Below are 72089 nucleotides of genomic sequence, written 5' to 3'. Positions count from 1 at the left end.
GGGCCAAACGGAGGCAACTGGGAGTAGCTGGAATGTCACATGATTAGCATGGACTATTTGGGCTACAGAGCCCGTTTTCGTGCTGTAATGCTCCACAATCTATGGCTCTAATAGCTCATTCAGTCTGCGCTCAACAAATGGTACATCCTCAGTTTCAAACTTTCTACCATGTGTTGTATCGTTCTTAAGATTAAATCAGTTCTTGAGGCTCCAACGCAGATCGGAAATCAGAAATGTGTTTTAAAATTTCATTGCCTTACTGAAATTCAATGAGAATACATGGTTTCGAAGCAGGCGTCTTGTACCTGTGGTTAACTTGGTTTTCCCATATCTATCTGATAGAGTCATAGAGGTTGACAGTATGGAGACAGGCCCTTGGGCCCAACTTGTCCATGCCATCCCTTTTTTTAAACCTCTAAGCTAATTCCAATTGCCCGCATTTGGCCATTATCCCTCTATACCGACCTTACCCATGCAACTGCCTAAATGTTTTTTAAAAGACAAAATTGAATCCGCCTCTACTACTACCTTTGGCAGTTTGTTGCAGGAACTCATCACCCTCTGTGTGAAAAAAAAATGCCCCTCTGAACACTTTTGTATCTCTCCCATCTCACCTTAAATCTATGCTCTTTTAGCCTCCCTTTCTTTTGGAAAATATATTGACTATCAAGCTGATCTGTGCCCCTGATTATTTTATAGACCTCTATAAAATCACCCCTCAGCATTCTGCGCCCCAGAGAAAAAAAAAGTGTCCCAGTCTATCCAGCCTTTCTTTATGACTCAAACCATCAAGTTCTCACAACATTGCATTAAATGTTTTCTGCACTCTTTCTAGTTTAATAATACTCTTTCTAGTGACCAGAACTGTACACAGTATTCCGAATGTGGCCTTTCCAATGTCTTGTACAACTTCAACAAGACGTCACAACTCCTGTATTCAATGTCCTGACCGATAAAACAAAGCATGCCAAAAGCCCTCTTCACCATTCTGTCCACCTGTGACTTCACTTTCAAGGAACTATGAACATGTACCCCTTGGATCTCTTTATTCTGTAACTCTCCCCAACGCCCTACCATTACCAGAGTAAGTCCAGCCCTGGTTCAATTTACCAAAATGAATCACCTCACATTGATGTAAATTAAAGTCATCTGCCATTCATCAGCCCATGGGCCCAATTGATCAAGATCCCATTGCAATGGAAGATAACTTTTTTCACTGTCCACTATGCCACCAATCTTTATTTCATCTGCAAATTTACTAACCATGCCTCTTATTTTCTCATCCAAATCGTTAACATGAATGACAAATAACAATGGACCCAAGACTGATCCCTGAGTCACACCACTGGTCACAGGCCTCCAGTTTGAAAAAAAAAACAAACTTCTAAAATGGCTTCTGGCAACAAGCCAATTTTTTGTCTCTTTGACCTTACCCTGGATCTGGTGAGATTTAAGCTTATGCAAAAACCTACCATGCGGTAACTTGTCAAAGGCCATGTAGACAATATCATCTGCACTGCCCTCATCCATCTTCTTGGTTAGCTCTTCAAAAACTTCAATCAAATTTGTGAGATATGATTTTTCATTCACAAACCCATGCTGACTGTCCCTATTCAATCCTTGCATCTCTAAATCCCTGTCGGTCCTCTCTCAAAGTACCTTCAAACAACTTAGCCACCACAGATATGAGGCTCACTGGCTTGTAATTACTGCCTTAGTAATTATTTATCAAAATTCGCTGCACTCTGGGGAAGTGCCAGAAGATTGGAAAACAGCTAATGTTATGCTGCTGTTTAAAAAAGGTAGCAGACAAAAGACAGGGATTATAGGCCGGTTAGTTTAATGCCTGTAGTTGGAAAAATGCTAGCATCTATCATCAAAGAAGAAATAGCGAGGCACCCAGAAAAGAATGGTTTGATCAAGTAGACACAGCACGGATTCGTTAAGGGGAAGTCGTGTTTGACGAATTTATTGGATTTCTATGAGGATGTGACTAGTGCAGTAGACAGAGGGGAACCAGTGGATGTGGTGTTTTTAGATTTCCAAAAGGTGTTTGATAAGGTGCCTCACAAAAGGTTGCTACAGAAAGTTAGGGTGCACTGAGTTGGGGGTAAGGTGTTAGCATGGATAGAGGATTGGCTGTCTAATAGGAAGCAAAGAGTTGGTATCAATGAGTGCTATACTGGTTGACGGTCAGTGATGAGTGGAGTGCCGCAGGGATCAGTGCTGGGGCCTCAACTGTTTACCATTGATATAGATGATCTGGAGGAGGGGGCTGAGTGTAGGGTGACAAAATTTGGTGATGACACGAAGATGAGTGGAAAAGCAAATTGTGTGGAGGGTGTGGAAAGTCTGCAGAGAGATCTGGATAGGCTGAGCGAGTGGGCGAGGACATGACAGATGGAGTATAATGTTAGCAAGTGTGAGGTTATCCACTTCGGCAGAAATAATAGTACGAGGGATCATTATTTAAAAGGCGAAAAGCTGCAGCATGCTACGGTGCAAAGGGACCTGGGGGTCCTTCTGCACAAGTCGCAAAAACCCAGTCTGCAGGTGCAGCAGGTGATCAAGAAGGCGAATGGAATGTTGGCCTTTATCACAAGGGGGATAGAATATAAAAGAAGGGAGGTCTTGCTGCAACTGTACAGGGTGTTGGTGAGGCCACAGCTGGAGTACTGTGTGCAGTTTTGGTCGCTGCACTTGCGGAAGGATATATTGGCCTTGGAGGGAGTGCAGAGGAGGTGCACGAGGCTGATACCGGAGATGAGGACCTATGAAGAGAGACTAAATAGACTGGGCCTGTACTCGTTGGAGTTTAGAAGGATGAGGGGGGATCTTATAGAGATGTATAAGATAATGAAGGAAATGGAGAGGGTAGAGGTAGAGAGATTTTTGCCACTTAGAAAGGATAGCAGGACTAGAGGACACAGCCTCAAGATAAGGTGGGGGGTGGGGGGACAGTTTAGATCAGAGTTGAGGAGGAACTTCTTCACTCAAAGGGTGGTGAATCTCTGGAATTCTCTGCCCGTTGGAGTGGTGGAGGCTACCTCGCTAAATATATTTAAGTCACTGGTAGATAGTTTTCTGATAGGCAGGGGAGTTAAGGGTTATGGGGAGAAAGCCGGAAAGTGGAACTGATCCACATCAGATCAGCCATGATCTTATTGAATGGCGGGGCAAGTTCGAAGGGCTAGATGGCCTACTCCTGCTCCTATTTCTTATGTTCTTATGTTCTTGTAGTTCTCAAGATTTCCCCTGCAGCCCTTTTTAAACAAAGGCACATTTGCCACTCTCCAATCTTCAGGTGACTATCGATGATTCAAATATCTCAGCTACTGGATCTGCAATTTCCTCTCTAGCCTCTCACAATGTCCTGGGGTACTTTTCAACAGGTATCTATTTTAATGCACATTAAGACTTCCAAAACCTCTTTCTCTGTAATATGTACACTTCTCCAGGCATCATTATTTATTTCCCCAAGTTCCCTAACATCCATGTTTTTTTTCTCAGCAGTAAATACGGATGAGAAACATTCATTTAGGCTCTCACCCATCTTTTGTGGATTTGCACATAGATGACTTTGTTGATCCTTAAGAGGCCCTACTCTCTCCCTTGTTACTCTTTTGCCCTTTATGTATTTGTAGAAGCCCTTTGGATTTTCCTTTGCCTCATCTGCCAAAACAATCTTGGGTCCCCTTTTTGACCTCCTGATTTCTGTCTTAACTCTACCCCTCCACCCCCGAAACTCTTCACGGGATTTGCTTCATCATGTAAATGTCTGAAAACTTTTTTTTTAAAAGAAAAACAAGAAATGTACCCACCTCTACAACTACATCCGGTGGCTTCTTCCAAACACTCGCCACTCTCTGTGTGAAAAAAATGCCTCTCTGGACCCTTTTGTATCTCTCCCCTCTCATCTTAAACCTATGCCCTCTAGTTTTAGACTGCCCTAGCATAGGCAAGTATATTGATCATCTAGCTGATCTACGCCCTCATTATTTTCTAGACATCTATAAGATCGTCCCTCAGCCTCCTACACTCCAGAGAAAAAGGGGCCCAGTCTATCCAACCTCTCTTCATAACTCAAATCATCAAGTCCGCATAGCATCCTAGTAATTTTTGTCTGCACTCTTTCTAGTTTAATAATATCCTTTCTACAATAGAGTGACCAGGACTGTACACAATATTCCAAATGTGGCCTTACCAATGTCTTGTACAACTTTAGCAAGATGTCCCAATTCTTGTATTCTACGATCTGATCGATGAAATCAAGCATGCTAAATGCCTTCTTCACCACTCTGTCCACCTGTGATTCTACTTTCAAGGAGCTATATACCTGTACCTCTTGATCTCTTTATTCTGTAACTGACCACAACGTCCTACCATTAACTGAGTAAGTCCTGCCCTGGTTCAAGTTACCAACGTGATATCACCTCACATTTAGCTAAATTAAACTCCATCTGCCATTTGTCAGACCACTGGCCCAATTGATCAAGATCCATTTGCCATTCGAGATAGCCTTCTTCACTATCCACAATGCCACTGCCTTATTTGATGAAATGTCAATGTCTCCTTTTCAGTGTACGTGCTGAACTTCACAGCAAGTTGAAACAACTTTGTCACAATTAGGCAAAGCTAGCAAATTTGTTGTCAGATTCCAATGCTATGTTGTTGATTCTAATCACTCGTAGAATCACAACACTATAACTGATAGCTACAGTTTTATTGAAACTGATGGTTTTGGAGAGTGTGGCACATACGTGAGGCAGATCCATTGAAAGTTGAAGTTCATGTTCTGTCTATTCACTTCATATTGTCCTTCCTCTTAGGTAGTCCGTTGGGGTCCTTGATGGCTTCTCAGAAATCACCTCTGATGTGACTGAGTAGTCCAATGCGGGACCTACAGTCTTTGTGAAAGGTGGGTCAGATGACGGTTGAATGAGCAGATGGATGAGGTGGCTGGGTTTCCACTCACTCATTTTATTCGCCACACTAGGCTTCAGCTTTTGCTTATACCAATGAAACTCGAGGCGTTCACCTTCTTCCCGGATGCTTTTCCTCCACTTTGAACGGTTCTGGGTCAGAGATTGCCCAATGTCCGTGGCGATGTTTCACTTTTTGAAGGAAGCTTTGAGGGTGTACTTGAAGTGTTTCATCGACACTGCTGCAGTTCGCTTGGTCTGTCAAAGATCCAAGCACTTGATTCAGCAGCCTCATGTTAGGCATATGGACACTTCAGTCCACCCAGAAGAGATAATCATGCAAGGTCAATGCTCTGAATGTTAACCTGAACGGGGACACTGTCATTGGTCTGCCCATCCTGCCAATGGATTGGCAGGATCTGTAGATTCAGCGCTGATGGTTCCTGTCTATGGGTTTGAGGTGTCTGCTGTGCAGAGTCCACGCCTCTGAGCCAGATAATACGGCAAATATCATCACTGCTCTGTAGAGCATTAATTTGTTACCAGGATTCAGATCCTGGACTTTACACAATCTGTATCTCAGGTGACCAAAGACCATATTGGCGCAATCTGGAGTTGTTGAACCTCATCATCGATGTTCGCCATTTTTCCAGTCCACTTCCATGGTATAGAAAGTGATACATGCGACCCACGTTGTGCAGGCCTCGCTATGGCTTTTGATAACTGGGTTAGGGGCGGGGTGGTGGGCGAGCGGTGGGAGGCAGTGATAGAGTTGTATGGCGTAGCAGGATTCTAAGCAAACTTTCTTTTACCGATTTTTAATTGAGTGTCTGTGCCCCGATGTGTTAGAGGTGTTGACGATGGCTTTGACCTCTGCATCTGAATCCACACAAACGCCAGCAGCTAAAATTAGTGCAGTACACCATCAGCATCAAGAAGAGCTCGGATCAGAACAGGCCAAATCATTTTCTTCTTATATTGTATATTGATGAGACTCCAAGCCGATTATCTTTGGAAGCACCCTCCTTCGCTTTCGACAAGAGAAGGACAAAGGGGAAAAAATGCAAAATATTCAATATCATAGGAAATTGTGAAATATTTTCACATATCGGCCAGCACGCAGTGAAGCTGTTACTTTGATTCTAGCCTGATATATAATTTCCCTGTTTATATTTCTTCCTTGCAGCTAACGTAGTGATAATTGTAATTTTTACTTGGGGAAAGTATAATATGTTACGCATTACCTGGTGGCCATGAGAGCAACAGAACATGTGTTTGTTTTTATTTTATTAGTGACTTGTAAGATTCTAACTGCTCATCAGCATTTTTTTCTTCTTGCATGTTCGATTTCTATGTATAATGGCCATGCTGAAATGTTTTAAGCATTCGTAGACAGTTGCTCCTGCTTGATTGCCACTTTCAAGCCTAATAGATTTATGCCTATTTGTTGCAACAAATTAAAATTGAACAGTTATAAGGAGAAAATTATGGAACTGTGTCTGGAAAGAAATTCAGTACAAAGACATTATAGGGGTCTTATGTGGTCTTTTAAGCTCATTGATCAGTGTCGGTTGTGGAACATCTCGTGGTTTTTGTTCTGTACCAATCAATGTTACAGAATCATAATTCTAGTTAGCAGTTAAAATTGCAAGGTGAACTGATAAAAGTTATTTGTATAAAGAAAAGTTTTGCTTGACAAAATGTTTTGTATTTGGGTTAAAAACAATATGGAAAAGAAATTCCAGGAAAAGGACAAAGGTCCATGGTCGAATTTTGCACTCTTTCCACTCACCCCTTAGCCATTATGCAATCTAGTAGCAGAGACAAGGGGTGGAGACTGAGAGGGTGGAAGGTGCATGGGGTTGGGGTGGAAGGGGGTGGTTGTTATGGAAGACGTGAAAAATGTTCTGGATCAACATCCCATTTCCCTCAAATACCTACCCAAATTTTACGCTGGAACATGTGAAGACGTCGTCCTATTTGAAGTCCTTAATCAAAGAACAGCCAATCAGGGCCATTTTGTACCTTGCCCCATATCGGAAATCATTGAAGTAATTAATCAGGCTTGGAAAAGCGGAAGAGTAATGGGGGAAACTTCATCCATGGGCCTCGTTACAGTTCAAAGTAAATGCTTGAAGTTTATATGGCCAGATAGCATGTTGTATTTTTGCTGGTAAAACGTAAGTTGGTGAAAAGTTGTCTTTTAAGTCCAACATATCTGATTTTTTTTTAAATTTATTCAGCATTTTATTTTCTCCATTTAGGCCTTGACCGTGTAAACTGCACATCCGACCAGAGTGGTGGAAAACCCAACAAGGCCAAACGAAACTCTCATCTATCCAACAGGCTTGTTTGGTTCTGAAAGAAGGAATTTTTACAAAATGATTGAAATGGTCTTCATTGTGACTGTGAGCAGTCTTCTGAGCTTGGTGACCATTATTGGAAACATTTTGTGATCGTTTCTATCAAAGTAAACAGACATTTGCAAACTATTAACAATTACTTTCTTTTCAGTTTAGCCTGCGCTGATTTGATTATTGGTGTGTTCTCCATGAATCTATACACCACTTACATTGTATTTGGATACTGGCCTATGGGGCCTGTTGTATGTGATTTGTGGCTTGCTCTGGATTACGTTGCCTGTAACGCATCTTCCATGAACCTCCTGGTCATCAGCTTTGATCGCTACTTTTGTGTGACAAAGCCCCTGAGCTACCCAGTCCGGAGAACAACGAAGATAGCAGGAATGATGATCGCAGCTGCTTGGATGCTCTCATTTATCTTGTTTGTTCCTGCCACTCTCTTCTGGCAGTTCATTGTTGGGCAGCGGACAGTTGGTGAGGGTGAGTGTTATGCACCATTCTTCTCAAATCCGACTGTCACATTTGTCACTGCTATTGCTGGCTTCTATCTTCCTGTTTTTGTCATGGCGATATTGTATGTGCAAATATCACGTGCTAGCAAGAGTCGTGTGAAGGATGATAAAAAGCATACGGAAGTAAGCAAGTATTTAGTTCCTTACAATCTCGTGAAGGGCAAAGTAATGGAACATAGTAAGAGTAAGGTATCAGATGGTGCTAATGGATTAGCACATGTCAAGGTGCAAAATGATAAAACAACTGGTGAAATGCCGATTAGTAATCGTGACCAGGCAGAGGAGAATGAGCCAGCCAAGGAATCAACTTCCTCCAGTGTTGTGCCATCAAACCAGCAGGATGAATGGACAATACAAGAGACACAATGTCTCAGCACGGACAACTCTAAACTTTCTATCATAAAGATAGGTAGCACTTTGCAAAACAATAACGAGTGTAGTTCTACGGCAGGAATGGTGCCAGGTAACAACAACAAGAGTGATAATTGCAGAAAGAGCAGATCAGAAAAGGAAATTATTACAAAGGTCAATGCCCCTGCAAAGAGGAAGGAGGGAGCTGTATCCCGAGAAGATAAAGTGACAAGAACTGTCCTGGCTATTCTCCTTGCGGTTATCATCACCTGGAGCCCATACTTTATCATGGTGCTCATTAACACCTTCTGTCCAATCTGCATCCCGGACACATTATGGACTATTGGATTCTGGCTCGCTTACATTAATAGTACCGTCAACCCTGCCTGTTATGCACTGTGTAATGGTACCTTCAAGAAAACCTTCAAGCATCTTCTTTTGTGTCAGTACAAGAATATTCGTTCAACAAGATAGAAAAAAGCTACAAGTGCAGCTTTATGACCAGTTGTAAACAATGAGGCGGTGACTTGCATATTGTCCATCTAAAAAATATATGTAAGTAATATGTTACTTGCATAGTTTATCAATCTCAATTCCATTAAAGGTGCAGTTTTAAGCAAACTTGAATTAAAGTGAAGAAATCATAGAAACCCTATAGTGCAGTAGGAGGTCTTTTGGCCTATCGGGTTTGCACTAACATAATCCCACCCAGACCCTACCCCCGTCATTCCACATAATTACCCTGCTAATCCCTCTGGTCTATGCATTCCAGGGCACTAAGGAGCAATTTATTGTGATCAATCAACCAAACCCACATATTTTTGGTGTGTGGGAAGAAACCGGACCACCCGGAGGAAACCCATGCAGACACAGGGAGAATGTGCAAACTCTGTGCAATGACTGTTCTAAATGATCGTTCCACTGAACATTAGAATACATTTCTAAAGGAAACGGAAAATGAATTTTCACAAGGTGTATGCATCACGAAATATAGCACTGATCTAAACTGGTGAACAATTTTATGACTTTACTCAGCATATCGAGTCAATGTGTCTTCATAGTGTGACTTAAATTATCAACTTATTCAAATCATCTACTTGTGCATGGTGTTTCCGGTGTGTTTACTGACTAGCCATTTTAAGATTTCCCTTTTAGTTGTTTAGAGGACAAAACAGTCACTACTTGGAAAATTACATTTACTAATAGGGAACAACTTTCCATTTTAAATTACAGGTCGTCCTCGCTATGTCTAATACTTCATAGCCATATGGACCCGGCTAAAATCAGTGGTTTATCAAATAGAATCTTTTGTACCCTTGCCCGTCCATGGGGTCTAGGTGCGGCTGACTGGGCCAGAATTAATTGTCCATCCCAAATTTGCCTTGAGTGTAATTTAAAGAGTCAATCACAGGGTCACATGTAGTCAAGGTCAGGCACATTTGTTTCATTCAAAGGCATTATCAAACCAGGTTTTTTTTAACAGTAGGCTCAGTTAGTTTCATACAATTACAGAGAATCTACAGTGCAGAAGAGGCCAATCGGCCCATTGACTCTGGCTGAATATCTCCCAAGCCCTCTGCCTGCAAACAAATACAATTTACCATTTAATCTGCCCGAAGTGGCCATTAATTGGCATTTTCCCATGGCCAATCAACCTAACCTGAATGACTTTGGAGTGTTAGAGAAAACCCAGAGCACGTTGATGAAATACAGGCAGATAGAGAGAGTGTGTGCAAACTTCACACTGGCAGTCACCCAAGGCTGGAATTGAACATGGGTCCCTGGAGCTGTGAGGCAGCAGTGCTAACCACTGTGCCACCGTGCCACATGTCATGGTCAATGTTAGATTTTTGATTCTAGATTTTCATACAATTCAACTTTTACCAGCTTGCATAGCAGGCTTTGAACGTCGGTTGCCAGACAATTACTCTGTGTCCAAAACAGAAAATGGTGGGAAATCTCAGCAGGCCTGGCTTCATGTGCATACAGAAAAACCCTGACAAAGGGTCATCTGGACTCGAAACTTCAGCTATTTTCTCTCCTTACAGATGCTGCCAGACCTGATGAGATTTTCTACCATTTTCTCGTTTGTTTTCAGATTCAAATATCCACAGCACTTTGGTTTTATCCATTATCCTGTACCTGGTTTGGTCGAATAACTACAAATTAACAAACACTGCTTACTCAACAGAATTAAGCGCTACGCTCAAATAAGAAAGGACATAATAGCCTTAATTTCTGAGTACACTAAGCAAAGATAACCAACAAATCAACTCTTTATATGCAAACTGAGCTCAATTAGAGTCAGTATATTTTTGGCAGGGCTAAGTTGTCGCGCAGAGTCCCATGGGATGGAAAGTGATGCAAACCCATTAAATGGACCTGTAAATGCATCCTTGTGAAATTGCATTGTAGCTCCGCAGTGATCAAGTGCGTTTTTAGACTCAATCTATTAAGCTGTGTTAGCCAGTAGGGAAGAGAGACTCACACCACCTGACATTTGAATTACTGTATAGGAGATGATCTTACAATAAAGTAAGAAATATAAAGCAAACCCTGAATATATGGCCCCTGAAAAGTAGGCAAACTAGAATAAAAAATCATATAATCAAATTCAACGTATTATCTCAGCCCGGTTTTCGAGTCATTTGTAGCTAATATTCATCTATTTCTGGGGTGTGTGTTTGAAGTTTTGACCAGACTTATTGATATTGCAATTAAATGTATCTTGCCTCATGCTTGATGCAAGCGAAATGTGCGACCAATAATTCCCCAGATCACTGAATGTGTTTTCGCACATTTATCATTAAAAAAAACACGAGTGTTTCAAAGAAATCTTGTAGTCCTTCTCAATCTAGCTCACCATCTCTATTTGAGTCTCAGCACAACAGAATATTGAAGATGTTGGAAATTTATATATTATGAAAGGGAAAATGTTGAAAATATTCAATAGGTAAGGCAGCATCTGTGGGAGAGAAGCAACTTTAATTGGCAAAATTGCCCTACTGCCTAGTAGGGAAGGTGAAGAATGAGTGGGGTGTTAAGGTACTGGAAATTGAATTAAAGACCGGATCCCAAGTGCCTTCCAGCTTCTGTAAAGCAGAGTTTGATGGCGAGGAAGAATCCTCTTGGAACTATTGGACAGTTCATGAAAACATTTTTGATAAGGGGGCAATGAATGTTCTCGCCAGTCTGAATCTTGGAATTTTTTCCAGTCATGAAACCTGTTTACAGACATACCTGCAAATTCCCAGCATCATCGATGCGGGTGTAAGGCGGGAAAAAATAAGCTTTTTCAGTGAAACTGACAAATTAGTCATCTTCGACGTAGCGTTACGTAAAACTCCATTAACAGTCATTGAGACACTAGTGTTCAAAGCTCGTCTTCTCTAAGGCAGTGCTTTGACTGCTTGACTGCTGGTTCCAATCTATTGGGAAGCATACAAACTGTTTCTCATTTCAATTACCTCGAGAAGCATTTCGATGCCCAGCCTTCACGATGTCACAATAACATATTCCACCAAGCATGAGGACTAAAGCAGAAATTTCCTGTGCATTAGCAACAGCTGATTTCTAATCGGACTCATGTCCGTCCAGAGTGCACAGTGAACTGACCCGAAGATTCGCCTGCAAGGAGGAAAGCTTCCTGGTGCACGATCTGCAGGCAGAACAACAGCTGCGGTATCATCAGCATCTCATACAGCTCTAGCTCCTCCAACAACTGCTCACACCTGCAGCTTCTGTGAAGAAGGTCATGTCACATGGAATACATTGTCAATAGAGATAGATACAGGTGGAGGGGGGGGGGGGGGGCATTGTAGAGACCCTGAAATAAATAAATATCCTTTGATTCCAACATGTGTTCTCTTTATTGATTGAAAATATTCCCATACTCGGACAGCACCACAGCAATAACTTCATCACACAGATTGGTGAAATTTCGGTTGAATTCCGGATTGGAAATAAGTGGGCGGGTTCGTGGTTTGTTGATCTCATACTCAGCTGGTGTTGCACTCATTGTGTCACCCGCACTTTCTATTGTCGTTTCTGCCTTTTCTCTACTTTCTTTGATCATTGATCTCTCTCTTCTTTGTTCCTGTATTCCTCTCGGTACTTTTCTTTCTGTAGATCTGTACTCCTCTCCTTGATCGTTTGTTCTCTGCCTTGCTGTGCTGCTCACTCCTTTTCATTCTCCCTATGACGCTTTCTCGCTTTCTGTCTCATAGACTTTTTTTTGTAATTTATATTGTTTCAGTTATTTTGCCTGTTCAAGCTGCTTTATTTGTATTTGAATTCTAACCATTTCCAATCATTCTAACTGTGTTTCTGGCCATTTTAAATGCTGAGTAGTCACCTAAGTTATCTTTTCCTTCCTCGCCAATCAGGTAAATCAACTGCAGCGTGTTCGTCAATTACAATTTTTTTGTTATTGTCACCGTTAATAAACCATCCTCAGCGACATATTCCAACCGCAGGAACCCTTTGTCTCTGAAAGTGACATTATCCCACAAGCCATTCTCTATTTAAACAGAATGCAACACCTGACAAGAAAACATGAATACACTCACCACTCATTTCCTTTGAGTCCAATATCCCAAACAAAACAAGGAATATAGGTTGCAATACTACAAAGAGACTCCACGCCACGAACTCTGGGTTTTTTTTTTATGGAGTTAGCCTTGACCTTAAGTTTTGCACTTTCAAACTTGGTACAGGTGAACATAAGATGCTTCACTCCAGGTATAATTGAAGTGGCCCACGATGAAGTTTCAATCAAACAAAGTTAATTTAAGGACGCAGTGAAGATAGAATAACAAAATCATCATAACCTTTATCAATTACAATAATTGTATGAAGGTTAGAAACCAGCTGACTATGTTGTCCCAAGTGAAACAGCAGCCTATAGAAACACACTCCTTCCCGGAGTTCTCACAAAAAAAACTAATATGCTCAATGGTAGTGGATTTTGTAGTTTCTGAACGCCCACTGTGAATTGGTCTTTTGAAATATAGGATTAAACTCTAAGGCTCATCATAGCCCACAACTGGAGGGAAAAAGCGACAGAGGCACAGCCTGCCGCCATCAGGTTCAAGCTAGCAACTCACAGACTCCAAATCCAGGGGAAGGGGGAAAAAAAACATAGCCTTGCTTTGTGTCCGAAGTCAAAACAACTTCTGAGGAAAATCACACTAAAACGTTGGACTTTCCTGTTGAAAAACTCAAACTAATCCGTGTTATACCTGCCCTAGGACTGCTTGAGCGCAGAGTACAGAGGGAACATTATTCTCTAACCCTATGCTGTACATGTCCTTGCAGTGTTTAATGGGGAGAGTGTAGAGGAAGCTTTTCTCTGTATCTAACCCCGTGTTGAACCTGTGCTGGGAGTCTTTCATGTGGATAGTGTAGAAGGAGAACTTCTGCACAGTCGCAGGGAACAGCACGAGTGCAGAATACCTTCAACTCACTGAAGCTGCCAGTGGGACTATGCAGAGCTCACTCTGGACTAGATTTGAAAATTTCTGATATGATCATTTGTCCCCTGGCATTCAACGTTCTTCTTTTCATGTTGTTGAATTTGGAATCATGAGTAACTGTGTATGCGTGTGTTTCTGCCTCTTTGTATGTGTAGTTCTGTTTATGCCTGTGTGTCCCTGCCCATTTTTGTTTGTGACTGTATGTGTTTGTTGTTTGTGTGTGTGATCTCTATGTGTGTGTGCTTGTGGGTGTGATTCTGTGCCTCCGTGGACTGTGTGTGAACATTCTTGTGGGCATGTGCGTGTGTATCTCTGTGAGTGTTTGTATCGATATCAATGTTAGCATGCATATGTGCATCTATGTGAACGTATATATATCTCTGCGAGCATTTGTGTGTGTGTGTGCGTGTGTGTGCCTGTATTTCTGTGAATGCGCGTGTACCTCTGTGAACCTTTTGCGTGTGAATCTCTGTGAACGTGTGTGTGAGTCGGTATCTCTGTATGAACATGTGTGTATGTCTGTATACCTGTAAGCGTGTATGTCTGTATCTCTGTGAGCATGCATATTTATATTTGTGAGCACGTTAGTGTGTGTATCTGTGTGTGTGTGTGTGTGTGTCTGTGCGCGTTCGCGTGTGCGTGCTTGTGTGTATGTATGTGTGTGTGATCTCGTCCAGTGCTTGTGTGTCTCACATTGCATTGGAAAAGTGAAGAAAGAAACCCGCGTCTTCTAAATAGGGTCTCTAAAGATCTCTGAGCTGAACATTGACTTGAATAATTTCGGAGCATGAACTCTTTCTTTCATTTTGATTTGGTTCCCAACACCCTCGGCCAAAAGGGATGGTCGGAGTGTGGTTTGTTCTATTGCATTCACGGCTAGCAATGTGTTGTCCTCTATATCAGCGAGACCAAACAAAGGCTGGGTGATTGCATTGTTAAGCACGTTCAGTCTGTGCACAGTCAGGACCCTGACCTTCCAGTTGCTTGCCATTTTAATGCACGATCCTCCTCCCATGGCCATATGTCCGTCATTGGCCATCTGCAATGTTGCAGTGAAGCTCAACACTGAAGGAACAACATCTCATCGTCCATCTCCACACATTACAGCCTTCCGGTCTCAATATCGAATTCAACAACTTCTGATGATTAGCTCTACCTCATCTTGACCCTTTTGTTTTCATTTCACTTAACTTTGACTGTTCTCTGCCTTTTATTTCTTCATTGTCTTTCTTTGTTATTCTTTCCTCTGCGACTCTTTACCCTTATGCACTCCCTCCCACCTTTCCTTACCTTTTCTCTTCCTTTGTTTCCCCTTTCGCCCTTTCTCAATTTTACTTTTCTCCCACCCATCTCCTACCTCCACCCATATCTTTATCTATCACATTTTACCCTCCGATGTCAGCTTCTCTGTCGTTTGGCCATTCACACATTCTGTTCTCTCTATGGACTGCCATTAGCAGTCTTTCCTTTTGTTTCTATGGCTGCTATTCATCTTTCGTTTGATTACCCTGCAGTATAAATATTGTCCACTTTCTATGCCGTTTAGCTTTGTCTCGAAACGTCAGCTCTTTTCTCTCCTTACAGATGTTCACCAACCCAGCTGAGTTTCTTTCATCATTTTTTCCTTCTGGTTTTAAATGCTAGCAGCCGCAATAATTTCCTTTTCACAGAATCACAAAAGACTGCCTTGCAGAAGAATCCCTTCGGCCCATTAACCCTGCACAGATGCAAGAAATGCCCTGACCTGCCCAAGTAATCCCACTTGCCAGCACCCGCCCCATAGCCCTGAATATCAATGAATGCCAAGTACTCATTCTGGTACTTTTTAAAGGATGTGAGACACCCCGTCTCCACCACATTCCCAGGCAATGCATTCCACCCCTTCTGAGTAAAAATATTTTTCCTCACATCTCCATTAAACTTCCCATTCCTCGCGTTTAACTTGTGTCCCCTCGTAACTGACCCTTCAACTATGGGAAACAACTGCTCCCAATCCACCCTACCCATGCCCCTCATAATATAGAACACCTCAATCAGGTCGTCCCTCAGTCTTCTCTGCTCCAACAAAAATAACCGAAGCCGATCCAACCTCTCTTCATAACTTAAATGTTCCATTCCAGGCAGCATCCGAGTGAATCTCCTCTGCACCCCCTCCAGTGCATTGACATCCTTCCTATACTGCGGTGACAAGAACAGCGCACAGTACTCCAGCTGTGGCCTCACCAAAGTTCTATACAACTCCAGCATGATCTCTCTGCTTTTTGTATTTTACACCCTGGTTGATAAAGGCGAGTGTACCACGTGTCTTTTTTTACCACCCTGTTTGTCTGCCTTTTGGCCTTCAGAGACCTATGGACAAATACACCAAGGTCCCTTTGTTCTCCGGAACATCCCAGTGTCAGACCTCTCATAACATACTTCCTTGTAAGATTACTTCTTCCAAAATGCATCACGTCATACTTTTCATGGTTAAGATCCATATGCCACTTTTCCGTCCATTCGACCATTGTGTCAATCACTTCCTGTAAGCCAAGACACTCGACCTCATTGTTAACTTCCAGGCCAATCTTTGTGTCATCGGCAAATTTACTGATCCTACGCCCCACATAGTCATCTATGACTGTTATATAAATGATGAACAGTAGGGTGGGGAGGGGGGTGGGGGGGGAGGGCAGTGCGGATCCTTGTGGTACGCCACTGTTCACTGGTTTCCAGTCACTAAAACATCCATCTGTCAACACCCTCTGTCTCCTACCGCTCAGACAATTATGAGTCAACCTTGTCAGAATACCTTATATCACATGTTCATTGGCCTTCTTAAAAAGTCTTCCATGTGGGACAATGTCAAAGGTTTTGCTGAAATCCATGTAACCTACATCATCCGCTCACTTTGTTACATGCTCAAAAAAAATGTTCGGCATGATCTCCCACTCACAAAACTATGCCGACTATCCATGATCAAACATTGCTTTTCCAAATGGAAATAGATTCTTTCCTTCAGAATTTTCATCAATAGTTTCCCAACTACAGATGTGAGACTCACTGGTCTGAATTTATCTGGCTTGTCTCTGCAACTTTTCTTCAATTGGGAGCTATTTCTTCAATATTGGGAGCACATGAGCTGTTCCTCAGAATATTTTATCTAAGATAATATCCACAAATTGTTGAAGGTGAGACTTAAACATTTTAAGGCTGTAGAAAATGATTCTTAGAAGCCTCCTTGTCGAGAGAAGGGCCAAATGAGACGTTAAAAGAACGTTAGAGCAATGGTTCCCAACTGGTGTGCAATGTTACACTGGTGTAGTGTGAACAACAACCCCGCCCCCCTCCCGAAAGTGTGCAGCAAACAAAAATCGAAATGATTAAAAACTGAGGCAATTAAACTAAAGCTAACCTTTGTCTTCACTTCTATGCCCGCCAACTCCAAAACAAAGTTCCCAGGAAGGGAAGATGACAGGATGTGCGATGCAGGGTGTGATGTACTAAGAAATGAAGCAATATCCTCCAATTCGAGAATGTGATGTTAGGGACACGTGAAGAGCACTTGAGAGAATGCAGGCTTAAACACCGCCAAGAAAAATATTTGCCATAGAGCAGTTCTGGGGAAATAGCAGAATTACCTCTTTGTTCTTAAATAGTAAGGAAATGTGTTGTGGCACATAACAAGGATGAGAACAACTGCGATGGGAAGATACGTTGAGGAAATTGCAGAGATAGATAGAGGTAAAGATGTAGAGAGAGGTGTTAGGAGAAGGTGTTGCTAAAGAGAAGTGGATAGAGCGATGCTCTGTCTTTTCTTTTTGTTAAATGCTGCTAATTACTAGTAAATGGTTAGTATTCTTTCTGAAGTCATCATTTAAAGCTTGTTTCCCGCTAATTGATTAACACTTCTACAATATGATACGTTTTTCGATTAGGAGGTATTGTTCGAAAATATTCCCCACAAATCTTAGTTCGGATCAATTAAACCTTTCATACTGGATCTTTTATTGTACAGGGCAGACTTTCAAAGATTGCAGATGATATACAAATTAGCAGAATTGTAAAATGTGGAGGTGACGATATAGAAATTCTAAATGACTAAAATAAATTGGTGGAGTTGGTGGACAAGTGCTGATTAAGTGATTAATTCTTATCGGGAAATCATGAATCAGACATATAAATTAGAGGACACAATTATAAGGATGGGTGGGAGCCGAGGGTCTCCGTGTACATGTGTATACTGTACAAAGTGGCAGGACTGCTGCAAAGCATACAGTATCTCAGGGTTCAATATTCTGTCCATAGAGTACAAGAACAAGGAAGTTCTGTTGAATAATTACATGACACAAGTTCTGCCTTGGATGGAGTATTGTGAGAAGATGGACAGGCTATTGGAAGAGTTTTGAATGTTTTTTTTTATCTCCGGGTTCACAAAGCCACGTGATCATGCGGATATAGAAATCCAAGCGGAGCAGTATGAAACATTGGATAAAATATGGGATGTATGGTAATGTAGCGAATTGGATCCAACATTGGCTTAGTAACATGAAAGGATGGCTGCCTTGTGAATGGAAAACTGTTTCAAGTGGTGTTCCCCAGGGCTCAGTGTTGGGACTCCTGGTGTTGTTTTCATATTAACGATTTGTAATTGAACGTGTGGTCGCGATTGGGAGTTTTGTAGATGACACAAAATTCGTTGATTAGTGGACAGCGCAGCGGATAGTTGTAAGCTTCAGAATATTTAAATAGGTTGGTTGAGTGAACAGAAAAGCGGCAGATGGATTTCATCTCGGTTAAGCGTGAGGCAATATAATTGCAAAGAGCAAACAGTAAAGACAATACAAAAAATGGTATTATAATGAGATGGATATATGAAGTGGGAGCAGTGCAGGGAGCAGTGCAGGTAGGTAAGTCTGTAAACAAGGTATATAGAACGGTCTCCTTCATTGGAAGAGGTAGAGAATACAAAAGTAGGGATTTTATGACGAATCTGTACAAAACACTGGTGGAGGCTACCTCGCTAAATATTTTTAAGACGCGGGTTGATGGGTTTTTGATAAGAGAGGGGGTTAAGGGTTATGGGGAGAGGGCGGGAATGTGGAACTGAGCCACGACAGATCAGCCATGATCTTATTGAATGGCGGGGCAGGCTCGAAGGGCTAGTTGGCCTACTCCTGCTCCTATTTCTTATGTTCTTATGTAAGGCCTCAACTGAATTATTATGTGCGGTTCTAGGCAGCACATTACAGGAAGGACATAAGTGCTCTAGAGATAATGTAAGACAAATATACATTAATGTTGCCATGGCTGGAGAATTCTAGCTGAAGGAGAAATTAGAGAGGTTAGGGTTGTTTTCCTAGGAACAGAGAAGGCGGGTTGGTGGGGGTAGGGGTGGGGGGCGGGGGGGGTGACATGTTTGAGCTATACAGAATTGTGAGGTCAGGGAGAGTAGACACCATGGGGCGGCACGCGGGCACAGTGGCTAGCACTGATGCCTCACCGCGTCGGGGACCTGGTTTCGATTGCCAGCTTGTGCCACTTCAGTGTGGAGTCTCACATTCTCCCGGGTCTGTGTGGATTTCTTCTGGGTGCTCCAGTTTCCTCCCACAGTCCAAAGATATGCAGGTTAGGTGGATTGGCTGTGCTAAATTGCCCTTAGAGTAAATGCATGGGGTAATGTGGATAGGGCCTGGGTGAGATTGTGATTGATGCAGACTCGATTGACTGAATGGCCTTCTTCTGCACTGTAGGATTCTATGATTCTATGACTGAGGAGGATCCTGCTTCACTTGGCAGAGAATGCAAAAGCTCTCTTTGATTCAGGCCAAGTGGCAAAAGAAATAGAGAGGACATGAGGAAAACATTTTTATGCGGAGAGGAGTAGCTGCGTGGAATTCACTTCCTGAGTTGTCGGTGGAGGCAGAGACCCTAAACCCATTTACATATTACCTGGATCTGCACTTTAAGTGCTCTAGGACGCAGGGGCATAGGGCATGTGCAAGCATATGGCTTTGGAAGTGCATCTCCGAGTCTTTGTGTCTGTATTGGACAGATAGGTCGAATGGCCCTCTTCTATAATTTCTGTGGTTCTCCTGTGTCCTAGTCTGAGTCTTAGGAACGATCACACGGCATTGGAGAGGGTGCAAACAATATTATTATGAACGTGTATATTGATGAAGATCCTCAGTGATGAAGATATATTGGAAAATTTCAGCCTATTTTCCTTGGAGAGAACAAACAAAGAGGCTGAAAGGAGATTTCATAGATTTAATTGACGTTCATGGTGAATCTGGACGGAGCTCACAGGGAGAAGCTATTCTTCATTGTAAAATGGTCGAGAATGAGAGAACACAAATTTGAAGTGTTTTTCAAAAGCAAAAGCGACATGAGAAGAAAACTCTTCATGCAGCTAGGGATTAAATGCTGGATTGCATTATCTGAGACTATGGTGGAGGCAGGTGAAATTGAAATTCAAAAAGGGAATTGGACTGTTATCTGCAAAAGATGAAAGTGCAGGGTTACAGGGAGAAAGACAAGAGAATGGTACTATGTGAACAACACATTTGGAGACACAGCACACACTTCAGGCACAATTTGCCAAATATCTTCTCCTGTGCTGCAGAAATTCTGCTACTTGTGTGGTTACATATGAACCTGTTTGGGAAATTGGGATTGAATTAAGAAGGAGGTTAGAATGAGGAATCTTGTAACACAGGCAGTGGTTGAAACAAATGGACGTGAAGATTAAGAAGTGAAAAAAAACACGGGCAAGATGAAAAGTGAAAATAACATGAGGTGCTGAAGAGCTCAGATAAGGTCAATGAAATGGGAGGAGAGCCCTGATGTTTATTAAGACAGTACAAGATAGTTGGGCAGAAAGTCTTACGCCTTCTTTGAAATAAAATCCTTCAAACTACAACTTTAGCATTGAGAAACATAATTGCAGTGAACGGGAGCAATGTTGCAACAATACAATTAAATAAATTAAATGCCAGCCAAGATCATTATAATAGATTTGCTTGTCATTACAGAATAAGGGAACATTGTCAATTATCTATACAGGTTCAGGTCTGAATAGACCAAGATGGCTTTTAAACAGAGTGGACTTCAAGTCGTCGAAAGAACAACAACTGCTGTTTTCTCACAGCAATATTTTGTTTCAATCTTCTAGCAACAAATGGTTTCAAATCTATCGAAGGGAAAATGAATCAGACAGAGCATTCCGTAGCTGCATATGAAGACGACACTGCAAACAGGGACTATGTCCCAAAAAGGTGACAGCAAATAATAAGAACTGATTCCTAAGAACATGACAGCGTTGATAGCGACTCGCAGATCTCCCGTTGACATGACCACCTTGTAGCGAGTGGTGAAAGTGGAGAGGCTGCACTTCTCCCAGGTGAGGATTGCAATCGCCACTACGCTTAACTGTAAGAGAGAAGATGATAATGTAGCTAGAAATTATGGTTTACCATTCAACGTCTGACTCAGCATGTGATGATTTAAGTTTAAAATTCAAACGAAATTCACTCACCAATATATGCACAGCACAAACTTGCCCACTATTGGCTGCAGTGGAGACACGTTCTAAGTGAAAGAAAACAATCTGCTTCAATTATTTAAAATGCCTAGCAGCCTCTGATTTACATCACTGCTCTGGCTCTAACTGGCCATTCTTCGCAGGCCTGGGTCAATGGAACAGATGAATAGGTTGCATACAGTCATAAGTATAAGCAGGGTGCCCTTGCCTCTTTGTGGCTTGGAAAACTTGGCCCACTCTTCAATCACATCCAACTTCTGCTCCTCTTTCCCAGACACCTTGCAGCTCAAGTTTATGGAAGTCATAGAATCGTACAGTTCAGAAGGAGGCCATTCAGCCCATCGTTTGGAACGACCACAGACCCTGTCCCCATAACTCCCTGTATTACCCTAACTAGTCTTCCTGACACTAAGTGTCAATTTAGCATGGCCAATCCACTTAACCTGCACAACTCGGTAATACAACTACACCAACAGAGCACGCTGCTTAATAAAACGTATTACACCATCACCAATCTCAGGATTGTTTAAGATGTTTTGTTTCTCGTTAGCAAACTGCATCACATCTGCATCTTTCATATCTTTAACCGGGAGTTGGCCTTTGTGCACTTTTTTTTTAGCTTGAGTGAACAGTACCCTATTGATCAAGTAGTTCCCAACATGGTGAAACGTTGGCAGGTTATATCTATAGCATCTGCAATGTATTCACCTGATTCTTCCGAATGCATTGGGATTGGAATATTATAGGCCTGCTTTTTGTCATTGTGCACTTTTATTAATTCTCCATGGTTAAGGTTTTATTTGACACAGTAGTTAGCACTGATGAATCATGGCGCTGGGGACCTAGGTTTGATTCCCAGCTTGGATCACAGTGCGGATGCACTCGGTTTCTCCCACAGACACAATAGGTGAAGGTTCAGTGTTTGGCCATGCTAAATACTACCCAATGTTCCCCAGCAGGCGCCGGGGTCTGGCGACTAGGGGATGTTCACACTGCGGTGTTACTGTAAGCCTACTTGTAACACTAATAAATAAACCTTTAAGAAAATGACTGAGCCCCAAGTGCTTATGGATTTCAGTGGGTCCACACCTGCTGAGCAACAGCCGTGGTCTACTTTTTTTGTTTGCTTTCACATGATAAACCCATTAATATCAATACAGGCTGCTCTGTCGAAGGGTCATCTAGATTCAAGACGTTGGGTCCATTCTCTCCCCACAGAGGCTGTGCGACCTACTGAGATTTTCAAGTATTTTCTGTTCACATTCAAAGGATTATCCTCAACCATTGCTGCTGACTCCAGCATGATGCCTTTACCCAACACAGCTTCCCTTTGCTCCCGTTGTCAGCATTCCACAGGGACCACTCTGGGGTATGCTTGCCCACTCCTCCATCACACCCAGCTCCTCACCCACTACCCACGGCAACTTCCCATGCAATCGTACAGGGTGTAACACCAGTTCCTTTACTTCTTCCCTGCTCACCGTCACATGTCCAAAACATTCATTTCAGGTGAAGCAGTGCTTCTCATGCACCGCCTTCAAACTGGTCTATTGCATTCGCTGATCCAAATGTCTTCATCGGACAGACAAAATGCAGACTGGGTGACCGCTCTTCTGAACACAATCAGTCCATCTACAAACAGGACACATACCTTCTGGTGGCTTGCCACTTCGAAACACTACCTTGCTTTCCTGTCCATATGTTCATCCTCGGCCTTTTGCAAAGTTCAATCGAACCCCAACACAAAGTGACGGAACAACATCCCACCTTGCGATTGGGCACTTTACAGCCTTCCAGACTGAACACTGAATTCAACGACTTCAGAAGGTGAGCTCTCTCCTCCACTTTCTCCAATTTCCATGTTTTTTTTTTAAATTTCATTTCAAGCCTTATCATACATCCATTATATCATCCTTCTTTTTAAGTTCTATATTTTCATTTCTCCATTCCAGCTCTCCTACAGTGCAACTGCCACATTCGTAGTCAGTCCTTTAACAATCAGTACCTGTGTTCTGCCACTCCCGCATTCTAATCACTTAATGGACACTCTTAGCATCTTCCCAGCCTTCTGTTTCCTCGTTTACTTTCCTTTTGTTCAATTCCACTCCCACCCTCCGACACTCAAAATATAAATTTCTGTTGATTCTCTTTGCTCTCAGCTCTGACAAAGGGTCATCTAACCTCGAAACGTTGGCTCTATTCTCTCCCCACAGATGCTGCCAGACCTGATAAGATTTTTTTCAGCAGCATTCGCAGTATTTTGCTTTTGTTATGATTATTAATGTGAAGATGTGGGCCTATGTCAATCAAGTTTGATAGACCAACTTAATATTCGCAATCTACCTGAAAGTGACTATTCAGCTGACCAGAAGTCAAATATTAAGTTCAATCTGGATGGAATGTTCTTCACCCTCAGATGCCTCAATGCCAAAGTTTAATTCATCACAATCAACATGCCAAATCTGCAGTTTGTAGATGACTGCAGAGCCGTTGTCCACAATTAATCACATCTTTACTTTTGCTCCCATCTGGTTTACTTACAATTTTTTATTATTTTCCCTTTCCTTGATTGCTGAAACGCATTTCTGACTGTCACACTGATGCATTTCTTCTTTGTTTCTTTTAAGCTTCTCACTATTCTATCGCTTCAACATGAGCAAGAAAGTTATCAACCCACTGTAACACCCCAGGTACCCCTTATTCGGGGATGCCGAACTTAGTGGGAATCCATCTGGAACTCATTTCAAAGATGCAGTTCCTATGAGTCAGCAGTGCTAACCATTGTGCCACAGTGCTGTCCTTCCACCATGCTGGGCCTTCACCAGAGAACTTCAAGTTATTCTGCCACAGCAAAAAAAAATTAAGACCTGATTCTGTTTGCTTAAAAGGGGCTTAAGGGTTAACGTTGGGAACTATGGTGATGCATTAGTATGAAGATATTTGTCAGTTTGATGATCGTCATTAACTTCAGTGCCTTTATTAGATTTAGGACAGTGTCACTTTGGTGGCCTTCATTGGTGTAAGGGATTTTCATGTTGTATCTGTATCACGGGCTATATCGGATTGATCAAACGTTGTTTAAATTGTTCGATCCAAAGGTACAAGTTTGTCATTCTTAGCATTTGGAGCATGTTGACTAAATCAGGGCACCACAGCGAAGGACAGTAGTGAAAGATGAAATCTTGAGATGGGCCTGATGGACTTTGAAAGAAAGCTCAATTGTTTTGAGAACAGTGTGCACTTCATTTGGCTAATTAATAATATATCTGACGTGTCAATATTTAGGTGGATAAATGAAATCTCAGCACTAAATATATTTTGTCATAACCAAGTTCAGCACAAATGTCGCAATCTGTTTCTTAAAAAAATACTTAATGGTGTTACAACATAAATATCCCAGTGGAGATCCAAGAGAGTATAAGTTAAAGAAGCTGATAATATTTTCCCCCAAAAAAAGATTAACCGTGAAGATAAAGATCGAATCAAGAAGGACCACATGGAGCTTTTTCATAGCATCAGGAAAATATATTACATGATTCTAGCTCTCGTTGGCGTCCCTGGTAAGTTTCTAATATAATTGAAATTGTCTTAATGATGAGTGCATGTTTTTTTTTCCCTCTGGTTTTATGACTGACAGATACCGTTTCTTGCTGATCTAAGTAGTGACATTTACAGTCATCCAAACAATAATATCATTTCATTACCATTGATCCTCAATTATCCATCTGCTTTTATTCTGTTAACGAAAGTGAACACAAACTTGTTTTATTTTAAATTCAGTCTCCCTGAGCGATAAAGTTATTGTCTTTAATGGAATACTGTGCACAGCTGAATCAGGCATCAGCGCAGTTAACTCTTAGAGGAAATAAATTGCTGGGAGTGTGTTCGCTTGCAGTGTGTAGGTCACAAACTAGAAAGAAACCCCTGACCCCAGTATCTGGCACTGTTGAATTGTACTGGATGTGTGCCCCAAAGGAGACTGAAAACAATGTTTCTATTTGAGATCAGCAACTGATCTCCCCATTCCCTAGAATTAACCCATCCTTCGCAAATACGATCTGTTGCGAATGACTAGATTTTTGTTTCCTTTTGAATATTGTGCGTCAATATGCGCATAAAACGTCGAGCAAATAGCATTGTTCCATTTCCTCTCGAACATTGCCAACATGAACAGATGTTACCCACACAGTGATCATTAAACAGTCGGCTAGCATTCTTACTTCAGTCAAATTTCTTGATAAGGATGGTTGTTACAATCAGTATATTTAATGAAAATATTTTCTTTTATTTGTCAATCACCTCCCCGCAACATGACGAGTCTCTATTGATCATAAGAACTGAATCTTATGATCTAAGGTAAAATGGTAATTATTCATCAATTATATTTTAATTGGCCATTCTGTAATTTATTAGGATTTGATGTATTATCCTGATCAAATATTTAGAGTTTCCAGGTGCGTATCCTTTATAAATCGCTGCCCTTAGCCTAGTGAGGGGTGTCCGTGCAAGCAGAAGCATCTCCAAATCGGAATGATACACAGGTCAATCCAAGGACGATAACTGGCAATATTAATACAAAGTTAAGAATGGACTGAAGACCACGCCACTCTCAGATGGAACATCAACCTGGTTAAATTGCTTGCATCTCCGCCTGTACGTCAGTATTCTTTCTATGTAAGGTGGAAACCAGAATACAGTTCTCTCAAGTACTGTCTCGCCCAAGTTTAGCATTATAACTTCAGCAGTTTTTTGTTGTTATTCCCCACTACTATTCCTCTTGAAATGAATCGAGTGCTCCATTTTCATTTCATGGTCTGGTTAACCTGCGTTGCTCCTTCAAATGATTTGTGAAATTATACCCTGAATTCTTTAGTTTCCGGGCTATGGAATATTTCAGAAACTAACCAACACTTAGCTGTATCGAACTTAATTTACAATTCAAATGCTGATAAATTTAATCAATCCCACTGTCTTCTGGTATTTTGCTCCATTCTTTCTCCGCATTGACTCCGCTCAAAGCTTGCGTTTGTGTGCAAATTTTGAGATGGCATTTCTTCTCCTAGAAGCAATATCATTTACTTAAATCATGAACAACAGTGATTATTTTTTGTGGTCACCATATCCAACCTCCAAATAATTCAAAAAAAAACATTAACCTGTTTCTCTTTTTACAGCCAACTTTCTGGCCATTCTGTGATCATTTCCCCTTGCACCACTTGTTTGAGATTAGTAAAAATCTGGTATGTGAGGCCTTATTGAAGGCTTTCGGGAACACATCTGGCGTCTCTTGTGTGTGTTTTCCTTTTAACCCACTGTTTCTATACTGAGTCAGAAATGCAAAAATGTTAGTCAAGTATAAACTTCCTTTTGAAATATGTATGATGGTTCTTTATTATAATTCTATCTAAGTGATTATTTCTCATTGCATCCTTGAATGAACATTCCTTCTTATTATTGCTAAAGAACCAATCATTCTCTGATTTTTTTTGAGAAATGAAATGGTAAGAACAAAAAATGCTGGATAAACTTAGCCAGACTGCTTGCATCTGTGGGAAATATATTGACCAGATCAACTCTATTCCAAATTACATCATAGAAGCCCTGGAGTGCAGAAGGATGTCATTTGTCCCATCAATACTACATCAACAACAATCCCATCCAGGGCCTATCTCTGTAAACCAAATTTTTTACCCTGCTAATCCCCCTGGCACTAAGGGGCAATTTTGCATGACCAATCAACCTAATCTGCACACATTGGAGTGTGCCAGAAAACCGGAGTATGAGGAGGAAACGCACGCAGATACGGAGGGATGTGCAAGCTCCACACAAACAGTCACCTGGAATTGAATCTGGGTCCGTGGCTCTGTGATCCAGTAGTGCTAATCACTGTACCGCTGTGTCTATGCTAATTATCTCCTCTGAATTCACTTTTATAAAAGTTCTAAACTTCTTACCTCCTTTCAGATGGCTTTCCTGTCTCTAATCTTATATTATCCTTGTCAAGCATTGTTCTTCTTATTCAGTTGCAATATTAACTTACACTTATATTTGTGGGTATTAGAAGGGAGGTAGAGTTATAAGTATATTTAATTCTGTGCTTCTGAGTTAGAGGTGGTTTAACTTAAAAATGCATACATTAAACCAAGCCTCCTGCATGTCTGTGAGCTTGCACTTCTTCTTAAAGTATGCCTCCACTCTAATTTAAAAAAAAACTTCTGACGTGATAAAAAACAGAGAAACAAGTTAATTGCCCAAACTTTATTGCCTCGCCCGCCCAAGGCCCGTAAGATCCCACCCGAGGCCTAGGGATCGATTTTGGGTTGGGCGAGGTGGCAAAATTCAGCTAATGTTTCCATTTGACACTTCTGCAGAATGAAAGGAGGGTAGAAATGCAAATCATTATGCAACTGGAGGTGATGAGATAGCACAGAAGTACAATGACGGGTCGGAGTTAAGGACATATTGACAATATACGATGGGCACAAAAAAAAGGCAGAGTACTCTTAGTGACAAAATGCTAGCTAAATGTGTTAATCGGAGAACAAGGTCAATTCTCATTGCGAATAAAGCTGAACAAGGGACAGGCGGCAATTGGTGAAGGCGTGAAGTGTCGGAATGCAGGGGAACAAATTAATGTGTACTTTTGCAGCCTAAGGTTCTTGAATTCAATGTTGAGTCCAGACGTCTGTTATGTACCTGAGGGAAGGTAATGTTTCTTTTCTTTCCAGTATGCGTGGACTTTCAGTGGAGCATTGCAGCAGATCTGGGAAGGGCACGTGGGCATGAGAGCTAGAGGCTGAATTGAAATGGGATAATGCTTGTGGTTAGACCGAAGGTGTTCCACAAAGTAGTCATGCAGGCTGCATTTAATCCCTCCCATTCAGGGGAGACCACATTGAGAATCAGTGAATGGAGTAGATCAAATTGGAGGGGTGGAACTAACATGCACACCACCTAAATGGAGTGGTTAGGCTTTAGACAATATGGAAGGCGAATCAAAGGAGCAGCTTTAACACCTTCAGTGATTGCGTGTGTTGGTTGTGTGGAAAGATGATGACATGTTGTGATGGAAGGGAGAACCAAGGGGAAATGGAAAGAATGGTCCCTGTAGATTGCTGAAAGGAGGTAATGAGAAAATGTGTTTAGTGGCAGCGTCATGCAGGAATTGGCAGAAATAGTGCACGTGAGTGCAGAAGTTTTTTGGGGGGGGAGGGAGGGCTAATAAAAGAGGTGCCGTGTTATGGCTTTGGAGCGGAGGGGAGAAGTGATGACAGAGTTGCAGGAATTAGGTCAGAAACGATCATTGGCTCAGGAAAAAGACAGGCGTGTCAGAAGTGTATTCTTTGATGGTGGCATCATCAGAATTAGAGGTAGCCAAGATAGAACAACTAGGAGAATAGGACGGATTCCCTAAATGATGCAGGGTATAAGAAACTGTACTCAAGGTAGCTGTGGGAGTGCAAAAATTTGCCATGCATATTAGTGGTCAATCTATTGCCTGAAAGGAGGCAGAGAGGTCAAGGATAAAGACGCAAATGTCGAAGATGTGGAAGTGAGAGAGAGATGTGGAAATTAAAAGCATCAATGAAAATATTGTTGAAGCCCAGAGAAGAGCACGGAGCAGCACAAATGTAGGCCTTGATTTGATTCGATTTGATTTGATTTATTATTGTCACATGTATTGGGAGACAATGTAAAATATTGTTTCTTGCATGCTACGATGAAAAAAAACATACAGTACATAGGGGAGAAGAAAATGAGGGGGTGCAGATTATAGTGGTACATGTATAACTACAGTACAGCGAAAGATCAACTTAATACAAGGTAGGTCCATTCAAAAGATCCTTTGATGTATGGAGGAAGAGTTGTGGGAGAGGATCTAAATGAGTGGAACGAGGAATGTTCTATATGATCCACAAAAAAAAACAACTGAGGACCATACATTATTTATAGGAAATGTGTCAATAAGGTGTTAGTTAGCGACAGAGCAAGTTCATTTATGCACAGGAGAGTAGTATTGGATGGGGATCCTTCAGACCTTTCTTTGGGGAAGAAGCTGAGAGCCATAAAACTATCCTGGTGGGGAATGGAGTTTAATGGGATTGCACATCCATAGTTGAGAGGAGGTGATTAGGGCAGTGAAACTGAAAACTGTTGACTTGGTAAAAGTAATTGGAAGAATCAGGAATCTACATGGGAAATGACAGAACGAGGAGAGCAGGGATGCAGTCAAGATAGAAAAAATGGATTCAGTGGGGTAGGATCAAACTGACAAGATGGGTCTACCTGAGCAGCTTTATTTGTGGATGGTGAAAAGCCCACAGAGTGTCTTCTGTCTTAAATATGTGGGTAACATGACGGTCCTATTTCCATTTGGTCCGACGAAATTCATCAGTCCTAGTTTGGACTGACAGGTGACAAATAACATTTATGGCACACAGGCGCTGACAATCTCCAAAAAGAGAGAATCCAACCTTCTCCCATTGAAAGTCAATATTTCCAACATTGACACACCCTCACTATCAACAACTTGGTGGTTACCATTGAACAAAATCTGATGTGGGCTAGCAATATAAACACCGTGGCTACAAGAGCAGGTTAAATGGTAGGAATCCTACAGTGAGAAAGTCGCTTCCAGATGCCCCCAAACAGGTCCACCATCTGCAAACCCCAGGTCAGTAGTGTGATGGAGAAATCTTAGTTTGAGGGGCTAAGTGTAGCTCCAACAACGGTCAGGGAGGTTAGCATCGTCCAGTTCGATGCCTTGGCACAATTTATATCAATGTTCAGTCCCTCCATTCTCAACGCACGGTGGCAGCAGTGTGTACCATCTACAAGGGGCACTGCAGGAACTTGCCAAGATGCGGTAGGCAGAACCTTCCAGATTCAAGATTGCTATAATCTAGAAGGACAAGAACAGAAACCCAAGAGGACATCACCACATGCAAGTTTGCATCTAAGTCACTCAATATCTTGACTTGGATATATTGCGGTTCCTTCACTGTCGCTTAGTCAAATACTCAGAACTCCCTCCTCAGGAGCACAATGGATGTACCTACTTAACGTGGACAATTTAAAATCATCTTTGTCTATAAAATAATGAGGGGCAGAGATAAGACAGAAAGTCAATATATTTGCCCAGAGATAAGGGAATCTAACATTAGACAGCATAGGTTTAAGGTGAGAGGGGAGAGATATAAAAAAGGTCCAGCAGGACAATTGTTTCATCGAGGCTGGTGAGTGTCTGGAAAAAGCTGCCAGAGGTAATAGTAGAGGCGGGTACATTTTTGTCTTTTAAAAATCATTTAGACAGTTACATGGATAAGATGGGTATAGGGGGATATAGGTCAAATGTGGGCATTTGGAACTAACTTTAAGCTTAAAAAAAAGGGGTGGCATGGACAAGTTGGGTTGAAAGGTCTGTTTCCATGCTGGTAACCTCGATGACTCATTTAGGGAGAGACAAAAAATTCTAACAGACCAGTGATGCCCAATTTCCATGAAAAATTTCGAAGAAGGTTAATTATGGTACCTTTTAAAAGGCACTGAGAAAATAGATGTGCTTTACAACTAATGACTTAATCTAATCAATCCCCTTAGGATATCTGGCTGTGAATGATCAGAGCAACTGTCTTCTCTTTAATCTCATGATCAAATATACACTCCATTTCATCTAAATATCTTGATATTTTAGTTCTTATTGTTTGGTCTTAAACTCAGAAACTTGCATCATGTGATTCAAATTTTATCTCATCTCATGGGCCGTCTCTGACATTTCCCTCCACAAGAGATTTAGAGGATTGGTTGCCAAACATTGTGGATTATAAACACTCCAAATCCCATATTTCCACCTTTGCTTTCCTTGCTAATGTAGACTTTGGCTTTTACCTTCACTGTCTCAGTTTTTTTTAATTTTCTAATCAAATCACCTTTCACACCAAAATGTTTTCAAATGTCTCTCATCATGAATTTGGTTCCACTGTAGTTGATGTGACTCTTGCCCATCCAATTTCCCCAGTACTGGTATTGGCTCTTTCATACCATGAAGAAAAAACATCAAAAAGCCATTTTCTCCATTACACACTCCAAAACCTGAGGGGGTATGAGGCTGGGGATGGGGGCTGGGGGTGTGGGGGTGGTATAGGGCTATTGTCAGTTCTGCAGCCTGGTTGTGTAAGGGGCAGGGTTGTTCAATCATCACCTCCACAATCCACAAAGGTTTTACCTGCTTTTGGGTCTGGCTTTAAACACACACACACACACTCCAAGGATCTGAGATTGTTTCTTGTTCCATTTGTTCTAGTGAATACTGCCAAAATTCGAATTATTCATTTCAATCACAGATGATCAAGAATCCTATTGAATCTAATTAATGCCAACCTAACACCAGAATCATCCTGTAGCTCAATTTTCTTCCTGGTCCTCCCACAGTCTTAAGGTAACTATTCTCTCAGGTATCTGGTTTCATTAGCATTGGGGTGTCCCTGGTATGGTAAATGGATATGGTATGATAATAATGTTATTTCTCTTTTCATTCACAGGTTTTAAGTCGGTCCGCCTTGTTGCCCAATGAGGGGCATACACGCGATGGGTCGTACTTGGGCTTCTCTTGGTTGTTCGAGATTGGCCTAGTGCTTCATGTCGTTAGTGTGTGCTTAAACTGGACCAGATGCTGGGCAAGACGTCGGCTCAGTGACTATCACTGTTTGCTGTGCAGACACATGGATTTGGGCCAGTGTCTGTGGGAGTTTGCGCATTCTCCCCTTGCTTGCGTGGGTTTTCTCCGGCTGCTCCGGTTTCCTCCCACACCCCAAAGATGTGCTATTAGGCTGATTGGCAGTAATAAATTGTCCTAAATTAGTTTCCCTCAATGTGGATGGCCATAAAACAATAGATAAGGGTCATGGGTGGAGGGTGGACTGGTGGTGTCAAAATGGCGGCGCAGGCTCATTGGGCCGAAGGGCCTGTTTCCCGGACTGTTTTGTTCTTTGTTCTTTGTTTTGTTATCTAATTACCACCAACAACCAACCTCTGGATAGAATCTGAACCCAATAGAACTCGAGTGGGATCTATATTTAAGGGATAGGGGAAGGTTGTATCAAGAGACAAATGCTATTTGTCTTTATATGGGAATAATGAGTAAAGATAATGGGTCAGAGTGAATTGGTGTAACACAAATTAGATGAGAACACATCAAAGTCATTCAAATATTTCAATTGACAACTAACCTTCTCGACGTAGCTTATTCGCAAAAACACCCAACTGTATACATTTTGGGGTGCTGACATGGTGCTTATTGAATTTGTGTTTCCATTGTAAGATCTTACACTTTGCCACCTTCCACTTACCTCTACCATCATCCATGTTTGGCTGCTAAAAGCTGAAGTTCTTGACTTAGGCACGAATAATGTTTGATCAGCAACTTTTGGTCTCATACACAGTCTCTCTTTTTTTTTAGTTAATACCGTGGCGATCGTGATCCTGTCCCGGGGGAAGTGTGGTCTCTCCACCTGCACCACTTGCTACCTGGTGGCCATGGCAGTGGCAGACCTACTGTTTGTTTCCATTGAGGTCATATTGTACCGGATCAGTTTGTATTATTTCCCAGGGTCTTTCCTCGACATTACCCCTGTGTGTAGTGCTGTCAATGCTCTGCTATATGCGGCTGGAAACTGTTCTCTCTGGTTCACTGTCACTTTCTCATTTGATAGATTTGTGGCAATTTGTTGCCACAAGTTGAAAACAAAATATTGCACCATGAAAACTGCAACTGTAGTGCTAACAACAACAACCATTCTGCTCAGTATAAAAAATATCCCTGTGTATTTTATGTTTCAGCCTGGACAGGTAATTGATGGCATTCCCTGGTACTGTAATGATAAGCCAGGCTATTATACTGAGCTTGGATGGGTGGTATATGATTGGTTTGATAAGGTATTAACGCCATTGATCCCATATGTTTCAATATTGGTTATCAATGCTCTTACAGTCAGATACATTTTGGTGACCAGCAGAATCCGTAAGGGACTGAGGGGTCAGAACAAGGAGGAAAATCACAGTGACCCAGAGATGCAGAACAGGAGGAAATCTGTGATTTTACTGTTCACCATTTCTGGCAGCTTCATATTTCTGTGGCTTCTATATGTTATAAACTTCTTATATTACACCATCAGGAAAACGAATCCTGAATACTACAATGATTCTTCATATATCTTTGCAGAAGTTGGATTTATGCTGGTAGATTTAAATTGCTGTACAAATACATTTATTTATGGAGTGACTCAATCCAAGTTCAGGGAGCAGGTGAAGAGTGCATTAAAACATCCAATTATATCAATTGTGCTATTTATTAATAAATAACGCAGCTCAGAGAAGTCCAGAGGCTGCTGCCAGTGTTTCTAATTCATGAATATGATACATGTCCCTAAATAACAATCAAGTGATTGTAAACAGGAATCACTGAGGATGTTAAAATACCTCAGGATTGGTAAAAGAGGGAGTGTCATTGTTATTGCCATTGAAAATCAATGGGTGATGTTTAGCTTTTTGTTGGAGGTGGTAATTCCCAGGCACTTAAGTGTTGTGACCATTACTTCACAATTGTGAGCCTAAGCTAAGACGAGGGGACAAAGCTTTAAATTGAGGGGTGGTACTTATAGGACGGATGTCAGAGGTAGGTTCTTTACTCAGAGGGTAGTAAGGGCGTGGAATGCCCTGCCTGCAGCAGTTGTGGACTCGCCAACTTTAAGAGTGTTCAAATGGTCAGTGGATAGGCATATGGGTAACATTGGATTAGTTTAGGTTAGAGGGTCATTAGATTCATTCCACTGGTCGGTGCAACATTGAGAGCCGAAGGGCCTGTACTGTGCTGTAATGCTCTAAGTTCTATGTTCTAAGCCCAGATATTATCCAGGTCTTGCTGCATTTCGACATGGAGTAGGAACACAGAAATTAGAAGCAACAGTAGGCCATTCAAGCATTCGAGCCTGCTCCACCATTCATTTTGATCATGGCTGATCATTGAATTCAATGCCCTGATCCCACCTTCCCCCCTATCACTTGATCCCTTTAGCTCCAAGCGATACGTGAAGGAAAGGACAGTCAGGATATTGACAGGCTATTATCTTGTGAGTTAAAAATGGTGCTGAACATTGTGCATCCTTGATTTTAACTGGCAGCAAGACATCCATGTGCTCAGTCCTGAGATCTGGAATTCCCTTTCCAAAGGTTTTTGTTTATTTCTCTGTTTTGTTTGAAGGTCACTTTAGAAGTAACCTTTTGATAAAGCTGATCCCAAATTTTTTGAAAGTGTGTTTTCAAACATGGGTTTTTGCTGTAGTGAGCAGGCTAACTGTGGGCCAGGTATCAGTGTGGAATTGAAGGGCAATGTTGCACTTGGGAATCATTTGAGTGCATTTGTTATGAGTGGTTCATTTGAAATTATGAGTTGGTCTGTTGGGTGAATTTGTTTGAGATGATATAACAAGATGGGAAGGGTGAGTTAAACTGCAAAAATGTTTGGCTCAGATGAATACTTTGATGTCATTACTTATTTTGTCTAAAGGGGAAGATTGATCTGAAGCTTAATCTGGGGTTAAAGATTCTTTGGTATCAGGAGCTGTGTTGGGGTAAATAAACAACCCGGGGTCAATTCAAGGTCAGTTTGTGGTGGGTTTTCAGTTTGGATTGAGGGCTTAGGACTCTTTATCATACACTATTACATGAATTTTGGCATTCTGCCAAGACCAACATTTGTTGCCCATTACAATTTCAACTTGTTTGATTTGATTGACCATACCATAGGGAGGGCAAGAGTGAATCGTGCTACTGTGGGTTTGGAGGAACATGTAGGCCACATCGGGTAAGGACACTGCTGATGCAGATGTGTTTGCTCACCATTGCTGAAAGTAGATTTATATTCCAGATCGTTAAATGATTATGAATTCCATTGGCCGACTTGGACCTTAATCACGGGTGCCCAGAGAATTAGCTTGAGCCCCTGGATTGCAAGTTCTGCAAAATTAACATTGCACCAGTGGCAGGTTTGAATTGGACAAAATTAACATTGCCCACTCCTAAATGAGCAGTACATAATTATAGAGCATCTTCCAATGTGACCTGCTCAGAATTAAGCAGCTACACTCTCTGGAAAATCACAATAAAGAATTTTCAGACCCCTCCATAATATGCCATAGAACCAATTGGGTCCATTCTCTGAAACTGTCTGTGCATCGAACACATGCATCTGGTGCTGGAACTCTTCAAGCATGTCAAGGTAAAAAAAAAAAATCCCCAGGGCCTGATGAAGTGTATCCCAGGTCAATGTGGGAGGCTAAGGGGGAAATTGTGGCTCCCCTAGCAGAGATGCTTGAATCCCTGATAGTCACAGGTGAAGTGCCTGAAGATTGGAGGGTGGCAAATGTTGTGCCTTTGTTTAAAAAGGCCTACAGGGAATTGCCTAGGAACTACAGATCAGTCGATCCTCATATCTGTAGTGGGTATGTTGTTGGAAGGTATTTTGAGAGATAGGATCTACAGGCATTTAGAGATGCAAGGACTGGTTAGGGACAGTCAGCATGGCTTTGTGAGTGGAAAATCATGTCTCACAAATTTGATTCAGTTATTTGAAGGGGTAACAAAGAAGACAGATGGGGGAAATGAAGTTCATGTTTTCTGCATGGACTGTAGCAAGGCCTTCGACAAGGTACCACATGGTAGGTTGTTGCATAAGGTTAAATCTCACGGGATCCAGGGTGACGTAGCTAAATGGATATAAATTTGGCTTCTTGACAGGAAGCAAAGGGTGGTTGTAGAGGATTGATTTTCAAACTGAAGCCCTGTGGCCCACGGTTTGCCTTACGTGTCAGTGCTAGGTCCACTGTTGTTTGTCATTTATATTAACGAGTTGGATGAGAATGTAGGAGGTGTGGTTAGCAACTTTGCAGATGACAGCAAGATTGGTAGCATAGTGGACAGTGAAGAAAGTTACCTAGGATTGCAATGGGATCTTGATTAATTGGGCCATTGGGCTGACGAATGGGCTATGGAATTTAATTTAGATAAATGTGAGATGATGCATTTTGGCAGTTTGAAGTAGGGCAGGATTTATTCAATCAATGGTAGGGCACTGGAGAAAGTTACAGAACAAAGCGATCTAGGGGTACAGTTCATAGCTCCTTGAAAATGGAGTCACAAGTGGACAGAGTGGTGAAGAAGGCATTCCACATGCTTAGTTTCACTTGTCAGAACATTGAATTCAGGAAACTTGTTGAAGATGTCTAAGGCATTGGTAAGGCCACACTTGGAATATGGTGTACAGTTCTGGTCACCCTATTATAGAAAGGATATTATTAAACTTGAAAGAGTGTAGAAAATATTTATTAGGATGCTACCAGGACTTGATGGATTGCAGTGAAAGCAGAGGACTTTTTTTCCCCCCTGGAGCGTCGAAGGCTGAGTGTTGTCTTATAGAGGTCTATAAAAGAATGAGGGGCATAGATCACTGAGATAGACAATATCTTTTCCCAAAGATATGGAAGCTTGAAACTAGAGGTAGAGTTTAAGGTAAGAGGGACGAGATACAAAGTTGTCCAGACGGGCATTTTTTTTTCTCAGAGAGAGTGATGACAGTCTGGAACAAGCTACCAGATGTAGTAGTAGAGGTAGGCACAATTTTGTCTTTTAAAAAGCATTTAGATAATTATATTGATAAGATGGGTATAGAAGGGTATGGGCCAAATGTGGCCAATTGAGACTAGCTTCAGGGTTAAAAAAAAGGGTGGCATGGACAAGCTGAGCCGAAGGGCATGTTTCATGCTGTAAACTACTATGACCCTATCTAAAATGTCAAACGTGATCCAACAATACAAATGAATATGACTCCAATAGTGCCCTCCACTGACCATTTTCTCAAAAATTCCCCCTCAACTTAAAATAATCCCTCACCCAAAAATGACGCCAAAATGTAAGAAAAAAGTATTCACTCCAATCTGGCTCCTCACTGGAAACAGATCACTCAATCTAAACTGATCCCAAAAATCTATTTCCTCTCTCATTCCAACTCATCCCTCACTCCAAACTGAACTCTCACATCAAGCTGATCTCTCATTACAAACTGACCCTTTGCTCCAAACTGATGCCCCATTCCAATCTGATCACTCATATTAAGATGATCCTTCATTCTAAATGGATTACTCATTCAAGACTGATCTTTCCTTCTCCAAACTGATCCCTCATTCCAATTAATACCTCCTTCCAAACTGAAGACTTACACAAAAGAAACTCCTCACTCGAAACTTTATTTCACCTCCATCTAACCCTTCACTCCAAACCTATTCCTTATCTGGAATTAGGCTTTATGTACCACTTGAACTGTTCATTATCACTAACTGACCTCTAACCAAAAACTGACCATCACCAGAAGCCAGCCCCTCAATTCCAAAATTGTCCTCAGAAGGAACTTGCCCCTCATTCCCAAGGTAACCTTTCATTCCCAAATAGACTCGTCACCAGAAAACTGAGCCCTGTCCCTAAACTGACACCTCACTCCAACACCGACTCATCAGGTGAGAACTGCCTTCCGCCTAAAATGACCCCTCACTCGAATGTTCCCCTCACAAAATACTGGCATCTATCCATATTGCCTCTCACTCACAAACTAGCTCCTCACTTTTGAATCGACTCATCACCATAAAAACTGGCCCATGCTGCAAAACGTGTGCCTCCTTCCAACATTGGCTCAGCATCAGAAAGCTGCCAACAAACTGAAACATCCCTCAAGAACAGATGTCTCAGTCCTATACTCAGTCCCACACAACAAACAGGCCACTCACTCACAAACTGATCTCTCCCTCACAAACCGATCAATTGCCCACAGTTGTGCCCTAACTCAGAAACTGACTCAAGCTCTCCTTCTTTCCCTCACAACTGACTGAACCCGCATTCACAAAGTAATGGCTCATTCAAAGACTGTCCCATCAGCCAAACCTAGCTACAAACTACCTAGCAGAATCACTGGCATTAAACAGGTCTGTTTACTTACCCCTCATCAAAAACGGAACCCTGAAGTGAAACTGCAAAAATGATCCTAACTGATCTCTGTCCCCAAAGATGACACAGCAACAGATTGCCCTGGAGCCCTTCCTGTGCAATGCTACTCTCACTTGTAAGGCAGTGCCCTCACATCAAATGAACATTCCCCCCACCCACCCACCCCCAGTCCCAATCCCATGATTTATCTAAAGACATTGCTATTAATTCCTTAATGATGAATGACATCGAACATTTTGCTATGGTTAGTTCAGGTTACTTAGTTTCAAATTTTCTGGATTTACTCTTTGTATTTTTTTCTGAATTGGACTGTCACATTGTGATATTTTGTTCAAATCTGCTGGACCCTTTTCTGGGGAACCTCGGACACATCAGAAAATTATAACAAATGCTTCCAATATTTCTGCAGCAAGTTCTCTTTAGATCCAAGGATATAGCTTTTGGGGATTTGTCAGCTATTAACTCCATTCTTGTATTTTGCATTTCATTCTCAAAGGCTCGTGTTTGTATTTATTTCTTCCCTCCATTCTACCCTTTTGTTTTCGTCTATTCTTGGAAAGCCAGTTGTGTCCTCAACTATGAAAGGAATATCAATGTCTCCGCGATTTCCTTTCCGACTATTATTAATTTCATAGTCAGAAATTCTGAAGGATATCAAAGCTAATGTCTGCTGTTTCATTCGTTCAGGGATTGTGGAGATGACTGACTGTCCATTCAAATAGCCCTTCGGCTGCTGGTTTGCTGCACCATACCTACATAGCTACCTGTTGCCTACTGTTTTCATTTATATATACTTGCCCAATACTTTCTGTCTCTTTGATTTTTTCCCCAGTTTTCTCTAATGTTCCAATTCATCTCTCTTTTTATTTTTCATTCTTACATGGGATGTGAACATCATTGGATAAGACAGCATTTGTTGTAGATAAAATGTGTCGACTCCAATGTGTTCTGTATTATTTTTATAAAAATAATGATTAGGTGAAGCATGTTTTTCTACTTTGAAGTCCCCATTCACCATTCATAACTATATTTTTGGTTTGTTTTTGTTTTTCGTTTATTCTGTTTTATAAAAAACCTTTTATTTTTCTCTCCATCAGTGTTAAGCTGACTGAGATACAATTCAGTTGTCATGTTCTGTCCTCCCTCAATAAAAGTTGAACATTCTGATTGTCTGCCTTTTCTCGTGATTTACATATTAAAAAACTCTCAATATTTCTTCCTTCGAAAAGATCTGAATGTAATCTACCTGAGCCAGGCTGGTTTGCTCTTTCCGTTTGTTTGCTTGATTTAATAAATGTCCCTTTGATGGTAAATGTGTTCATCTTATCATTCAATACGGTGGATACCTCCTCTATTACCATTGCAATGACCAAAGCTAAAAATAAAAATCTCTGCCATCTGTACATGTATACTTCCGGCAAAAACTCCTTACCCCTTAATGGTCTTGCCCTATAGTATTCCTTTTTTTTTCACTGTTCTGTCTTTAAAATGTAATAATGTTTTCTTGTTGCTCTTGATAAATTAATTTCTTAATTCCACTTTATCATCCTTATATTTTGTTCTCTCTTACTGTCTTTTGCATTCTTTCCAACCCTCACACTCTGCTGCATATGTACTGAATGCATCCCCATTTCCCAATTTGCAAATCCTTACATGGAGTACTTTGTTTGTCCTATCCTTTCAGTGGGTTATACATTTCCTCAGTCTTCTGGAACATCATTTTACACGCGCAACTTTTTTTTCCAAAACATTGTCTGTCCCATAAATGAGTAACAATCGTTTTATTCTCCCCAAGTTCTAATTGTAAAGGCTGGAAATAATTTTCTCACCAATGTGTTAACTTGAATCCACTCAAGCTTCTACCCTTCCCTAATGTCACCTTAAAAATGTTCTATTATGGCCAGTACTGCGTCATTTTTGCCCTTCTTTTATGAACCTGATCCATCAAAGACCATTCCCAATTATTGCATCCAAGGCTGAAGTCTGCAAGCGCAGCAGGTGATCAAGAAGGTGAATGGAATCTTGGCCTTTATAGTGAGGGGACTAGAATATAAAAGCAGGGAGGTCTTGCTGCAACTGTACAGGGCACTGGTGAGGCTGCAACTGGAGTACTGTGTGCAGTTTTGGTCCCCTTATTTGCAAAAGGATATATTGGCCTTGGAGGGAGTTTAGAGAAGGTTCACCAGGCTGATACCGGAGATGAGGGGGTTAGATTATGAAGAGAGATTAAATAGACTGGGCCTGTACTCGTTGGAGTTTAGTAGGCTGAGGCGGGATCTTATAGAGACTTACAAGATAATGAAGGGGCTAGATAGGGTAGAGGTAGAGAGATTCTTTCCACTTAGAAAGGAAACCAGAACTAAAGGGCACAGCCTCAAAATAAGGGGGAGGGGTACACTTTAGAACAGAGTTGAGGAGGAACTTCTTCACTCAAAGGGTGGTGAATCTCTGGAATTCTCTGGCCATTGAAGTGGCGGAAGCTACCTTGTTGAATATATTTAAGTCACAGGTAGATAGATTTCTGATAGACAAGGGAATTAAGGGTTATGGGGAGCAGGCGGGAAAGTGCAACTGAGCCACTTCAGATCAGCCATGATCTTATTGAATGGCGGGGCAGGCTTGAAAGGCTAGAGGGTCTACTCCTGCTCCTATTTCTTAAGTTCTTATGTTCCCTTCTTTGGCTTTTCACAAATTATAAAAGACTCTGAAGAAGATACTTGAAGCAGCACGTAATAAACTAGAGGACAGTGCATCCTAAATGACAACTGGATTAGTGGTTTGAGGGCAATGAATAATATGAATATAGGAAATCGTGATGGTGTAGAATTAATCCCCTGGAGCACACTCTTCTATTCAATATAATGATTTGTGCCTTATCCAACCATTTGTCAGCTCCCCATTTTTCCTGATGTCTCAGTCACAATACTCAGCGCTGAATATATTCAATGACATAGCCTGACTGCTCTGTGGGAAATGAATTACAAAGATTGATGGCTCATTAAGAAATATATTCTTAAATCAGATTCCTCTTATTTTGAAATAGTGTTCAATATTTTTGATTTCCTCGGGAGGGCAAACAACCTCTCAGCATCTAACGTAGCAAACCTTCTCAGAAAGGCATGCCATAAAAAAACATCAAGTGTTAGTTTAGATTCTGTTGGATATTATCACAAGTTGTTCAAACTTGTGTCATAACAGGTCTGATTCCAGGATTCAATATTTTGAATTTTATCTGAATTTCGTCCAATGCATGTGCACCCCTCTTTAAATAAAGAAATCACATGATGTTTAGACTATACCTTGGTGCCTCATGCAGGCCTATTGCAGTCCTAGCAAGACCTCTCTACTTGGATACTTCACCCCCTTGCAACAAAGACCTACATTTTCTTTTCGTCCCAATACCGCTTTCTTTTTTCCTGCATTCTAATTTTTTGCGAGTCATGTACAAAGGCATCCTGATACTTATATTGGGATATTCTGCTGTCTTTCTCTGTTAAAGTCTTAAATCTGAAAGGCCAGCAGTTTAGAGCACTGGCCATGCAAAATTCTGCCTCATTGTACCTGAACAGGTGCCGGAATGTGGTGACTAGTGTACTTCCACGCTCACTTCGATGCAGTGTTCATGCAAGCCTATTTGTGAATCTGATAAATAAATGTTCCACTTTAAAATGTATTAGTTTCCTTTATTATTCTAATCAAAATGTGCAGCCTTGTGTTATCCAGTTGTGTGCTGTCAGTTAGTGCCCAATCCTTTGAGGTATCTGTATTCCGTCACAGTTTTCTCCCCTACGTGTATTGTTACCATCTGCAAATCTGACTGCAACTTACTCTTTCACACATCTATAACTTCACATAGCTTGCAAATGGCTGAAGCACCGGCTCTAATCCCAGTGACACTCCTGGTGCTTCAGTTTGACAATCGGAAAACTAAACAATTACATAAGCTCTCTTTTTTCCTGTTAATGTGTCAAACCCACTCAATGTGCATGATGCGCGCTATCTTCTGTAGCAATATTTTACTTGACAACTGATGGAATGGCTCCCCAGATTTGACTCCGTATTTGCTTCATCCTCTTGGATTGTAGAATCCCTACAGGGCAGAAGGAGGCCATTCAGTCCATTGAATATGCACAGTCTCTCCAACAGATCAGGACCGGACCTCCCCTGTTATCGTAACCCCATACGTTTCCCACTAACCCCATAACAAACGGACCTTGGGGCACTAAGGGGAAATTACCTGGTGAAAACATGTGCCTGCAAAAAAAAAGTCACATTATTTTTGTTCCCTGAATGCTTGATTGCATTCTGATATTGGAATAATCCTGTTATTTTCTCCTTGATAAAATTTTGCAGCATTTACCAATGTCCAGCATTGGGCTAATTTGTCAATATTTTTCTTGCTTTTGAACTTTTGAATAATATGCCCGATTTAAGGTTTTCCAATTGATTGGGAACTTTCCAGAAACTAAAGTATTTGGGATATTACAATCAATGCAACAACCAATGGAATGACAGCAAAGGAATTCAGTGGTGGCACCTTCCTGCCCACAGAGCAATATTTATGTGAAGCCACCCGACAAAATGTTGTTTATTTATTTGCTGTTCAGTCCCTCATTGGCATGGGAGCAACCCCCGCCCCCCACGCCCCCCACGCCCCCCACCACCCGCTGTCCCTCCGAAGTGGAGTGCCCGGATAACCGGATCAGCCAACAGTTCCATCAGTCCCAGCAGCGCCAAAAAGGCATCAGTAACAGCTGCTGGGACTGCTGCTGAATAGACCAGCCCAAAGCCTGGAGAGTTTGGAAGCGTTAGAAACTGTGGCAGTGGTATATTACAGGAGTATATTCATGTTTGGGAAATGGGTTTTCAATAAAATTCGTGCAATCGTAATGATGTGGGCCAGAGTGTATCATAAAAGCAAGGCAGTGGGAAAAGTGTGAATTTAAGGAACAGAGCAAGTAAGAAGGTTACTTCTAAGGAGCGGTGGTCAGCTAACAAACAATACCCACCCTCAAATTTCCTTGATCAATTCACGCTTCAAAATCAGGCTTCACGCCCCTGCCACACTGCCAAGCAGAAAACTATTATGACAAGTGCAATTTATATTCAGACCATTATGTTCAATAACAAGCCTATTTAACGATCGAAGGGTCATTTTCATGTTGCATCCGGGCTAGTGATTTCGGTACCTGCCCACTTCTTGTGGGGATGAGTTCGGAGTGGGTAGGATAGGCACACATACCTTGTTAAGTAGGAATCATTCCCAACCAGGCGCACGTAAAATTCACCCCATGATCTGTGACGCCACTTTGTTAAAACCATACCATGCAGGCCTCAAGTCGAGGCACTCCTCAGCCCTTTAGTTATAGGGGAAGAAAGACGCACAAAAAAGGTGTGAAACGCAGTATCAAGAGACTTGCCCTCCAAAGGCAAAAGGAAACAACAAAAATAACCAACCAAAAAAAAAGCAAAATGGGTTTGGAGGTTATGAGATAAAATTAAAATCCAAATTCAGTCTGGAGGCTACAAGATGCACAATAGAAAAATAAGCTGCTGCTCCATAAAACTTCATTGAAATCCTGGAGGGTTAGGTGAAATAACGATGGAGCATACAATTATCTAACGACCAAATCTCAATTGTGCACACATAGACTGAATTGGCGACATCCCACAAAGCAGTTACTAAGACCCTTCTAGCTATCCTCATGTAGAGGAGACACAATGGCAGCAGTAATTACCATCTCTAATTTGAAAGCACGACCAGTAAATCATTATCTCACCAGTAGTACTCTGGAAGTAATGTTTTCCGTCCTCGTTCAGTGAGTAGGAAGGACTTGAGAAGGTTGGTGTTAACTTTTCATATGGCAATCATAGAATCATAGAATCCTACAGTGCAGAAAGAGGCCCTTCGGTCCATCGAGTCTGCACCGAACATAATCCCACCCAGGCTCTAACCCCATATCCCTACATATTATACCCACTAATCCCTCTAACCTACGCATCTCTGGACATTAAGGTGCAATTTCTTAGCATGGCCAATCAACCTAACCCACACATTTTTGGACTGTGGGAGGAAACCGGAGTACCCGGAGGAAAGCCACACAGACATAAGGAGAATGTGCAAACTCCACACTGACAGTCACCCCAGCCAGGAATTGAACCCAGGACCCTGGAGATGTGAAGTAGCAGTGCTAACCACTGTGCTACTATGCAAGTAGCATGTGAGAAAAAAATGTTGACCCACTGAACGAGACAATGCCCCATTACTGGCTGAAGAGTGACCCAACCTAACTCTGTTTTCAGAATTATTTGTTCTTACGCTGGTCAGATGTGCAGTTCAACAAGAATGATGACATATGTAGAAGGTGCTGCTATTCAGTCAGGAAATGCAATAATAATTGAGTTGGGGTTGGGGAATTGGAGGAGATTCGGCGTTTGGGGGTGTGGGTGCCTGATGCATTCAAACATTCGAGAATTAATTAGGTTATGTTCGCCAAAACAAAGAAGGAAATACGCAAAAGGTTCAAAAGTAAGGGAACAGAGGTCTTTTTATTTTCATGGTCTTGGAGCAGAGAATGGAGAGAAAGTCTGGTTGGATGGAAAGTGGATGCTTCGGGTGGCGAGGGAGTGGCGGTGCAGAGGGTGTCATGCACAAGGTACAGGGTCACTGGATGTTAAGGCGGAATGTGAAAACACCGGAAAATAGGAGCTGATTTCTGATGGAAGCCCAGAGGGGTTCCAGCCGGAGACCTAAACACAATCATTTTCAGCCTTCCTTTACACCCAGGCAATCATCCAGCCAGCCAAAAGAATAATATCGGGAAGGGAATGGTCCTTGAGTTTTCAATAATAGGTTATTTAATGTATCTTTTGTGGCAAAGGAAACCTGCCTATCTGATGCTGCACCTGCCCAGCTTAGAATTTCTGAGGGATTGGGACAGTGAGGCATAAAGCAGGAAGATCAATTTATCGATTATATTATCAGTCTTTCCTTCACAACTTCTGAAACCAATGATAGGGGAATGCACAATTTAGGAACATCTCCCTGTAGTGGTGCTGGGAGCGCCAGAAAATGTGGCGAGCTTTGTGGGCTAAAGAATGCCCTGCATGAATTTCCAATCGAAGGGCTGGATTTTGGTGCCCTCTACACCTACTCGGCCCCCACACCAGAACCCCCCTCCACCAAATATGCCCACCGAGATCCCCATTGGTGGAATTGGTTTGCTACTAGCTGTTGACAGGATCTCCCAATCCCACGAAGTCTGAGGCATTTTGCATGGCTGGCCTGTTCAGCTGCAAGGAAGCCACCTTAGAATGTTGCCTTAATAGCTCTGGACATTGATGTCAAGAGAGAACAAGAGGGACACAGACTAAAACAACGTGCATGGCTCTGAGGAAAATGCAATAAAAAGGCTCAGGAAAAATCATACATTCACAGAAACAAATAGTTCCCCCCCCCGCCCCACCACCACCATTCTTTTGCAGAAGCCAGTCGCATATTTTTCCCCCTTTTCCTGAGCAAATATGAGAATGTGAATTGAAGCAGTGGCCATTGTGTAAGAGACATTATAAGTGTTCTGAACCGCATCCCACTTCACTAACCACACTGCTGGAAATATGTTCAAACCATTAGCAATACCGCATGTTATTTAGCAGATTTATATGTAGAAATAAATGTTATGCAGCAAAAAAAAGAAACTGTGACTTGACTCAAGGCTGCTCGCAGATTACACTTTATTAAATAATACAATAATAAAAGCTATTGGATATTTCACTGCATCCTTGAACTGCTCCCTGAACTTGGCCTGTGTCACCCCATATATGAATGCATTTGTGCAGCAATTTAAACTCAACAACATAACTGCAACTTGTGCAATGATGCATAAGGATTCATTGTAAAATTGAGGGCTAATGCCTGTAATAATATAATGTAAAAATTCTACAAGATATAAGAGCCACAAAAGTATGAAGCTGCCAGATATGGTGAAGAGTAAAATCACAGATTTCCTTCTGCTCTCCATCTCTGGGTCTCTGTGATTTTCTCCATTGCTCTGACCCTTCAGTCCCTTCCGGACTCGACTGCTCACTAAAATGTATCTGACTGTCAGAGCGTTGAACAACAAGATGAGAATGTATGGAATAAATGGGGTTGAAAACTTATCCAGCCAGTCAAATCCCACCCATGCAGGATCAGTATAGTAGGTTGACTTTAAGTGACAGAACAATGGAACATTGTTAATTATCTCCCCAGGTTCAATAGTAAAATACCAGGGGATGTTTTTTAAACAGAACAGAACGCCCACTGTTGTTAAAACCACAGTCACTGTTTTTTCGGTGCAATATTTTATTTTCAGTTTCTGGCAACAAATAACTACAAATCGATCAAAGGAAAAAGCAACAGTGAACCAGACAGAACAGTCGGTGGCTGCATAACACATCGCAAAGATAACACTGCACACAGGGGTGATTTCCAGAAATGATCCTGCAAAATAATAAGAACTTATCTTCTCCAATATGACCGCAGTGATAATGACCAGCAGATCCACCGTTGCCATGGCCACTAGGTAGCGAGTGGTGCAGGTCGACAGGCCACACTTTCCCCGGGACAGGATGATTATTGCCACTAAATTAACTGTAAGAGAAGAAAGATAAAGGAGGCTGGAAATTACTGTTCATACAATCACTGTGCCTAACTGCAGGAAAGGCGAGCAAAATCTTCAGCAAAAAAAAACTAATGTATAATGTGGCCCAGAAGACATCATTAAAGAAAATTTGAAATCAGGTCCAGCCTCTCTTCCACTACTTAGTTTACCAGAGTTAAAACTGTGGACGGTGACGTAAGATCTACAAGGAGGCGCGTTGGTAAATTTAATATTTCCTTTAGCTTGAATGGTTCAGATGCAAACTGCAGTGCAGCTTTAACTTGGTTAAGGGGGGGATAACCCCCTTTGATCCCACATCCCAGAGCAAGGCATCTGGGATTCAGAGCCAGAGCTGTGTCTTCCCACCAACTATCGCTGGATTAAATACTTTTGATGGTAGCTTTGGGTGTGCGTTTGTGTTTGGTGGCAGTGAGGAAATGGAAGGACTGATGGGGATAATCACATGCTGTTGCATCAGACCCCTTTCAGATTGATGGGAAAATTGCTGGTTGAGTAAAATGTACATTTTAAGATAGAACGCATCAGGACACTTTTTGATGACAGAACAGCAAACAAAAACTGCTGAGACATTAAAACAATTAAGAAAGCAGAGAATAATTATCAAGCAACTGGAAAGAAAATAATAAAATGTTTAACATCCTATCAATGAAACAGAAGGCTTTAATTGGACAAGGGGAATTAATGGATGGACAGGTAGTGATAACACACGACAAAAATAGTAAATTATTGGGTATTTACCAGTGAAATAAAAAATGAAAGCATGACATTGAATCAGATGAACGATGATGTAAACAGATTGAAAAATTACAAAAAAAAGATGTGTTGAAAGAAAACTAAATAAACTCATCAAGGAGTTCTTCTCTTACACCCTTTTCCAGAATGATGGCAAGTTTTTTTTCAAATAATCCAGGTAAGCATTGCAGAGGCAATACTGTTAGTATTTAAGAAGGTAAGAAGCAAGAGGGCTGGTGTAAAGAGAATGTTGATTTTTTTTTGTGAAAGGAAACAGAATATGTTCAGGCAATCATTAATACATCAGCTTAGCATTGATGTTAGGTTGAAAAATGGAATGCAAAAATCAATTAAAGAAGGCAATAGAAAAAAGTCCAAATGCAATATATACTAATTTTTAATCTGCAACACACATACTCTTGACAACTTATCAGTCCCTTGCTTATCAAAAACATATATTGTTCCGCCTCAAGAATATTCAACAATTCTGTTTCCAGTGCCTTGTCAGGGAGAGAGTTGCAGAGTCCACACACCTCTGAATGAAAATAAAATCGGCTCATCTTCGTTCTTAGTAGTAAACACTTTATTTTTTATTCAATTTATTATTATCACATATATTGTGATACAGTGCAATGCACTTTATTGTGCGCTATGCAGACAAAGCATACCATTCATAGAATACATATGGGAGAAAGAAAGGAGAGGATGCAGAATGTTCTGCTCTGGTCATTGCTACGGTGTAGAGAAAAATCAAGTCGAAAGAAGTTAGATCCTTCCAAAAATCTGATGACAACATGTAAGAAGCTGTTATTTAGTCTGTTGGCATGTTTTCTCGGACATTCATATATATATTATTCCTGATGGAAGAAGGTGAAAGAGAGAATGTCTGACATGGGGGGTAGCGGTTGCTGGATTACGCTGGCTGAAGTGTGAAGTGTGGATGGGAGGCCAGAAGCATAATGGACAGGGCTGCATGGACTTTGCCGAAGCAGAAGCCATACCAAGCTGTGTTACAACCAGAAAGAATGCTCTCCATGGTGCATCTGTAAAAATTCTTCAGAGTCATGATAGACATGCTGAATTTCCTCAGCCTCCTGAGAAAGTAAAGGCACTTTGGGCTTTCTTAAATATTGCATCAGAAGGGAGGAATCGGGACAGGTTGTCGGTGACCTGGACATCTAGAAACCTGATGCCCTCAATCATTTCCATTCATTCCTGTTGATGTAGGCAGGGGCAGGTCCTCCACTACGATTCCTGAAGCCCATGACTATATTTTTTATTTGAATGACAGTTCCAAACTATGGCCCCTTGTTTTAGATTTTCCTACAAAAAGAAATGTATTTTCCAAATAATGCCTGCCAAAATATCTCACGATTTTCTATGGTTCAACAAAAATCACTTCTTATTCTCCAAATCTCCAGCAGATAAAAGACTAGACTGTCTGCCGTTGGCCTTAAAAAAATCTTGGTATTAGTCTGATAAACGTCCTCCTCAGGAATCAACATTTTCACTTCTTCACTTATAACAAAACTTTTTTAAACAATAGCAAAAAAGATGTTTCATTTGCTACTGATTACATCCGTAAAACACAGGGACAGCTTCATGGAATATAAACATCAGTCTCAAAAGCACGGAAATTTCAAAATAAAATATATAGTTTTCTATACTGTTTGACACTCATATTCAGTATAATTCTACTGCCATTCTACAAACCCTCTGAGAATTGCCTTTGGTGATTCAGTTGTATACAACAGTTCACTAAATGCAGTAACTATGTTAAAATGCCACCCTTGGAAGTTAGACCACGTCTAATTCCTATTGAAGTGAAAATATCATTCAAGGCTTATACAATGGTGGACACTAGATCAGCATGTAACATTGACAGAGTAAAACCAGAGATGCGCTCTCAGGCACAGTCTCAAACAACCTCAACACTTATAGCCTCTTACCAGGAACACCAATGATAGCAAGTATTGTGTAGTATACTTTGCTGATGCCACGAAATGATTCCATACTTTTTGGTTTGAAGTGTTTGGTTCCTCCGTGTTCCAAACAATCCCTCTCAATGAAGCTCTGAAGTAATGAAGCTAAGAAGTTTTTAATTTATACTCTGTGGCTCTCCACGGAGACATTGACGTTACAACATTGTTCGGCATTGAAAGAAAGAAGCAAGCAAAACTATTACAACTGCCAAGTTGGCTCCCTTGTGTCACAGACTATATTTAAAGATGCATATAATTGCAAAATCCTTACAGATTGAGCAATTTCCAGCACTTTAATTAACTAATTGAAATTGGAAGCTGTTCTCTCACAACAATGGTGTTGATTATTTACTTTCAATCAGGTTCATCTCCAGATCTTGCAATGCTTTTGGGATCACTTCACTTTGTTGTTGCCCATTCAGCAATGATATTCCAAATTTGATCTATTTGCTCCACAGTTCTCCAATTCATGTTAAGATGTGGCTGCCCTCTTTAAATTTTCAGCTGAATAATTCAATGCGGAATTTGTCTCAATGTATCTTCAAACTAATACTACACCTCTTACTAATGTAAATTAAAATGTAAACTAAATTCATCTTTGTAAATTTTCAGTGAATTTTGGCACTGCTGTTCATACCAGACATTTGTCCAACAGGTAATGCGCCTGAGCTGAACTCTTGAATGGTTAGTGTCACAAACCCACTGTGGCGTTAGGCAGTGCATTGGGTTTGAGGGGGTGGGTGGGGGGGGGGCGGGGAGCAGGGGGATGGTTCCTAGATTTTGATCCAGCAACAGAGAAGGAACGCTGATATATTTCTAAGTCGGGATGGTTTATGTCTTGGAGAGGAACTTGAAGAAGTAGTGTTTCAATGATTTTCTTGACCTTGTCCATCTCATTGGTAGAGGTCACCCACTAGGAATATGTTACAGAAGGAGATCCAGAATTGTGCTGAAGTGCATTATGCATATTGCACATGGTGCTATCATTCTGGTGCTGCGATAAGAAGTGAAAGCTGAAAGTTCTGGAAGTGATGTCCTTTAAAGGTTTCTTTTTTCCTGGATGATGTTGAGCTCTTGAATTTTCTTTGAGTTTCGCTCATCAACGCTAACAGAAACTATTCAATCACACTCTCAAATTGTAGCTCCCACATAATGCATAGGTTTTGGGGTTAGGAGGTGAGTTACTTGCTGCAGAATTACCCACCTTAGTTCTGTTTTTAGAATCGTCTAATTTAGAAGTTAAATTCCTGATTAATGGGAACTTTCTAGATATTTACATTGAATGCTCAGTAGTGCTAATCACTTTGAATGATCAGGAGAGGTGGTTAGATTCTATCTTACTGGGGATAGTGATTGCCTGGCACTTCTACAGTGTGAATTTTACTTCTCATTTATCAGTCCATGTCTGAATTGGATTCCAATCTTGCAGCCTGCGGTCACGGACTACCTCAGTATCTGCTAAGTCTCAAATGGAACTGAACATGGTGGAATCATAGAACGTAGAATATAGAATATAGAACATAGAACATTACAGCACAATCAGGCCCTTCGGCCCACAAGGCCTACCAGGCCTATCTATAACCCTCAATCCCATTAAGTCCCATGTAATCATCCAGAAGCCTCTTAAAAGACCCCAACGAGTTTATCTCCACCACCACCAACGGCAGCCAATTCCACTCACTCACCACCCTCTGAGTGGAAAACTTAACCCTGACACGTCCTCTGTACCTACTCCTCAGCACCTTAAACCTGTGTCCTCTCGTATTGACCATTTCAGTCCTGGGAAATAGCCTCCAAGAATCCACCCTAACTATACATCTCAACATCTTATGAACCTCTATCAGGTTGCCTCTCAACCTTTGTCTCTCCAGGGAGAAAAGACCTAGCTCCCTCAACCTATCCTCATAAGGCATGCCACCCAATCCAGGCAACATCCTTGTAAATCTCCTCTGCACCCTTTCAATAGCTTCCACATCCTTCTTGTAGTGAGGCGACCAGAACGCCACACAGTAGTCCAAGTGGGGTCTTACAAGGGTCTTATAAAGTTGCAGCATTATCTCCCGACTCCTAAACTCAATCCCTTGATTAACGAAGGTGAGTACACCATACACCTTCTTGACCACATCCTCCACCTGTGAGGCAGATTTAAGATCCCTATGGACCTGGACCCCAAGGTCCTTCTGCTCCTCTACACTGTGATATTGTACTCCTTCATCCCATTGGACCTTCCAAAATGGACAACTACACATTTATCTGAGAGTCATCAGTAGATATCCTCACTTCTGACCTTATGGTAGACGCTAGGCTATTGCAGAAGACTTTAAAAATGTTTGGACCTCGGACGATACTCTGATGATCTCCAGAAGTATTAACTTGGGATTATTTAATTGAACAACGTCATTTTTAGGACACATAATGAGGCCATTTGGCCCCTCTTGCCTGCAGCGTGTCTCCAAACAAGCAACATGAATTAGTGTTGTTCTCCTGCCTTTTATGTGCAACCCTAGCATATCACTTAAATTCTAATACCTTTAAATGTCCTCTTAAACACTTAGATTGCAACTGCCACCACTCGTACTTCCAGACATTATTGAATACCAGCAAAAATAATCTTTGTGTTTTCATTCTAACCATTGGAGAGGTTCCCTGAGATTTCCATTGACTTTACTAATCCTAAGTATCCTGATGTCATATTTTATCCTTGATATCAATGGCAGTAACTCCCATTTCCCCCTTGAATTTAGCTCTTCATTTCATCGTTTACACAATGCTGAAAAGAGATTTGCAACAGCATTGTCCTCCAGACCTCAAACCGAGCAACAGTGAGCAGAATGTCCTTGTGTGGGTGTCATTTGCCAATGATCACTTTATTGATTTTCCCTTCCTTTCCATTTATGATTATTAAAATAGCAGCAATTTACCAGTGTAGATATGTGTGTGTGTGTGTGTGTGTGTGTGTGTGTGTGTGTGCGCGTGCGCACGCTGCACAGGAAACGCCTGGGATTTTATTTTTAACCAATTGTCTGTTTGATGACAAACTTGTAGTTGAATTGAAACTGCTTTGCTAAATGTGCAGCAAGTTCTGGAGCACATGTCTTCAGAAAGATTGCTGAAATATGGTCACCAACCATAGCCATTGCAATATCTAGTGCCTTCTGCCACTTCTTGGCATCAAGCAGAATGAATTGAATTTGTTGTTCAATGGTATCTGTGATAGTGGGGTCCTCAGGAGGAGGCCGATATAGACTATCCAAACTGCACTTTTGGCTAAAGATGGTTGTAAATGCTTCCACCTTTTCCTTTGCACTGATATGCCAACAGGGCAGTTAATTAAGAGGAATCCAGAAATGGCAGAGATTGAACTCATGCTTTTCTTCGGTGTCATAGTGGAGGAGACGAGAAGCAACCCAATAGTAACAGGAGATGCCGAGTTGCAGAAAGGAAGGAAAATTTACTTTGCTGCCTCAGGATTTTACAGATTTTGTTTCATGACAAAGAGCAAGATATGTTCCCTTCTTTGTCAAAGTTTAGCAATAAGAATAGAAAATGAAACATAGTCAAAACTGCCCATTTGTTTTTGAACTTCTTCAACTGAAACAGATGTCTGCTCTTTACTGAAAAAGTAAGCACTGCGCACGTACTCTAATCCACAGTGTAATCATTTATTCTTACTATGTGCATAGTTAGTCGAAGCATTTGATGTGTTTGACTTTCAAGTAATGCCCTTCTGAAAATTCTGAAACATATAAAATGCACATAAAGGGATAGATGCAGATAAGATGTTTAACCTTAATTGCCAGGTCAAGAACCAGGGGACACAATTTCAAAACTAGGAGGTGCAACTTAAGGCCTAGGAGAATTTTGACTATTAGCGCTGTGAATTTCTGGAATCCTGTAACCCAGAGAGCTGAAGAAAGTCAGTCATGAAATATGTTTGATGTAGACACTCATAGTTTGCTAAATAACAATAATGTAAACGGTTATGGGATTTGTATGTGAAGTAGCCATGGTTGTATTGAATGTTGGAGTGGGCTCGATGGGCTGAGTCACTGACTCCTGTTTGGATGTTCTCAAAAACAGCCCTGAAATGTTTTGCTCATGAGGGCGTGCTACAAAATCTACCTGTTCAGCAGGATTGATAATGTGTTGTGGCAACTGAATCTCCCACTTCTAAACTGATAAAGCTTATTAGTTCTGGTTCATATTAGGTGTTTGCAAAAACTGCCAGTCCCAATCTGTGTCTGCAGCCTGTTCCTGAAAGGAGATACACTAGTACATGTAAAACAGACAGATGTAGGAGATAATAATTAGCTCAATTCATGCACGCATTGATGCTCAAAGGGGGAATAACATCTATTTCCATGCCTAGTTATTCCTGAGATAAGTCACTCTTCTGTTGCCAGAGGCTTATAGCTTGAGGGGCCCATTCCGCATCAAGCGTGAATAGAACAAAGAACAAAATCAGCCCGGGAAACAGGCCCTTCGGCCCAACGAGCCCGCGCCGCCATCTCAACACCACCAATCCACCTCTCTACCCACAACCCCTGTCTAATGTTTTATGGCCATCCAGATTGAGGGAAACTGATTTAGGGACAATTTATTCCAGGTGGTCAGGAAGGCGAATGGGATGCTGGCCTTCATAGCGAGGGGGATTGAATATAAAAGTAGGGAGGTCTTGCTGCAGCTGTATAGGGCATTGGTGAGGCCGCAGCTGGAGTACTGTGTGCAGTTTTGGGCGCCGCACCTGCGCAAGGATATTTTGGCCCTGGAGGGAGTGCAGAGGAGGTTTACTAGGCTGATACCGGAGTTGAGGGGATTGAGCTATGAGGAGAGGCTGAATAAACTAGGCTTGTACTCGTTAGAGTTTAGAAGAATGAGGGGAGATCTCATTGAGACGTATAAGATGATGAATGGGATGGATAGGATAGAGGTGGAGAGACTCTTCCCGCTCAAAAAAGACAGTAGGACTAGGGGGCACAGCCTCAAGATAAAGGGGGGGTGGTTTAGAACGGAGGTGAGGAGGAACTTCTTCACTCAAAGGGTGGTGAATCTCTGGAATTCTCTGCCCGTTGAAGTGGTGGAGGCTGCCTCGCTAAATATTTTTAAGAAGCGGGTTGATGGGTTCTTGATAAGAGAGGGGATTAAGGGTTATGGGGAGAGGGCGGGAAAGTGGAACTGAGCCACGACAGATCAGCCATGATCTTATTGAATGGCGGGGCAGGCTCGAAGGGCTAGATGGCCTACTCCTGCTCCTATTTCTTATGTTCTTATGTTCTTATTCCTGCCAATCAGCCTAACAGCACATCTTTGGGGTGTGGGAGGAGACCGGAGCACCCGGAGAAAACCCAAGCAAGCACGGGGAGAATGCGCAAACTCCCACAGACACCGGCCCAAATCCATGTGTCTGCACAGCAATCAGCGATAGTCACTGAGCTGTCGTCTTGTCCAGTATCTTGTCCAGTTTAGGCACACACGAACGACATGAAGCACTAGGCCAATCTCGAACAACCAAGAGCAGCCCCAGTACGACCCATCGTGTGTATGCCCCTCGTTGGACACGAGGTGGACTGACTTAAAACCTGTGAATGAAAAGAGAAAAACATTATCATACTATACCCATTTACATTACCAGGGACACCCCTGGTAATGATTAGACATCTCTCCCTCTCTTACCCCCAAACCATTGGCGTTTTTGGAGGGATTTGCAGATTGACATTGAACCCGCTAGGGTGCATTATGAACACACTCTCAGAATCTTCTTCTTCTTCCAAGACCTGATAAGAACTCATGTTTCTCTTAATGATCTCCATCAAAATATGTCAGATGTATGTGTGTTAATGTGGCATGCTCAATTTTACTGGTACATCCACCGAGGTTCATTCGATCCTGCCCGAGACCAATGGAGAATGTCCTAGGCTGAGCCTCACCCCCCGCACCCCCCCTCCCCCCCCCCCCCGCCCCACCACCCCTAGCAACAGGGCGAGCTTGCCAGTAAATTTCGACCACTATGTGTGATCTATCTAATGCACTTACCAAATAATTTGATACACAAAGTTTGTTCTCAATCTGGTATGGGCCACCAAACCTGGCTTCCATTTGTTAACCCCAAACTAGCAACAACACAATCATTTTTTTCACCTGCTATAAAACTAAGAGTCCGTTCTTTCTTATCAGGCACTGCTTCCGCTTATTGGTGTGCTAACTTTAACTGTGTTCTTGCCAATTTGCAATCACCTATCAGACTCTCTCTAAAATTCGACACTTGGCCCGATTTTATCATCGCGTTGTGCCCATTTTTGGGTGTGAAAATGTGGTAAAGGCAGGCATGAGGCCACTAATGATGTCCGTGCCCACATCCGCGCAGATGGCCTTTTTACCAAGGCCTGGGAATGGTCACGAGCTGATTTGTGCCAGAAACAAGTGTAACAGTGATTTAAATGTATTTACTTGCATTTAAATTGAATGAATGAACAGCCTGACCAAATTTACCAGCATTTCCTCCTTTACCATTACATTCACACGTCCAGATTCAGTGCAAAGCAAACCTGCTCAGCAAAGGTTTGTTTCAGGTGCTCCACATTCTGAAGAGATAAGTTCAGCACTTTCAGTGGCTCTCTAACTCAGATCGGTGCTGAATAGATGTTGGGGGGGAGCTGGGGGGGAAGGGACGGGGGCAGGCCAGATAATTCTCTGATGGGGGGGGGGGCGGAGGAGCAGGGGGGTGGGAGAAGCGAGGGCCAAAAATGTTCTGGTGGGAGGGGAGGAAGGAGGAGGTGGGTCAGATATATCTCTGTTGGATGGGCAGGAGGGAGGGTAGATCGCTGTCTGGTGGGGGGCAGGATGGAGGTCAGATCATCGTCTGGTGGGGCGAGGTGGGCAGATCGTTGCCTGGTTTGGGAGGGAGGAATGATCATTCTCTAGGGTGGAGGCCCCGATCAGTCTCTGGGGGTTGGGAGGAGGAAGGCCCAATCATTGTCTGGTCGGGGGTGTGGGGCGGGGGGAGGCCCGGTCATTCTTGAGGGGGCAGGAGGAGGGAGGCCCGATTGTTGTCTGCTGGGGGTAGTAGAGTGGGGAGAGGGGGTTTGGGGGGAGGAGGCCTCATCATTCTTCAGTGGCGGGGGAGGCCCGATCATTCTCGTGGGGGGTGGATGCCCAATTGATCTCAGGTGGAGGAGGGGGTGCAGGGGGTCAGCTACCTGGGGAGGGGGGTGTGGGGAGGGAGGGGGCAAAGGTTTGCATTCATTCTGAGTAGCTTGGGGAGGGTGGTGTTTGGATAAGGGGGAGAGTGATGCTGTGGGGGTGGAATCATACCTGTGGGGCCATCTCTCCTGCTTTTCACTCCTGGGCTGCCTTTTGCATCTGGGAACGATGTGACAGAGGTGCGATTTTCAACTTTTTTTCCGACTGATCATGCACAGTTCAGATTTTTGATCATTTTGGATGTGCTAAACACCTCCCATTGCGTGATTTACACACACAATGTTTTTTTTTCAGGTTGAGTGCAGATGGGAGTGCCTGAAGGCAGGTTTGCAAGTCAGATCTGAATTGTGCCCAGATTCAGCACGTAGAACCAAATGGTAAAATCAGGCACATAGGGCCCGATATTACCATTGCGGTCCTGAAAATATGGTAAAGTCGGGCATGAGGCTATTAACACAAATCGCGCCCACATCTGAGCAGATTCTCACTTTACCAATGCCAAGGAATGGCTGTGATCCGATTTGCAACCGAAACGGATGCAATGGCGATTTAAATGCGTTTGCATGCTTTTGAATTGAATTATTGAACTGCCCACCCAACTTTAATACCATTTCCCCATGACCATCTCCATCATGCATCCAGATTCAGCACAAAACAGACATTCTTGGCAAAAACTCTCTGTCTGGTAGTGAGGTAGGGCGGGGTGGGGCAGGAGGGCAGATCATTGTCTGGTGAGGGGTGGGGAAAGGCCCGATCATTCTTTTGAGGGGGCGGGGGGGTGGCAATCATTCTTGGGGGCAAGGGGAGACCTGATCATTCTCTGGTGGGGTGGAGGGAGTTAATTTTATCCCAACACATTTTTAATTCTGATCATTCCTGTTATAAATGCTACTTAGATTATATTTCACTCGCCATAAATGTTTTTTTTTCCCCCTACAACAGCAAATTCAGAAGAATTAGAAATGACCTTATTACCACTTCCCAAATTATCTTCTATATTTGGAAATGCAGCTCTTAAAATTTACTGCAAGTTAGCTGTTACTAAACACAATAGCAATGGTTGTTGAATCAAGCAACGGTTTTTTGTGCACACACCTAATGTTTTCATTGCACAACTTATAAACAATAAAGGCCTGGATGTGTACGTGGGTGGATTTTGCAAGTACAGACAGCAGAGAAAAGGGATTCTACAGATATAATAGTGTACATGCACTTTATTAGTGAAATTGTCCTGGGCTGTGATTATGTTAAATATACTTGGGCGGGAGGGGGAAGGAGGGTCATTATTAAACTACTCATGACAATCTTGTATAATCCTGACATAGCATTTAACATTTGATCCAATTTTATTTGCTTTATGCGCCATATTATGCAAATATATTTTTAATTCCCTATTGCGATCTTTGCTGTAATGTTTCTTAATGTCATGGCTTCTGCAAACCCAACGGATACATCCACGATCATTAATACATTTTGATTCTCATGTACTGCTTTAAAAATGACCCTACAGAGAGTAACACTCCTGTAAAAGGTTCCTCAAAAGCGAGAATGTGAATGAAATACATCTCCTTTATTACCTTTGTCATTGCCATATTACTTGACATGCAAGGCATAGAGAACCAAATTTAATTAAGTCTTTATGTAGCTTTTACTGTATCTTTGCTTGTGTTTTTCCTATTCATAAATGCCCTCCTAAGAGAATTTCATGAGTTTTCTCAGAATTTCATCCCTATACGCAGGAGGCAATTCAATCTGCATGAATTGCTGCCCAATCTTTCGTGGGCACTAATAAAGTAATAGAGGTTTACAGCATGGAAACAGGCCCTTCTTTTTTTTTAAAAAAAACCCTCTAAACTAGTCCCATTTGCCGCATGGGATGGCACAGTAGCACAATGTTTAGCACTGCTGCTTCACAGGTTGGATTCCCGGTTTAGGTCTGTGTGGAGTTTGCACATTTTCCTTGTATCTGCATGGGTTTCCTTTGGGTGCTCTTGTTTCCTCCCACAGTCCAAAGATATGTGGGTTGGGTTGATTGGTTATGCTAAAATCGGCCCTTAGTGTCCTGAGATTCATGGATTAGAGAGATTATCGGGTAACTGTGTAGGGATATGGGGATAAGGACTGGGTGGAATTATGGTCGGTGCAGACTCAATGGGCCAGATGATGTATTTCTGCACTGTAGGGTTTCTATGATTTGGGCCATATTCTTCTGTACCCATCTTATCATGTTGCTGTCTAAACACTTCTTAAAGGACACATTTGTACCCGTCTCCACTACAACATCTGGCAAATTGTTCCAGACATTCACTAGCCTCTGCTTGAAAACAAAAATGTCCCTCTGGACCTTTTTTGTATCTCTCCCCCCTCATTTTAAACCTATACCCTCTAGTTTTAGACTCCTCTACCTCTGGAGAAAGACATTGACTATCTAGCTGATCTATGCCCCTCATTATTTTAAAGCCCTCTATAAGATCACTCCTCGGCCTTCTACGCTCCAAAAGAAAACAATTCCCCATCTATCCACCTTCTCCTTTTAACTCAAACCATCAAATCCCAGTAGCAGCCTAATAAATTTCTTCTGCACTCTTAAGTTTAATAATATTATTTATATTATGGAGTGGTCAGAACTGTATATCGTATTCCGCATGTGGCCTTACCAATTTCTTGTGCAACTTCAACAGGATGTCCCAACTCCTGCATTCAGTGTTCTGATGAATAAAACCAAACATGTTGAATGCCTTCTTCACCACTCTGTCCACCTGTGACTCCACTTTCAAGAAGCTATGAGCCTGTATCCCTAGATCTCTTTGTTCTGTAACTCTCTCCAACGCTCTATCATTAACTGAGTCAGTCCTGCCCTCGTTCAATTTACCAAAATGCATCACCTCACATTTATCTTAATTAAACTCTATCTGCCATTCATCAGCCCACTGGCCCAATTGATCACAATCCCATTGCAATCTGAGATGACCTTCTTCACTGTCCACTATGCCACCAATCCTGGTTGCATCTGCAAACTCACTAACCATGCCTCCTGTATTCTCATCCAAATCATTAATATAAATGATAAATAACAGTGGACCCAACACCACTCCCTGAGGCACACCACTGGTCACAGATCTCCAGTTTGAAAAATAACTCTCTACAACCATCCTCTGGCTTTTGTCATCAAGCTATTTTGTATCCAATTGGCTACCTCACCCTGGATTCCGTGAGATGAACCTTATGCAACAACCTAATGTGTGGTACCTTTTCAAAGGTCTAGTTAAAGTCTATGTAGACAACATCAACTGCACTGCCCTCATTTACATTCTTGGCTACACCTTCAAGAAACTCAATCAAATTTGTGATACACGATTTTCCACTCACAAAGCCATGTTTTTTGTCATCAGTCCTTGCGTCTCTAAATGCCTGTAGATCTTTGTCAAAATACCTTCCAACAACTTATCCACGACAGGTGTAATGCTCACTAGTCTGTGGTTTCCAGGGCTTTCCCTGTAACCCTTTTTTTTTAAAACGAATGCATAACATTTGCCACTCTCCAATCTTTAGGCACCTCACCTATGATTATCAAATGATTCAAATATCTCTGTGAGGGGACCCACAATTACCTCCCTAGCCTTCCACAATATCCTCAGATACTCTTCATTACGTCCAAGGGATTTATCCATCTTGACACACGTTAAGACTTCCTGTGCTCCTTTCTCTTTAGTATGTACTCTCCTCAAGACATTACTATTTATTTCCTCATTTTCTCTAACATCCATACTCACTTCAGTAGATCTCAATTTTCTCATCAATACATGATTATTCACATCATAACAGTCAGGAATATACTGAGGTTTTAATTCCAAGTAAGATTTCTGATAAATTATTTTCAATTGTGTTTTTCCTTACTGTAATTTCATCAATCCCTTTCAAAGGTGCATATTTGTAAACTGTCCTCCTTTTACTTCATTTTCAACCAACTCTCTTAGAATAGTTTCACGTGGATTTATCTAACTTCCCTCATCCTGAGCTCTTCACTCCTCATTCTTTTGTATCATCCTCTGTCCTTGTGACCTCATTACAACAAAATCTAGAAATGCTCCAGGATGACCCATTATTATTTCTTCTGCATCTTGACATTCTGCAGGCTGTTCAGCTACAGTACACATCAATATTATCTGTATCAAGATAATATTGAATCAAGATAATATTGAGCTATATCATTCCCTTAAATAAAGTGACTACCTGCAATGAATAATATTTCTACCACATGTACAAACACGCCTCCCGTTTTAAACTAAATGGTTAGTTCACTTTTACCAAATTAATTAATTTAACTTCTGCATTAAGGCGGCTAGCCAGACTGTCTTCATTCAATATCTACTCTGGACAACAAAAATCTTTCTCCTACCACGATAGTGGTTGACTTTCTCTAGTACCCCTTAAAATGTTAACAATTCTCCCCATTCCATTTTCACAGTACTTCATTGCAGTGTTGTACGCCTATTTGTGACAATAATAAATAAACGTTAAATGTCAAATATGAAGTGATTTCCATTCACACTCAAAACCTTTAAACACATCAGCCCTGTGTTCTTCATTTTTCCCATTGAGAGATTGTGCATGGATTTTCACACCTTCATTCACTCCTCATGTTTTGGGTTCCTCTTTCCCTTAATTCTCTGACTTAGTATTTCCGTTCTTAAAATTGCAGCCAGTCTGCCAGTTAAAACGCATCTAAAAATAAAGTGTTTGTCCTTTAAATGACTTTTTTAGTCACCAGCATGCCAGCCATCTGCTTGGCAGTCTTAAAGCTGTGTTCCTCCCCATTAGTCCTCAATGTTACAGGCATCGTGAAAGTAATTTAATTTTTCAAAATATTTATTTCTCGAAGAGCCGAATAAGTTCATTTTATTTTTAATGTTGCCCAACTGTCAAAATAACCTTGTTCAACCCTTTAAAAATCATTCTGAATCTTTCAAGATTATTTTATGTTTTGCCTGTGAGTCAGGGACATGAAATCTCAGCAGTAGATAAAGTATTTTTTCAGGATTTCATACTCCCAATTGATTTATTCTGACCAAGACGCATATCCTTCAGAAGGCTTATCTAAAAGTTTTTCTGATTCCTTTCAGAAGTGCATGACACACTGTTGATGAGCGACAATAAACCTTGAACAAGATGCTGTCCAGAGTGTCTTCCGAAAATAGACCACTGAGCCTTACTTCTGTTGTGGGCAAAGTTTTGGAAAGGATTATCAGAGATAGGATTTATATTCATCTAAGAAGGAATAATTTGATTAGGCATAGTCAGCACAGTTTTGGGAAGGGTAGGTCATGCCCCACAAACCTTGAGTTCTTTGGCGAGGTGACCAAAGGCGTGGATGAGGGTAAAGCAGTTGATGTGGTGTAAATGGATTTCAGTAAAGTTTAATAAGGTTCCCCATGGTAAGCTATTGCAGAAGATATGGAGGCATGGAATTGAGGGTGATTTAGCAGTTTGGATCAGAAATTGGCTAGTTGCAAGCAGACAGAGGGTGGTGGTTGATGGGAAATGTTCATCCTGGAGTTCAGTTACTAGTGGTGTACCACCAGGATCTGTTTTGGTGCTGCTGCTGTTTGTCATTTTTATAAATGACCTGGATGAGGGCATACAAGGATGGGTGAGTAACTTTGCAGATGACACTAAAGTCGGTGAGTTGTGGACAGTGCGGAAGGATGCTGCAGGTTGCAGAGGGACATAGATAAGCTGCAGAACTGGGCTGAGAGGTGGCAAATGGAGTTTAATGTGGAAAAGTGTGAAGTAATTCATTTTGGAAGGAGTAACAGAATACAGAGTACTGGGACAATGGTAAGTTACTTGGTGGAGTGGTTGAGCAGAGAGAGCTCTGTGTCCATGTGCATAGATCTCTGAAAGTTGGCACCCAGTTGATAGGGCTGTTAAGAGGTATAAGGTGTGTTAGCTTTTCGTGGTAGAAGGATTGCGTTTAGGAGCCATGAGGTCATGTTGCAGCTGTACAAAACTCTGGTGTGGCCACACTTGGAGTATTATGTACAATTCTGGCCACCACATTATAGGGAGGATGTGGAAGCATTGGAAAGGGTGCAGAGGAGATTTGCCAGGATATTGCCTGGTATAGAGTCTTTTGAGGAAAAGCTGAGGGACTTGATGCTGTTTTCATTAGAGAGAAGGTGGTTGAGAGGTGACTTAATAGAGGCATATAAGATGATCAGAGGATGAGATAGGGTGGACAGTGTGAAGCATTTTCCTCAGATGGAGATGGCTACACAAGGGGACATAGCTTTAAACTGATATAGGACAGATGTCAGAGGTAGTTTCTTTATGCAGAAAATAATAAGGGTGTAGAATGCCCTGCCTGCAACAGTAGTGGATTCGCCAACATTATGGGCATTTAAATGGTCATTGGATGAATATATGGATGATATTGGAATAGTGTAGGTTAGATGGGCTTTAGATTGGTTTGACAGGTTGGCTCAACATTGAGGGCCGCAGGCCCTGCAATTGAGGGCCGCAGGCCCTGCAATGTCCTATGTTCTATTTTCCATGACTGAAAATAACAAATAATAACGTTAACTTCACTCTAATAATAAAAACACACCCTGCAAGTTTGACAGTCTCTGTGGTGACACAAATTTGAGATTTTTTTGTCATCCAATCTGCTCTTCTGGAAGTTGAAAACAGAAATAAAACCCATCTCATAACTGACCTGTGATTCCAATGTCAAGATATTGTTATTTCTCAGAATAATTGCATTTTGTTGATTGTTTTAAAAAATCTAATATCTAACCACTTGTTCCAATCTGTTGATTGATACCAAATCAACTTTGAAATAGAAAAAGAGTTCCAGTTGCATTTTTTTTAACAAAAACCATCTATTGCAATTTCTACCGACTATGTACATTGGGATCATTTTAATATAAATGCTTGCCTGACTTTTATCAGCAGCAGACCAGGAGAAAATGCAGCTTGTAAACCTTCAGTTGTGCGTCAGTGCATCGAGGATCTGACAGAATTTTTGAAACAAGGGCAGTGCAGAGAGCATTGTAGTGGGATACCAGGGAGGTACTTGCCTCAAATTCAGTGAGCTGATCATCAAGCGGAAAGGAAGGGCCACAAAGTGATTTTCCACACGCAAGTTGTGAAACCTGAACGGTTGATTGCATGTGCAAACCTTTGGATTATTTGATGCAATTAGCAGTTGATTCTTTTTAAATAAACATTTTTTTCCCAATGTGGGACTGCCCTTTAGATCAGGCAGAGTTCATTTCACCACGCCTGTTGCCACTTTTTTTTTTTCACTGAGGCTGTTACAACTCTAAATGTTTGTTTCCCCTCCCCTGCCAGCGATCAATCAGGCCAATTCCTCAGCTAGCATCTGCCTTTGCTGCTCATGCAGCACAAACAAATCTAATGTCTCTTGACAGTGCCAATAATTAGGTGCTGAGAAAACCTCTAGCCAAGCTCAAGTAGTCACATGTGGCAATTGCATCACAGGTTTGGAATATGGATGTTGCTCACTGTTGGGTTCTGGCAATCAAACCTAAATCAATCCCCAGCGTATTCTTCCCTAAAGAGTTCCTCACAATCTGTCGAGGGTAAGTGCCTGATCCATCAAATTTAAATATACATACAATGGCCATTTTAAAACATCATAAGTCTGTGCATGATACCACACCAGTTATCTGGGAGCAGGGAAGAAATTGTTTCACTGAAAAGATCCACACAAATCACTATCAATGTCAAAAAGAGGATGATCATGGTTTTCCCAGAGTCCCATGATCAGACTTAAAGCAGGAGGAGCTCAACCAACTGTCTGGTAGATGGATAGATGCAATCAAATTGTCGTATTAAGTATTTTAGGGATTGTTTAATAAACACACTAATAAACACAAAACCTTATGTGCTAACAGCAAAACGAGAGAACGAATTGTACAGGATATTCCTTCATGTTTTATATCAACAAACATAATCAGCCATTGGTAAATCATTTTTAAAGCATGCTGCTTGGCATCAACTGCAGTTATATTGCTTTCAGTGGGATGACTGACCAAACATCATACATCATCTCAGTTATTTTATTTATTGATTAATTGAATAATTGATGTAATTGGATATTTCACTACCTCCTTCAACTGCTCTCTGAATTTGGACTGAGTAACTGCATAAATAAAAGTGTTTGTGCAGCAACTTAAAACCTGCAGCATGAATCCAACTTGTGAAAATATGTATTCAGAATCTGTGTACTCACTGGGATCTGCCCCTGTAACAGTATAATATAAAAATTCTATTACATTCACCAACCAAAGGAAAATAAAGCTGCCAGATATGGAGAAGAGTAAAACTACAGACTTCCTTCTGTTCTCCATCTCTGGATCACTGTGATGCTGTCCCGTACTCTGTTTCTTCAGTCCCTCACGAACTTGATTGGCCAATAAAATGTGCCGTACTGTCAGAGCATTGAGAAACAGAATCAAAGCAAATGGTAGAAATGGGATTAAAATCTTGTCAAACAAATCAAACCCCACCCACCCAGGGTCACTGAAATAACTTGATTTCTCATCACAGAACCAGGGTACATTCTCAATTATCTCTTCAGGTTCCCATGCAAAGTACAGTGGGATATTTTTTAAACAGAGTAGAATGCCACTTGTTCCTAGAACCACAGTTGCCATTTTGTCAGTGCAATACTTTGTTTTCAGCTTCTGGCAACAAATGACCACAAATCGATCAAACGAGAAAGCAACAGTGAACCAGACAGAACAGTCAATGGCTGCCCGAATTAGTACATAGTTAGCACTACACACAGGTGTTAAGTCCAGGAAACACCGTGGGAAATAATAATACCTGACCCGCCACAGTATAACTTCAGTGATAATGACAAACAGATCAGATGTTGCCATGGCCACCAGATAGCGAGTGGTGCATTTAGAGAGACCACATTTTCCACAGGTTAAAATTACAATCGCCAGCAAGTTAACTGTAAGAGAGAGAGAAAGAAGTTTGGAGTTAGACAGATTAAAAAGTTTATCTGCCTGACACTGACAATAAACTTGATATTGAGAAACAAAAACATTTTGGATGTGTAAGAGGCTGATGTTTAAATGAAATAATAATACTCATCCTACCACTTCGCATTATCATCTTGTGTAATACCCCATTTAACAAATTCACATGAGACAGCATTATTTATTGTAGTTTTGGATATACGGAATAGGTACAATATTGCCGTTCCAATCATCCCATTTTGCGTTTTATGCTTCACTCTATTCTATATTCATTTTTCTTCAGCTGAAACTCATATTACATGATAACTGAATTGTTGCAATGCAAAAGGATGCCATTTAGTGCAACGGTCCTCAAAACTCATATTATGGCTTAGTGTCATTCTGCTATCTTTTCCCCATACTCCTGCATATTGTTTCCGCTCAGGAAATTATCTAATGTCCTCCTGGATGCCTCGACTGAACCTGCCTCCAGTACAGTTCCACACAGTGATTTCTGGAACTAAACCATTGGTTGTGATTTTTTTTCTCTCTCAAATTATGCTTGCTTATTTTGCAAATTATTTGAAATCAAAAGGATCAAAATAGTTCATAATCCAATATTTATTTCTCCTTCATATTATTTTCTAGCTTTCTAGCTCCATGAAGTTACCAAAGCTCTTCTTAACGTATCACTTTGTGTTAGCATGTTGCACATTTTCTCCAAACCTTCCGTTAAGCAATTCCCTCTGAGCATCCTATCCTTTTAAAAAAAAATCATATATTGATGATCTCTGACAACATGAAATAATCTCTTTGCATGTTGTTTATCAAAGTTTTTTATTACGTAGGATCTAATTAACTCTCGCACCACACACACACGCTAATTTTTTTTTGGTGCAGAATATATTTCTGCAGTCTATCAATTACTTCCTGTATACCCACGCATATTTAATATGATCCAGGCAAGTTGTCATTCTGCTCTTACCAGTTTCTTTATATTGTTTGCACTACTTGACTGGCTCTGTATGCTGTATAACCCAGTTTAGATCAGGTTTAGCATCACTGTTCTGCTCTGCATATTTCATTCCAGACTTAAAGTCTTGTGTCTCTTTCGCTATTTACAGTATGAACAATCTACGTAGTAGTCAATGTATTTGTATTCCAATAACGTTCTCTTTCCCGACTTCATCTGACTTGCTATTCTAACAAATGAATGCCCTCCTCATTCTTCCTAGAAAAATATCCTGCTTCAGATTTACTAGGGTTAAGTTCAATTGTCTCTTATTTTCCCATTCTGTACAGTTAAACATTGCAAGAAGCAATGTGTTCCTGTCCCCCCAACATTTGATCACAGTTCATTTCAAGTTGACATATTTGAAAAGTTGAAAAGCCTGTGTTTGATTTCAAAGTTCAAGTCATTAATCCCTTATCAACGAAATTAACCACAACACTGGACACTGTGGAATAACATTACCCACCTTCAATCGCTCTGAATAGCTACAACGTGTTACAAATGCATGCATTTTGTCTGGCAAAATGCTAGCAAACCACTTTATCACACATCCACTGAAACAATATCATATATGTGTTTCAGAAGGTGTAGCTGAACAGGAGGCACTAATTTTCACTGCACGCACTTTTATGCAAATATGATCACAAATATGCTCATTTTAAAGTGATTACAATTGTTGGAATGTGGGAAGTTATGGGCATTTGAGAGATCAATTACCTAAAGCAGTGATATCATGGTTACCCAGTTTCTTTGAGTCCAGTGATTTATCCCAATGGAGTAGAAATCTGCATTAACAGATGCTCCCAAATGCGAATAGCACTAGAGATAGGTAACCCACTCCAGTTAGCGACACACATACTCAATATAATTCAATACTATCAGCTGCTCCTGGTAAGATGGCATGATTGGGCACAGGCATTCCTCTACGGCTGATGATGCACACATTGATGTATAATCCGAGTAATGTATTATTTTTTGCGGGTTACCTACCCCGATGGGTAACTCAACAGTACGGGATATTCTACTGAAAAAAACACTTAAGTGGATGTAAAAGTTAGAAATAGAAGTTGACTTTCAGCTGAAGCAATAAAATGAAAAGGTAGACCATAAGACAATAAGGCATAGGAGCAGAATTAGACCACTCGGACTATCGAGTCTGATCCACCATTCAATAATTGTTTCTCATCCCCTTTCTCCTGCATTTTCCCCATAACCCCGATCCCCTTATTAATCAAGAACTTATCTATCTTTGTCTTAAAGGTACTCAATGACCTGGCCTCCAAAGCCTTACGTGGCAAAGAGTTCCACAGGTTCATCATTCTTTGACTGATGAAATTCCTCTGCATCTTTGCTTTAAAGGATCGTCCCTTTAGCCTAAGGGTGTGCCTCTTGTTATAATTTTTCCAAGTATTGGAAACACCCTTTTCACGTCCACTCTATCCAGGCCTGAAAGTATCCTGTAAGTTTCAATAAGATCCCTGCTCATCCTTCTCAACTCTAATGAGTACAGACCCAGAGTCCTCAACCGTTCCTCAAACGACAAGCACTTCATTCCAGGCATCATTCTTGTGAACTTCCTCTGGACCCTTCTCAAGGCCAGCACATCCTTCCTTAGGTACAAGGCCTAGAACTGCTAACAATTGGGTCTGAACAGAGTCTTATACCACCTCACAAGTACATTCCTGCTCTTGTGTTCTAGCCCTTTCAACATGAATGCTAACCTTGCATTTGCCTTCTTAACTGCCAACTCAATCTGCACATTAACTTTAAGAGAATCTTGAACAAGGACTCCCAAGTCCCTTCACGTTTCCGATTTCCTAAGCTTTTCCCCATTTAAAAAATAGTCTATGCCTTCATTTCTCCTTCTAAAGAGCATAACCTGACACTTTTCCACATTTTAATCTATCTGCCACTTCTTTGCCCAGTCTCCTAACATGTCAAAGTCCTTCTCCATCACTTCCACCACCCACCCCACACGCCCCTCCCCCAACAGTTTCATCAATACAACCAGTCCCTCCGTGTATATCATCTGCAAACTTAGCAACAACACCGTCAGTTCTTTCTTCCAAATCATAAATGTATATTGTGAAATGTTGTGGCCCCAGCACTGACCCCTGATGCACACCACTAGTCACCATCTGCCATGCTGAAAATCAGGCCTTTATCCCCACCCACTGCCTTGCGTCAGTCACCCAATCCTCTATCGACGCCAGGATCTTACCACTAACACCATGGGCTCATTATGCATTTAACAGTCACCTATGTGGCACCTTGTGAAAGACCTTTTTGAAATCTAAATAAATCACATCCACTGGTTCTCCTTTATCCAACTTTCTTGTTACCTTCTCGAAGAACTCTTACAGATTGGTCAGATGTGACCCCTCCACCCCCGCCTTGACGAAGCTGTGCTGATTCAGTCCTACTTTATCTTGCACTTCCATGTACTCTGTGATCTCATCTTTAATAAATGAATGTAAAATCTTGCCAATGACTGAAGTTAGGCTTACCAACCTATAATTTCCTATCTGGTACCTCCCTTCCTTCTTTAACAGCAGTGTTACATTAGTTACTTTCCAGTCCTCTGGAACCTTCCCTGCATCCAGTGATTCCTAAAAGGTTACTGCCAATGTCTCTGCAATTTCCTCAACCAGCTCTTTTGGAACCCTGGGGGGATTCCATCTGGTCCAGGTGCCATATCCATCTTAAGACCTTTCAGTTTCTACATAACCATCGACTTTTGATGGCCACTGCACTCACCTATGTTCTCTGATCTTTCTGAAGATCTGGCATCCCACTGGTGCATTCCACCATAAACAATGATTTAAAATAGCTATTCAGTTCCTCTGTCATTTCTTTGTTTCCTATTATTACTTCTCCAGCCTCATTTTTCAGTGATCACATGTCTATTTTTGCCTGTTTTACGTCACACACACACACACAGACACACACAAACCTCTCCTGGGCCCTCAGTTCCTTTAACTAGTTGAAAGCCCTCATCATTAACCTGCACTTTTACTCTCTCCTTTAACTTTGATTTTCTAATTCTCTATACAACTGAATCCCCCCTCCCCCTCCCACACCCCACAGCCCCCACCCCTTCACTAGCTCTAGTTTGACGATTTGTAAGGATTCTGTTCCCAGCATCATTCAGATGATAAACATCCCATCAGAACAGGTCTCCTCTTCCCCAATACTGGTGACAATGTCCCATGATTTCAAGCCTATCCCTGACACCAATCTTTGAGCCACACATTTGCCTCCCTAATCTTAGTGACCCTGTGCCAAATAGCACATGGCTCAGCTACCTATTAGTATCTACATGGAACAAGAAACTGCATCTTCACTCTTCCACTCCAAGTTCCTCTGCAGTCCAGATGAGATATCCTGAACCCGAGCATCAGCCAGGCAGCACAACCTGTGATGCCTCTTTCAAGTTTTATTTTAGTCCGAACTCACAGTCAGTTGCAGAGAATCAAGAGTAGCACTTACCTACCAATCAGCACTCTCCCTTGTTGCCTCTGCTGTCTGTTTCACTTAACTCCCTATTTTCACCCAACTCCAAAGGTAGAACTAGTTCAGATTATTAAACTTTAAAGCAATCTTCCACTGGTTGAGTGTCAGTACATCTCTACCAGCAGCTTAGCATATAACATTCAAAATGGTGAAATACATCACAGATTAGCCCACAGAGTAACTTTACATAGATTCAACAACTACATTTACTTACAGAAATAATTGCTAGAATCAGGTAATACGTTTGCCTGAACCTCTTAAATGTTTCAATCATCATCTCCGTGAAGCATCTTGTCTTAAGTATAGATAACAATTAAAGCTAATATGAATGCTCACTGGTTAGTCACAAGTAAGACTTACACTAGCACCGCAAGGAAGTTGCTGTGAAATTTCCTTTGTCCCCACACTTCCTTGTCTGTTTGCATCAATGCACCTAGCTGGCACCTGTTTCAGACTGTGGGAGGAAACTGCAGCAACTTGAGGAAACCCATGTAGACACTGGGAGAATGTACAAATTCCACACAGACATTGAACCAAGCCGGGAATCGAACCTGAGTCCCTGGCATTGTGCCATCGTGCCACTCCACATTGATCATACACAAACTAAAACACCCACATCCAAAAAGGACAAATTCAAACAAGGCAAACTCATCATCCACAGTGTGTGCACTTAATAACACTTCCTACTTCAAGCTTGCTGTTTGGGACCCTACAGATGCTGCTTTTCCAATGTTGGTTCCTATTCACGTAATTGTCAGGACGCCCTTTAAAAGTCACTACTGTATTTGCTTTCACTACGTGCCCCAGCAACGAGTTCCAGGCAATCACCATTCTGTGTAAAAAATCCGCCTCACATATCTCCTTTAAACCTTGCCCCTCACACCTTAAAACTGTGCTCTCTAGTAATTGAAATTCCACCCTGGGAAAAAGCTTCTGAATATCCACTCTGTCTATGCCTCATAATCTTGTAGACTTCTATCAGATCACCCCTCAACCTCTGTCGTTACAGTGAGAACAAACAAAGTTTCTCCAACCTCTCCTCATAGCTAATGCCAGGCAACATCCTGGTAAATCTTTTCTGTATCCTCCTTAAAACCTTCACATCTTTCTGGTAGAGTGGCGGCCAGAATTGAACACTATATTTCAAGTGCAGCCTAACTAATGTTCTATAAAGCTGAACATGGCTTGCCAATTTTTAAACTCAATGCCCCAGCTGATGGAGGTAACTATGCCACATGCCTTCTTGACTACTTTCTCCACCTGCAATGCCACTTTCAGTGACCTGCAAATCTATAAACCCAGGTCGCTTTGCCTATCAATACTCTTGAGGGTTCTGCCATTCACTGTATCTTTTCTGAATTTGTTAGAACTTTCAAAATGCATTACCTCATATTTGTCTGGATTAAACTCCTCTGCCACCTCTCCACCCAAGTCTCCAACTGATCTATATTCTGCTGTATCTTCTGATGGTCACCAACGCTATCTGCAAATTCATCAACCTTTGTATCACCAGCAAACTTACTAATGGAACTAGTTATTTTTTCCTCCAAGTCATTTACATATACACACACACAAACAGCAAAGGTCCAGCTTGAGGAACGCCACGTGTCACAGCCCTCCATTCGGAAATGCATCCTTTCATTACAACCCTCTGTCTTCATTGACTGAGCCAGTTTTGTATCCACATTGCCAGCCAATCTCTGACCCCATGTGACTTCACCTTCTGCACCAGTCTGCGGGGACGGACTTTGTCAAAGGCTTTACTGAAGTCCATGTAGACAATAACCACGGCCCTACCTTC

The 72089-nt window shown here is 41.6% G+C and overlaps 4 protein-coding genes across 4 annotated transcripts; 2 read left to right on the top strand and 2 right to left on the bottom strand.

Annotated features, from left to right (window-relative positions):
• The first annotated feature begins 7225 nt into the window (after positions 1-7225).
• LOC145348483 (muscarinic acetylcholine receptor M2-like) lies at positions 7226-8622 on the top strand. Its single transcript, XM_080196670.1, is given in 2 exon segments — positions 7226-7370; positions 7373-8622. Coding segments are annotated over 2 exon segments (1317 nt in total). The 5' UTR covers positions 7226-7303.
• Positions 8623-19884: 11262 nt separating this feature from the next.
• On the top strand, positions 19885-33504 carry LOC145348650 (putative G-protein coupled receptor 139). Its single transcript, XM_080196815.1, has 5 exons — positions 19885-20062; positions 20776-20878; positions 21764-21821; positions 24602-24704; positions 32603-33504. Exons 1-5 carry the CDS (start codon positions 19885-19887, stop codon positions 33502-33504), a joined length of 1344 nt encoding a protein of 447 aa, XP_080052941.1.
• Positions 33505-45920: 12416 nt separating this feature from the next.
• Positions 45921-49601, bottom strand: LOC145348649 (putative G-protein coupled receptor 139). The gene is made up of 2 exons (XM_080196814.1): positions 49538-49601; positions 45921-46825 (listed from the first exon to the last, which is right to left on the bottom strand). The coding sequence occupies exons 1-2, from the start codon at positions 49599-49601 to the stop codon at positions 45921-45923; spliced, it is 969 nt and encodes a 322-aa protein (XP_080052940.1).
• Positions 49602-64854: 15253 nt separating this feature from the next.
• On the bottom strand, positions 64855-70562 carry LOC145348647 (putative G-protein coupled receptor 139). Its single transcript, XM_080196813.1, has 2 exons — positions 70499-70562; positions 64855-65756 (listed from the first exon to the last, which is right to left on the bottom strand). Exons 1-2 carry the CDS (start codon positions 70560-70562, stop codon positions 64855-64857), a joined length of 966 nt encoding a protein of 321 aa, XP_080052939.1.
• Between the last annotated feature and the right edge of the window lie 1527 nt (positions 70563-72089).

This window comes from Carcharhinus amblyrhynchos, chromosome 9 (genome assembly GCF_965287045.1).
Source record: "Carcharhinus amblyrhynchos chromosome 9, sCarAmb.v2.hapA, whole genome shotgun sequence".
Taxonomy (NCBI): Eukaryota; Metazoa; Chordata; class Chondrichthyes; order Carcharhiniformes; family Carcharhinidae; genus Carcharhinus; species Carcharhinus amblyrhynchos.
The sequence above is the reverse complement of the archived record's forward strand: the minus strand, read 5'-3'. Positions and strand labels throughout refer to the sequence as shown.

Excerpts from the sequence above, each read along its gene's own strand:
- LOC145348650 (XM_080196815.1), top strand. The coding sequence starts at position 19,885 with ATGGTGAATCTGGACGGAGCTCACAGGGAGAAGCTATTCTTCATTGTA. Across the intron at positions 20,063-20,775 it reads TGAGACTATGGTGGAGGCAG|CAACAAATGGTTTCAAATCT; the intron begins GTGAAATTGAAA and ends TCAATCTTCTAG. Across the intron at positions 24,705-32,602 it reads AGCTCTCGTTGGCGTCCCTG|TTAATACCGTGGCGATCGTG; the intron begins GTAAGTTTCTAA and ends CTTTTTTTTTAG.
- LOC145348649 (XM_080196814.1), bottom strand. The coding sequence starts at position 49,601 with ATGGAATCATTTCGTGGCATCAGCAAAGTATACTACACAATACTTGCT. Across the intron at positions 46,826-49,537 it reads TGCTATCATTGGTGTTCCTG|TTAATTTAGTGGCAATAATC; the intron begins GTAAGAGGCTAT and ends CTTCTCTTACAG.
- LOC145348647 (XM_080196813.1), bottom strand. The coding sequence starts at position 70,562 with ATGATTGAAACATTTAAGAGGTTCAGGCAAACGTATTACCTGATTCTA. Across the intron at positions 65,757-70,498 it reads TCTAGCAATTATTTCTGTAA|TTAACTTGCTGGCGATTGTA; the intron begins GTAAATGTAGTT and ends TCTCTCTTACAG.